Here is a 72,089-nt window from a genome sequence, read left to right as displayed (position 1 = left end):
TGTCCACTCCATACAATCGGTAAGACTCAAATTTGTAACATGGTCAAGACCAAACAGGTGTTGTCTAAAGACACCAGAGACAAAATTGTACAACTCCACACGGCTGGAAAGGGCTACGGAGAAACTGCCTAGCGGCTTGTTGAAAAAAGGTCCACTGTTGGAGCAATCATTAAAAAATGAAAGAAGCCACGTCAGGAAGACATGACGATCAACCTCAATCGGAGTGGAGCCCCATGCACGAAATCACCTCGTGGGGTCTAAGAAAGGTGATGAATCAGCCCAGGACTGCACGATAGGACTTGGTCAATGACCTGAAAAGAGCTGGGACCACCGTTTCCAAGGTGACTGTTGGTAATACACTCAGACATCATGGTCTGAAATCATGCATGGCACGGAAGGTTCCCCTGCTTTAACCAGCACATGTCAAGGGCCGTCTTAAATTTGCCAATGACCATTTGGATTATACAGAGGAGTTATGGGAGAAAGTTTTGTCGTCAGATGAGACCAAAATGTCACAATTGGTCACAATTCCACTAACTGTGTTTGGAGGAAGACAAATGATGAGTTCCATCCCAAGAACACCATCCTTATCATGAAGCATGGGTGTGGTAGCATGATGCTTTGGGGTTTTATTTTTCTGCACAAAGGACAGGACGACTGCACTGTATTAAGGAGAGGACGACCGCAGCCATGTTTTGTGAGATTTTGGTGCACATCCATATCAGGTTTACCAATTAGATTCATTAAGCAGTACAAAAAAGGAAGCAAATACACCAGTTCAAGTTTGACAACTCGCGGGGAGAGAGGAGAGGAAGTGTCTCGTACAGTTCGCCACTGCACTCTATGATTATCCTTTCATCAGCACCTCTATTTATTTAGTTTCATGACGCCCATATTTTACATGGATGTTAAAAAAAGGAGACGGCAAACAAAAGATAGTTGGAAAAAAAGTGTACTTGTTTGTTCATGTGTGTGTGCATGTGTGTGGTAGAGTGCTGGGTACATGTGTGGTCCTATTTCTTTAAGAGGCAGCAGGTGCTCCTGGTTCTAAAAGTTCTGATGATTAGATGTTTTTGTTCTTGCTATCTCCTGCTAGGCGGCGGCCACGTTATCTAGAGCAGAGTAAAGTGTTTCTTTATTGGAAGCAGATGTATGATAATTATATTCACAATTATTCCTACATTTCCCCCCTATTTATCCTACATTGCTACTACATTTTCTAGAGCAGAGCAAAGCATTCTTCATTGCAAGCAGGAACAGTAACTGAATTGGAGCAGAGCAAAGCATTTCTTCATTGCAGGCAGAAGCAAAACATTCTTCGTGGCAGGCAGGAACAGGAACTGAATTGGAGCAGAGCAAAGCATTTCTTCATTGCAGGCAGAAACAAAGCATTTCTTCATTGCAGGCAGGAACAGTAAGTGAATTGGAGCAAAGCAAAGCATTTCTTCATTGCAGGCAGAAACAGTGACAGAATTGGAGTAGGGCAAAGCATTTCTTCAATGCAGGCAGAAACAGTTACTGAACTGGAGCAGGGAAAAACATATCTTCATTGCAGGCAGAAGCAGTTACTTAATTATATTTAAAATTATTTCTACATTATCCTACTGTTTATCCTACATTTGGTCAAATCCTCACATCATCTAATAGATTATCCTTTCAGCTCTATTCTACAGAATCATATTTATGAAAACAAATATGGTTACACTCGGTGGAAAATATAGCACTAATTATTTGTAATCTTCTGGATTAGAGAACAGGTCTGGAAGAGAAGTCATAATGTCATTACTGTGGTCAACAATATCACTGTCATTACCCTGTTGTGCCAATAGTGGATATATTTCTGCCAATTTTGAATTTGTCGGGGCAATAGCAGTGGTTATAAGATGGTTAAGTGATGCTTTTATGCAGGAAATACAGCATTATCCACACAATGCAAGAATAGCTGCAAACAGCTATAGAAACTAGGACAGAGAACACCAAATTTTTACATTTGCCAAACTTTTTTCCCACCACTCAGACCACGCTGATGTGTTCACATCAAAGTGCTCCTTCATCTTGTGGTTCAGGGTGCGGAGGCCTTGAATGGCCCTTGTGAGTGACCCATCAGGTGCTGTGTTATTTAGTTTACACTGGTCACTGAACATTGAGCAGACACCACCCTTCTTGGGCAGGAGCATGTCAACCGCAATGCGGTTCTGGAACGCCATGAGTGAAGTTGCAGCTTGCTGCTGGCTCTCTTATGGCACTAAAGTCTGCTTGATACCAGTGCACATGTTCCTGGTGCGTTTATCAGTGTGTCATGCAGCTTTTGACCAACACATCACCACCACATATCGCTGGATGGGAGCAGTGGGGCAGTTTGCCGATGGATATCAGGACACTATGTTTTGTTGAGACTTCCCACCTTAACAGCTGTGCCTGTAAAGCTAACTGAGATAAATATATATATATATATATATATATATATATATATATATATATATATATGTGTGTGTGTACAACCATATTATCAAATGTAATGTAGTATTGGAATACTCTCAAATATAGTTCCAAGATTACAACAAACAATATTAACCATATTTATCCACACACATAATTGTATAACTACCTTATTATGTACTTCATTAAAACAAGTAGTCTCAGTTTAAAGGAATAACATTAACTACAATTCTGGGAGCACAGGACACTGCCACCCACACTTAGGTTAGAGCAGTTGAACAACATTTGCTTTAAAAATACAGGCCAGGGACAAAGGGTTGCGAATGCAGGCAGACGAAACAACTCTGTCAGGGTAAAAACAAATAACCTTTTGCGATGTTTTCATCACTTTCTATGTAATCTCATGTTGACTTCTGTATTGATTAAACTATGCAACGGTTTCTTTCGGCTTGTCCCGTTAGGGGTCGGCACAGCGTTATATCTCAGATGAACGCTCATATTTGTTTGGCACAGTTTTTACGCCGGATGCCCTTCCTGACGCAACCCCTCTCGGGGAGTGGAAGTCGCAGTGGCATACGAACTCATGACCCCTGGTTTACTAAACCAATGCTCTAACCACTGAGCTATGGGGCCTACGACTGACTAAACTATGTGATTCTTAATAAAAGGCTCAAGTAGAGTATTATTGTAGTAGTATCAGGCCAACTCACTGTGACTTCCTCTCTCCTTGCCTTTGGTGTCCGTGTCTATTGTCTCAAAACTTCCTACTTTTTGTGGCGAGGGTCATTCCTCAACTCACGGTGTGATTCTCCCGTGAGACTAACACAGGAGAAATTAGCCAATGCAACATTAGTGGAAAATATCAGTTTATCATTTACTGCCTGAGTTGTTGGATAACCCCTATTCCATTTCTGACAAGTGGTGTTAGGAGTTGTTTTCGTCATTACCTCCAGGGTACACTGTTTTGGGATTTCTGCTGGAATGAAATGTAGTAGTGGCCTAGGGTCCATGCACGTGATGTCACTATAGTTTACCCTGTTAGCTGCAGTCTACATTAATAACAACCAGTTGTTTCCTATTTGTAAAAATCTAAAACTTCCTCACGGTCTTTGGTTAAAACACTTCAACTCCCTCCGTAGTATGCGAACTCTTTTGTATGGCATTCAGGTTTAAGGTTGCATTAAATGGCTCCAGGATCGGCTTCGTCATTTCCCACATGACGGAAAGAATGGAGTCATAACTCAGAGACATGTCATTCCTGGACATCATTCATCTGTGCACTCACCCAAGTGTTCCAGTATGCGGCGCCGGAACGCAGGGCGGCGGCTTCACTCATGACACTTCGCCAGGGTCATCGTCGCGTCTCGGAATACGCGATCGAGTTCCACACCTTTTTCCAGGGACTCTCTCCGCAGATCCGTGGTCTCATCATCACCGTGGCTCTCCCTCCTTTGCTGGACGCTCTCATCGCATTGGCCCTCAAGGTCGACCAGCGACTGGTAATGCAGGGGCAAATGGACGCGATGACCGAGGGGGAGATGGAGGTGCCCAGTCCGGCTGCTGCCCGGCCACCCACGCTGCCCTCCACGACTGAACCCATGCAGGTGGAGGGTCTCCACAGCCCAGCGGAGGAGCATCTGTGCCACCGACGGGAGGGGCGCTGTTTCTACTGCGGGCATCTGGGACACTGCCCGGTTCAACCAAAGCACCCCGATCTCAGGATCTCCACTCTGGTGAGTGTGCGGTATACAGCGGCAGAGTCAGGGAGGTTGCTTCTTCACCTCACCTTGGGAATGGACTCCCGCTCATGTACTGTGACTGCGTTCATTGACTCCGGGTCGGATGCAAACCTGATAAATCCCCGCTTGGTCGAGGCGTTGGGGGCAGCAACCTTCCCCATGCAGCGGCTTCATAACACCTACGCCGCGAACGTCAAGTTTCTCTGTCGGGTAACACACCACACTCAGACGTTACGTATGGGCTTTCCGGACGCTCACTCGGAGCGCATTAGCTTTCATGTCTTCGATGCACGAACTTGCATTATAGCAGGGTTTTCAAATATTTATTTTCTTCACTGTATATGTCAACAGCACTGCTAACCTGCAGGGCGTCGGTGGAAATTCAGCTACTGTGGGTCGAAGACAAAGAAGAGGAGGAAACCGGATCCAGCGTCAGAAGAAAAAGAGGAATGCACAGAGCCTACAACTGAGTGTAGGGACTTTGAATGTTGGGACTATGACAGGAAAAGATCAGGAGTTGGTTGACATGATGATTAGGAGAAAGGTTGATATTCTGTGCATCCAAGAGAGCAGGTGGAAAGGTAGTAAGGCTAGAAGTTTGGGAGCAGGGTTTAAATTATTCTACCACGGAGTAGATGGGAAGAGAAATGGAGTAGGGGTTATTTTAAAGGAAGAGCTGGCTAAGAATGTCTTGGAGGTGAAAAGAGTATCAGATCGAGTGATGAGACTAAAATTTGAAATGGAGGGTGTTATGTATGATGTGGTTAGCGGCTATGCACCACAGGTAGGATGTGACCTAGAGTTGAAAGAGAAATTCTGGAAGGAACTAGATGAAGTAGTTCTGAGCATCCCAGACAGCGAGAGAGTTGTGATTGGTGCAGATTGTAATGGACATATTGGTAAAGGAAACAGGGGCGATGAAGAAGTGATGGGTAAGTACGGCATCCAGGAAAGGAACTTTGAAGGGCAGATGGTGGTGGACTTTGCAAAAAGGATGGAGATGGCTGTAGTGAACACTTATTTCCAGAAGAGGGAGGAACATATAGTGACCTACAAGAGCGGAGGTAGAACCACGCAGGTAGATTATATTTTGTGCAGACGATGTAATCTGAAGGAGGTTACTGACTGTAAAGTAGTGGTAGGGGAGAGTGTAGCTCGACAGCATAGGATGGTAGTATGTAGGATGATTCTGGTGGTGGGTAGGAAGATTAAGAAGACAAAGGTAGAGCAGAGAACCATGTGGTGGAAGCTGAAAAAGGAAGAATGTTGTGCAGCCTTCCGGAAAGAGGTGAGACAGGCTCTCGATGGACAACCGAAGCTCCCGGAAGACTGGACGACGACAGCCAAGGTGATCAGAGAGACAGGCAGGAGAGTACTTGGTGTGTCATCTGGTAGGAAAGGGGAGAAGGAGACTTGGTGGTGGAACCCCAAAATACAGGGAGTCATACAAGGAAAGAGATTAGCGAAGAAGAAGTGGGATACTGAGAGGACTGAGGAGAGGCGAAAGGAGTACATCGAGATGCTACGTAGGGCAAAGGTAGAGGTGGCAAATGCTAAACAAGAGGCATATGAAGACATGTACACCAGGTTGGACACGAAAGAAGGAGAAAAGGATCTCTACAGGTTGGCCAGACAGAGGGATAGAGATGGGAAGGATGTGCAGCAGGTCAGGGTGATTAAGGATAGAGATGGAAATGTGTTGACTGGTGCCGGTAGTGTACTAAATAGATGGAAAGAATACTTTGAGAAGTTGATGAATGAAGAAAATGAGAGAGAAGGAAGAGTTGAAGAGGCAAGAGTGAAGGACCAGGAAGTGGAAATGATTACTAAGGGGGAAGTCAGAAAGGCACTACAATGGATGAAAACTGGAAAGGCAGTTGGTCCTGATGACATACCGGTAGAGGTATGGAAGCAATTTGGAGAGATGGCTGTGGAGTTTTTGACCAACTTATTCAACAGAATACTAGCGGGCGAAAAGATGCCTGAAGAATGGAGGAAAAGTGTTCTAGTTCCCATTTTTAAGAACAAAGGGGATGTTCAGAGCTGTGGGAACTAAAGAGGAATAAAGTTGATGAGCCACACAATGAAGTTATGGGAAAGAGTAGTGGAGGCTAGACTCAGGACAGAAGTAAGTATCTGCGAGCAACAGTATGGTTTCATGCCTAGAAAGAGTACCACAGATGCATTATTTGCCTTGAGGATGCTCGTGGAAAAGTACAGAGAAGGTCAGAAGGAGCTACATTGCGTCTTTGTGGATCTAGAGAAAGCCTATGACAGAGTACCAAGAGAGGAACTGTGGTACTGCATGCGTAAGTCTGGTGTGGCAGAGAAGTATGTTAAAATAGTACAGGACATGTATGATGGCAGCAGAACAATGGTGAGGTGTGCCTTAGGTGTGACAGAGGAATATAAGGTGGAGGTGGGACTGCATCAGGGATCAGCTCTGAGCCCCTTCCTGTTTGCAGTGGTAATGGATATGCTGACAGATGAGGTTAGACTGGAATCCCCTTGGACCATGATGTTCGCAGATGATATTGTCATATGCAGTGAAAGCAGGGAGCATGCAGAGGAACAATTGGAAAGATGGAGACATGGACTGGAAAGGAGAGGAATGAAGATTAGCCGAAGTAAAACAGAATATATGTGCGTGAATGAGAAAAGTGGAGGGGGAAGAGTGAGGCTCCAGGGAGAAGAGATAGCGAGGGTCGACGACTTCAAATACTTGGGGTCAACAATACAGAGCAATGGAGAGTGTGGTCAGGAAGTGAAGAAACGGGTCCAAGCAGGTTGGAACAGCTGGCGAAAGGTGTCTGGTGTGTTATGTGACAGAAGAGTGTCTGCTAGGATGAAGGGCAAAGTTTACAAAACAGTGGTGAGGCCGGCCATGATGTACGGATTAGAGACGGTGGCACTGAAGAAACAACAGGAAGCTGAACTGGAGGTGGCAGAAATGAAGATGTTGAGGTTCTCGCTCGGAGTGACCAGGTTGGATAGGATTGGAAATGAGCTCATTAGAGGGACAGCCAAAGCTGGATGTTTTGGAGACAAGATTCGAGAGAGCAGACTTCGATGGTTTGGACATGTCCAGAGGCGAGAGAGTGAGTATATTGGTAGAAGGATGCTGAGGATGGAGCTCCCAGGCAAAAGAGCGAGAGGAAGACCAAAGAGAGGTTTATGGATGTGGTGAGGGAAGACATGAGGCAGTTGGGGTTAGAGAGGAAGATGCAGGAGATAGGCTAAGATGGCAAAAGATGACACGCTGTGCCGACCCCTAACGGGACAAGCCGAAAGGAAAAGAAGACTGTATATGTCAACAAAACTCTCACAAAATTTCATATGCAATATCATCGACCACAAAAGACCCCATGGTAGTCTAAACTTGAATACATTGATGAAAGGTAAAACAAACCATGCATTGTGTTTCAAAAGGGACAGCACAGATGCCGTAGGCCTGATAGTCCATAGTGATACAGACTGGGCATCCGAGGCCCCAGACCGACGTAGCACCACAGGTTACTGTCACGTCCCATCGGATCGGGGGTAGGACCCAAATGCAGGAACTCGGAAGATGTATGGTAGTTCAAGGAGACACGTTTATTATATGCAGAGGTAGGGGATCGAGCAGGCAGTCCGGTGCAGCAGCAGTAGTTGGGATGTCGGGTGAAGAGAGCAGGTGAGCGGACAGGCAGGAGTCGGTACACAGGAGAACAATCAAAGCAGGCAGAAGTAACAAAGGAGTCAGGCTTACAAGGTTGGTCGGACAACGGACGAAGGTTGGTTCACACAGGTTCAATCAGGGATACCGGAGCACACGAACGGGACATGAAGATCAACGAACTGGCGCCGGCCAGTTGTCATCGCGGTCATATAAATCCACAGCATAATCAGGCTGCATGAGGCGCAGGTGTGCACCTTCCAATCAGCGCACCTGCGCGGACACCCGCACAGCTCGTGCTGGAGCGGCAGGATCATGACAGTACCCCCCCCCCCAAAAGGCACGGCTCCCAGACGTGCCGAAATGAAAAAACAGACAATAATTAACACAGGCAGGGGTGGGCGGAAGGGGTGTCCATCCAGGCCACCAAACACAAGGCGTCCGGGTGGACAGGTTAGGAGGACGACCCGGACGCCAAGCACCAGGTTCCCCAAGGGGCGATTCGGGCGGACGACCTCTGTGAGGAACCAAACGGCGAAGCAGGAACCAGAACGAGGCAGGCCATTGCCCTCGACGAGAACCTCCCCACGCGTGGTTTGCGAGACGACCAGGTACTGGTCGCCAGGCCGGGCTTGGTCAGGAGGCAGCCATGGATTGGTCACCAACAAGGCCAGGTCCTGAAGCGGCTGGGCGCCCTCAGGAGCGAAGAGGATGATGGAGCGCAGGACCAGAGCCATGACCGCCACCATCCCGAAGTCTCTCCAGCTCCAGGGTGGCTCCACAGAACTCCCCAGCTCCTCCTGGACAGGAACGTGAGAAGGCGGCGACACCATCGCCCCCTCCTGGACAGGAACGTGAGAAGGCGGCGACACCATTGCCCCCTCCTGGACAGGAACGTGAGAAGGTGGCGACACCATCGCCCCCTCCTGGACAGCAACGTGAGAAGGCGGCGACACCATCGCCCCCTCCTGGACAGCAACGTGAGAAGGCGGCGACACCATCACCCCCTCCTGGACAGCAACGTGAGAAGGCGGCGACACCATCGACCCCTCCTGGACAGCAACGTGAGAAGGCGGCGACACCATCGCCCCCTCCTGGACAGCAATGTGAGGCAGCATCGGGTCGGTCCCCACTGCCACATGAGCTTGCAGTGCATCCGTTGAACCAGCAACGTGGGCGTGGCGCGGTGGCGAATCCGTTTCCAGGGCAACGTGAACGAGAGTCGGCAGAGAGTCAGTCGAAACTGACACGTGGGCGTGTTTCGGGAGCGGGTCAGTTCCAACTGCCGCGTGAACTCTGCTCGGAACAGCCAAAACCTCGACATGGGAATGGCGAGTAGGCGGGTCAGTTTCCACAGCTACGTGCACTTGGCGAGGTGGCGAGTCCGTACCCACTGCGACGTGCACTTGGCGAGGTGGCGAGTCCGTACCCACTGCGACGTGCACTTGGCGAGGTGGCAAGTCCGTACCCACTGCGGCGTGCGCTTGGCGAGGTGGCGGGTTAGTTTCCACGGCAACGTGAACGAGAGTAGGCAGAGAGTCAGTCGAAACTGACACGTGGGCGTATCTCGGGAGCAGGTCAGTTCCAACTGCCACGTGAACCTGCATCAGCAGCGAGTCCGTCGCCGTTGCGACGTCAGCGTAGCTTGGCTGGTTCGCCAATCCTTGCCAGACCTGGGCCGTGAGAGCCGCCAATTCCGCGCTCTGCCGCTCTATCTGCGCCCGCATTTCGCGGCAGAACGCATCGTGATTTGGCGGCTCCTCCTCCCTCTGGGCTGGAAGCTTCGCCACCAGCTGCGGGTCTGCCGGTTTCGCCGTTGCCGGCGAGGAGTGGGAGGACGATGTATTAGTTGCCGCGCAGCGGGAGGGCCCAGGGAGCGCCCGGACAGGGGGTCTCCTCTGGCCGCCACGCGGAGGTCCCGGGTAGATGGTCAAGCAGGTTCCCTCATGCGGATTGGTGTACTTAAACCTACCGGGCGAAGACGCTCGGGTGCTGGAAATGCGGGGAGGTGAAACAAACTGACTGGGATGAAAGATCGGACGAGCAGATTCATAATCAGAATAATCGGAGTCGTACTCCGGCAGCCGGTCATACAAATCACGGACCTCCTCATATTCCGAAAAGTCAGAGTCCAGAAGAATATGAGGAGTCGGACGGGTCGTGTGACGTATTCATACCTCGCTGGCGGAGCGTAAGATATGGAAGCGGGGGACGTCAGGGAGCCTACCCGGATCGGACAGGCTTGGTCCTCCGGCAGACGGGCTACCTTGCATCGGTCCCGGCGACACCGGGTCTTTCCTGCTGGGTCCTGTGATGGCCAGTTCATTCTGTCACGTCCCATCGGATCGGGGGTAGGACCCAAATGCAGGAATTCGGAAGATGCAAGGTCGTTCAAGGAGACACGTTTATTATATGCTGAGGTAGGGGATCGAGCAGGCAGTCCGGTGCAGCAGCGGTAGTTGAGACGTCGGGTGAAGAGAGCAGGTGAGCGGACAGGCAGGAGTCGGTACACAGGAGAACAATCAAAGCAGGCAGAAGTAACGAAGGAGTCAGGCTTACAAGGTTGGTCGGAGAACGGACGAAGGTCGGTACACACAGGTTCAATCAGGGATACCGGAGCACACGAACGGGACATGAAGATCAACGAACTGGCGCCGGCCGTTGTCATCGCGGTCATATAAATCCACAGCATAATCAGGCTGCATGAGGCGCAGGTGTGCACCTTCCAATCAGCGCACCTGCGCGGACACCCGCACAGCTCGTGCTGGAGCGGCAGGATCGTGACAGTTACTGTGTCAGTCTGAGTCAGAGAAGCTCTTTGATTTTGTGGAAGAGTAGAAAACAACCGACTGTCGCACTATCTATCTGCAAGGGAGAATACATGGCTTTAGCGTCGGCTATACAGGAGTGCATGTATTGATAACAGACGGTCAAAGGAATTAATATAAATCTGCTAAAACCATGGTATTTGATGACAACCAAGGAGCTATTGCACAAGCCAGATACCAAGTTAACCAAAAAAGGTGAAAAATATTGACATAAAATATTATTTCATGCATGAAACTCTGAATAAGGGGAAGATTTGTCTAAAACGGGGAGGCAACCCATGGCTCCGGAGCTGCATACAACTTTCATCTTTATGTTGTCGCTCTGGGTGGCTTGGGAAAATAAATAAGTGTCTGCCTGAAGTGTATGTTATTTGTCTCAAAAATGTGAATATCCTCTTCTTACTTTGTCAAAGTTTTTAACTTCTTTCTTCAAACCATGTGCAATTTCCCTTGTGCAAGATAAGAGTGTGTCAACATCCCACATTGGGTTAAACTTTTATAGAGTGCCTTTACCCTTTCGCGGTTCCTGTTATAGACCAGTGCAATGACAATTGTGCATAGAGAGCAGTTTAAAGTGATGAATCATGCGATAGTCTACAAAATATATGACTAATGTTAATACTGATTGGAGCAGCAGGATGTGAGTGTGTGTCTCAACAATGGCACAAGGCAGAAAATGGTTGATTCGTTGATCAAGAATTTGATGACTTAACTGCCAGCCAGAGGGAAAAAAAAACTTCGAATGCCTGCTAGTTTTCACTTGCATTGATCTGTATCGTTTTCCCAACGGAAGGAGCTTGAAGAGCTCGTGGCCAGGATGTGGAGTGTCCAAAAGGATTCTGCCCGCTCTGGACCTTGTTCGCGTTGCGTGCAAGTTTTCAGTAGTGGGTAGAGTGGTGCCAACAATCCATTCAATAGTTTTGATTGTCCGTTGCAGTCAGAATTTGTCCTTGTCCTTTTTTGTGGTGGCCCAAACCAGACTGTGATGGAGGTACACAGTACTGATTGGATGACTGCTATGTAGAACTGTCTCAGCATCTCGGCACAGGCTGTGCTTCCTCAGAAGCCACAAGAATTATATCGTTCGGTGGTCTTATTTGGGGATAGAGTGGATGTTCATCTCCCACTTCAGGTTCTCTGAGATTGTAATCCCCAAGAACTAGAAGGTCTCGATGGTTGACACAAGACAGTTGGACAGGGTCAAGGGCAGCTGTGGTGAAATTGCCTCCTGAAGTCCACAATCCTCTCTACAACCTTTAGAGTGTTCAACGCCAGGTTGTGTTGACCACACCAGAGCTCCAGTCTTGCCACTTCCTGTCGATATGCAGACTTGTCGGCATCTTTGATGAGGCCGATGACCGTGGTGTCATCTGCGAACTTCGGGAGTTTGACAATCTGATGCCACAAGGTGCAGTCGTTTGTGAAGAGCGAGAAGACCAGAGGGGGGATGACACAACCTTGGAGTGCCCCGGTGCCGATAGTGGGCTTGGAAGAGGTGGTGTCCCCGAGCCTCACCAGCTGTGTCCTGCCCATCAGGAAGTTGTAGATCCACTGGGAGATGGCAGGCTGGAGAGGTATGAGGAGAGGAGTTCAGGGATGATGGTGTTAAATGTCCACGAACAGGATCGTCACTTAGGTACCCTCGCTATCGAGATGTTCAAGGATGAACTGCGGACCCATGTTGACGGCATCATCCGCAGACCTGTTACCTCAATAGGCAAACTGCAGCGAGTCCAGCTCAGGACTTGTGACACTCTTGAGGTGGTCCATCACAAGACGTTCAAAGGACTTCATGACCACAGACAGGCAACAGGCCTGTAGTCATTAAAGCCTGCGACTGCTGCTTTTTTGGAAACCGATATAATGGTAGAACATTTGAAGCAGGTTGGTACTTCACACATTTCTGGACACCTGTTGAAGATCTTTGTGAAGTCAGGAGCAAGTTGGTCTGCGCAGACTTTGAGGCAGGATGGGGACACAAGGTCTGGGCATGTCGCTTTGTTGATCTTTTGTTGTTTGAAGATGTGATTAATGTCCCTTTCATGGATGTCAAACACTGGAGTGGAAGGTGGTGATTCTTGGTGGGTGCATGGTGTGGAAGTGTCTCTTTCAAATCTGCAGTAAAAGCTATTCAGGTCGTCAGTTGGCCCGCTCTTGTTTTCGACTAGGGGGGAACGTTGCTTGTGATTCGTGAGCAATTGTAATCCCTGCCAAACTGATTTGGAGTCATTAGTGCCGAGATGTTTCTCCAGTTTAACTGCATAGTCCCTCTTTGTAATGTTAATTTCTTTAGTCATATGGTTTCTCGTGTGGTTTTAGAGGCCCCTGTCCCCTGTCCCCCCAGCCGGAGTTGCCCAAGTCTGGCTGAAAATCACGGCTTATCGAACATGTAAAATGTTTTTAATGGTACACACACCTCCTCACAGAAACTGACATACGCAGTAACAATATCTGTGAAGTCATCTAGGCTGCGCAATCAATTTTCAAAGACGCGCCAGTCTGTGCAGTCAAAGCAGCTTTGAAGTTATAATTTTGTCTCGTTGGTCCACTTTTTAACTGATTTTACTTCAGGCTTCACAGACCTAAGTGCTTGTCTGTATGTAGGTATTAAGTAAGTTCATATTTTACAGTGAAGAAAATAAGTATTTGAACACCCTGCTATATTGCAAGTTCTCCCACTTAAAAATCATTGAGGGGTTTGAAATTTTCATTGTAGGTGCATGTCCACTGTGAGAGAAACAATATAAAAAGAATAATCCAGAAATCACAACATATAATTTTTTTAAGGATTTATTTGTGTGATACAGCTGCAAATAAGTATTTAAACACATATTTGCTAGAATTATGACCCTCAAAGACCTCTTAGTCCGCTTTTAAAAGTCCACCTCCACTCCATGTATTATCCTGAATCAGATGCACCCGTGTGACCTCGTTAACTGCATAAAGACACCTGTCCACCCCATACAATCAGTAAGACTCAAACTTGTAAAATGGCCAAGACCAAAGCGCTGTCCAAAGACACCAGAGACAAAATTGTACAACTCCACATGGTTGGAAAGGGCTACGGAGAAATTGCCAAGCAGCGTGGTGAAAAAAGGTCCGCTCTTGGAGCAATCATTAGAAAATTGAAGAAGCTAAACATGACAGTCAATCTCTATCAGAGTGGAGCCCCCTGCAAGATATCACCTTATGTGGTCTCAATGATCCTTAGAAAGGTGAGGAATCAGCCCAGGACTACATGACAGGATGTGGTCAATGAGCTGAAAAGAGCTGGGACCACCATTTCCAAGGCGACTGTTGGTAATATACTAAGACGTCAGGGTTTGAAACCATGCATGGCCCGGAAGGTTCTCCTGCTTAAATCAGCACATGTCAAGGCCTGTGTTAAATTTTGCCAATGACGTTTTGGATCATCAGCACATGGAACAGGACAACCACACTGTATTAAGGAGAAGATTACAACAGCCATGTAATGTGAGATTTGGGGGAACAACCTCTTTCCCTCAGTCAGAGCATTGAAGATGGGTCGTGGCTGGGTCTTTCAGCATGACAGTCAATCTCTATCAGAGTGGAGCCCCATGCAAGATATCACCTTATGGGGTCTCAATGATCCTTAGAAAGGTGAGGAATCAGCCTCAGCCGGTGTGGCTCATTTTCGGCGCCGTGGTAGCTTATAATGGAGCCGAGCCGTGCTGTTTTAGGGGTTGTTCATAGGTGCCGCAGTACGCGATGAACAACACCGTCGAGCCAGGGCGCTTTACTGCGCGCACACTGCTGAGTGAGGCATTGTCGGCTAGGTTCTTCAGAAACCCAGGACACGCTGGAGAGAGTGTCTCCTGGCTGGCCCAGGAAAATCTTGGGATCACTCGGGAAGAGCTGGATGAAGTGGCTCAGGAGAAGGATGTCTGAGCATCCTCGTCAAAGCTCCTCTCCCCACGACACGGCCTCGGATAAGCGGAAAAAAATAGATTGATTGTTGGACGTATAGAGGGATGGATGGGTGGATATAAGAAGAATCACCTTTAGTGTCAAGAATATGCATCCATCCACACAAAACATGTTCTCTCCATTTTCCCATCACAGTGAACACACACACTTGGACACTCCACCCGTGAATCTGGGGGATCTTTGTGGATAGTCAAGTTACACTCTTGAACCTAGGTTCATCGTTGGGGGAGGATGATGATCTTAACCATTGGAACACGACTGGCAAAGATTTCCTATATGCTATGTTGGGATTTCAGCGATGAGATTGAACAATACACATTTGAAAATCTCAAGTTATTTTTCAGCAAAGGTTTTTGTAATTAATAACATGAAACTGGCATCTTGCAACTTATTGATTATATTTGTTTTAATTTTTGCACTACAGAGTATTGTCAGTATTTAAAGAGTCTCCTACAGAGTACCAAGACCACAAGCCAGTAAAAAAAAGTGTGTTCTCTCTCGCACAAACTACGAATTCAAATAATTATGTCACAACTCTCATCTAGTGCAACACTAAAATATTTATAACTTGAGGTCTGGGTGCAACTGTTCATCAGTTGCCATGGTCATGCCCGATATTCTCTGTTCAACAATGTGGCAGGACAGCTGAAGCTCTGATACCCTGTTTAAAATTGTTGTTCTCAGGACACAAGACTTCAGCAATGTCACCAAAGAATTTTTTAAATAATTTCCCCTTCATTGTATAACATTTTGGCGGCACGGTGATTTAGCTGGTAAAGCTTTGGCCTCACAGTTCTGAGGTCCCGGGTTCAATACCGGACCCGCCTTTGTGGAGTTTGCATGTTTTCCCCGTGCCTGCGTGGGTTTTCTCTGGGCACTCCGGTTTCCTCCCACATCCCAAAAACATGCAATATTAATTGGACACTCTAAATTGCCCCTGGGTGTGATTGTGAGTGCAGCTGTTTCTCTATGTGCCTTCCGATTGACTGGCAACCAGTTCAGGGTGTACCCGGCTTCCTGCCCGTTGACAGCTGGGATAGACTCCAGCACTCCCGCAACCCTTGTGAGGATAAGCAACTAAGAAGATGATGGATGGATGGATGGATGGATGGATGGATGATGGATGGATGGATGGATGGATGGATGGATAATATTTTGGTCCTTGCAATGTTCCAAGACAGTTGACACGATGCAAGTGTTGGTCTCTGGATTATTCATTACTTGTTTTTAAAATTGCCTCTGCTTTTCAGTGTGATTTTTCAGTGATTAACTTGTGGGGCAGCATGGTGGGTCAGATGTAAAGTGTTGGCCTCACAGTTCTGATGTCCCAGGTTCATTCCCGGACCCCCCTATGTGGAGATTGCATGTTCTCGCCGTGCCTCTGTGGGTTTTATCTGGGCACTCTGGTTTCCTCCCACATCCCAAAAACAAGCAACACTAATTGGACACTCTAAATTGACCCTTGGTGTGAGTGTGGCTGTTTGTCTCTATGCTCTGTGATTGGATGGCAACCAGTTCAAGGTGTACCCTGCCTCCTGCCCGTTGACAGCTGGGATAGTCTCCAGCACTCCCGTGACCCTCGTGAGGATAAGCAGCTAAAAAATGGATGGATGGATGGATGAATGGATTAACTTGTGACTACGAACTTTAGTTCTTGTCATGAGCCAGGCTAGACCACGGCCAAGAGGGGCGTGGCCACTGCCCTGGCCAGTGACACCTGTCACCGCTCACAGCTGTTTCACATTGGGACTGTAATTAGATGATGTATTTAAATTGGAGTTTTGGTCACTGTCATTCACCAGTTCGTTTATTTTTTTGTGCTCCGAGTTTGTGAGTGTACTTTGAGTTAGTGAGTTACACTGTATTGCCGCGTGCAGAAACTGCTGCAATAAAACCTACTGGAAATAACGTCATGGTCACCGAGTCCTGCATTTGGGTCCTCCCCCGCACCGACGGTACATGACAGTTCTCTTGGAAATTCCAGGTCAATGTTCACGTGGAGTGAGCTGAAGTGAAGACTTGCAGCTCTGATATATGATAGAGTCTAGTCTGTGTCATGATCCTGCTGCTTCAGCACGAGCTGTGCGGGTGTCCGCGCAGGTGCGCTGATTGGAAGGTGCACACCTGCGCCTCATGGAGCCTGATTATGCTGTGGATTTATATGACCGTGATGACAACTGGCAGGGGCCAGTTCGACTGATCTTCATGTCCCGTTCGTGTGCTCCGGTATTCCTGATTGAACCTGTGTGTATCGACCTTCGTCCGTTCTCCGACCAACCTTGTAAGCCTGACTCCTTTGATACTTCTGCCTGCGTTGATTGTTCCCCTGTGTACCAACTCCTGCCTGTCCACTCATCTGCTCTCTTCGCCCGACGTCCCAACTACCGCTGCTGCACCGGACTGCCTGCTCGATCCCCTACCTCTGCATATAATAAACGTGTCTCTTCTTGAACTACCTTGCGTCTTCCGAGTTCCTGCATTTAGGTCCTACTCTCGTTCCGATGGGACGTGACAGTCTGACACAAAAGGCTTGCCTTGTGCTCCACAAAAAAATATGAGCTCTCTTGGTCAATTAAAAAAAGTCCTTTTCATTCACATATTTTCATTTAACTCTACATTTTCCCCACTATTTTGAGAGTGAAATTGACAAATTATTTTCTCCCAAAATGACAATCAGGGTGGGAAACTTCAAGTTATTTTCAATGCGTGTGCGAGTTTTGCCAAAATACCGTGTTAACCTTTCTGCTACAGTCACCTGACCGTGGTTGGGAGATACATGGGGCAGAGGGCCGAGGTCATCCTCCTCTGGTTTAACTACCTTCTCTTGTTGCGCAACTGAGCTGGGTGACAGGAACAATAAAGCCACGCAGCACTGATTTGCTGCTCGAATGACTTTATTGGCTCCTCTGCACACATTGTGTCCTTACCTTTTTCACTCACACCTGCCCCGTGCTTTTTTTCCTTCTCATCTTCGCGCTGCACATACCTGCATAATCCCTTCTCACTCACACATCGACACACACGCCCACACATAACTGTAATAAACTCAAGCAAAGCGCTGACGCAAATACCGTAATAAATGCAAGCGAAGCACGCTCGCAAACGCACATTAAAAAAACAGAACTTCGACATGCTTTGGTTTCTTCATGAGAGCCGCATGAAAACAAGCAAAGAGCCACGAGTAACTCGAGAGCTGTGGGTTCACCACCCCTGACTTACTTCTTAGACCTTAATGTCTTTCTTAAGATTTAATTTCTTATAGTATTCCTTCATGGTAAAAGGGATATTTTAACCCAGTTTGTGCTATGACATTTCTTGCAAAAATCTGAAAAAAAAAAATTGTCAACAGTACAGCATTTATACTTTGAATAGAGACAAAAATTGCAATGGTACAAGTGTCTAGTTAAACAAAAAGAATAAAACTAAATTTTTATTGCAGTACAGAAAGTGACAAAATAAACACATGATGCCTTCCGCTATAGAGCACAGAAATGTCATGAACAAGGCCTGGCCACTGCCAAGAGGGACCTGGGCGGTCCCACCTCTGACACCTGTCACAGCTGTTTCACATCCATCCAGCCATCCATTTTCTTCATCACTTATCCTCACGAGGGTCGCAGGAGTCCTGGAGCCACTCCCAGTTGTCATCGGGCCGGATGCCGGGTATACCCCGAACTCGTTGCCAACCAATCGCAGACCACATGGAGACAGACAACAGTCACACTCACAATCACACCTAGGGGAAATTTAGACTCTCCAATTAATGCATGTTTTGGGGATGTGGGAGGAAACCAGAGTGGCCAGAGAAAACCCACGCAGGCATGGGAGAAAATGCAAACTCCACACAGGTGGGGCCGTGATTTGAACCCCGGTCCTCAGAACTTTAAGCCCAACACTCTACAGCTGTGTCACCGTGCCCGTTCTTCCAAACAATATTATTCAATGTGTAACTCCCAAGATATTTTACAAAATGGCATTTGACATTTTGAGCCTCATGACTTTTGGAATGGAGGAAAAAAAAGGGGGGAAAAATCATCCAGATTAATTTAGGACGAAATCACCAGACGTCTATCGCTATCACATCTATAAAGGGTCCTTGTTAACAAGAATTAAATTCGAAGTCACAGTTTAATTTTCACTAAGAAAATGCCCTAAGGTACTTCAACAATGACCACTAAATTAGAAACGGTTTTACTTTTTTGTGTGACTTCACACTGATGAAGAGTTTATGAACTAACTTTCTGTTTTCTCTGAGTCTCATGTGCATGGCGCAGATAATGTGATGTCTTTCATTTTCTTTGTCGGACTATAATTCCAAAAACATCAGGAGTTACTTCATTTAATATCCTCTCTTCTTCTTAAATGCCATCTCTCTTTCCCTATACTTCCCCCATAACATTCCTTACTAATGAATGGCGTATTCATGGCTAAGTCAGTCCTTTTAAAATCATTTACTTCATACTATACCTAGACTCCGCCTCATTGCTGCTCCCTTTTCCCCCTCAAGTTTCCATCATTTCTTTATTTGTGTTTTCAGTAAGCTTTAGTGTGCATAGCTCTCAACTACAATGTGGTGGTTGCTCTTTTCTATATTGAGCATTCTGTTGTTTGTCTTGGGTCTTGTCATATTGCTGACCATTGGGCAACGCTACAAGGTTTTTAGTGAGACATGCCTTAGACCACCAGGACCCTTGGTGAATGACGACAAAAAGAGGGATGACAGGCTCAAAAGAGGTAAGAGACATATTTTCTAACATTTGCTGATGTACAGTAAATAAAAGGTACTGTTTATTGTCTACTCTTTCAATGTACATTGGATCTGTTGAATAGTGTATATGATTCATAATGTTATTAAAGGGAGGCCCTTAACAAATAAGTCAGAGTTCAAATAATTGTTCCTTTCATCTACTGCATGATAGCAGCATCAGGAAATAAATGCATCTAAGAAAATTAAGATGATAATTTATTTAATTGAAATTTTGCACCTGTATAAATAAGACTGGACCTGATTAAGTTTTTATTTTTTAATGTCAATAATAATTATTTTCGAAGTTCTGAATAAAACAGCTTCCTGCTTGATCATATATACGACAGCGATTGACGTAAAAAATAAAGTTGCAATTGTCTGACAAAGACAGAATTGAACCACAAAAATAAAATATCTAGATAGATGCTTTAGTTTTCTGGTATTTATTTGGATTAATGCAGGGGCACGAGAAAGGTGTCAGATGGGAGTTTCGGGACATCTCCCATCCAGCCAGTCCATTCCAGACAGATCTGCCCAAGCATCAGCACCAAGCGTTTTTTTTTTTTTTCCTAAATCAGATCATTTCTATTCAACACAATTTAATAGGATAAATCCACTAAAATTTCCAACACACACCAATATTTAATAATCCATTTATTCATTCATCTTCCATTCTGCTTATACTCACCAGGGTCCCAGCTATGTTTGGGCAAGTGGCTGTATACACGTTGAACTGGTTGCCAGCCAATCATGGGGCACATATACACAAACAACTATGAGCACATATTTACACCTGCGGGCAACTTAGAGTCTTCAATTAACCTGCCCTGCATGTTTTGGGGATGTGAGAGGAAACCAGAGGCCCCGGAGAAACCACACACAGGAATGGGGTGAAAATGCAAATGCCACACAGGTGGGACCAGGAGATGAACACAGGTCCTCAGAACTGTGAGGCAGACGCACTAGCCACTTGTTCTCCGTGCCGCCAGCCATCTTTTAACAAAACAAAATTACAGACTACTATTTAACAAATACAAAACGACTTATTGGGTACCCTCATGTCAACAAAGCCGTGCACGAGCACATCAGTTGTGCGTGCTGTCCTCCCTGCTCGCCGGAGTACTGGTACAGATTATAAACTGCAAGATGCAGCATGTGTTTATGATTTATGACTTCATCGGACCCCTGCTTTTGTGCCATTCGTGATGTAACCAGCAATTGTTATAGAGCAGTAGACAAAGTCCTAAGAGGGTCGTCTTCATTCCCACTAAACTCACACCAGACGTTAACTGCAGGATTGTGATTCTTTTTCTTTTCCTTTAGACTTGTCCCGTTATGGGTCGCCATATCGTGTCGTCTTTTTCCATGAAAGGCTATCCCTTGCATCTTCTGCTCGAACACCAACACCCCTCTTGTCTTCCCTCACAATATCCATCAACCTTCTCTTTGGTCTTCCCCTCGCTCTTTTGCCTAGCAGCGCTACCAATATACTCACTCTTCCTGTCCAGACTCTTGAAGTCTGCTCTCTCTAACTTTGTCTCTGTCAGAGACATGGCCAGTGCTATTGTCATGGGCGCAGCTGCCTCCGGCAGCAGCTCCACAGCTGCACTGTATTGACACTCATTAGGCCAGGCATATAAGCCTTGTGTTTGTGATTTTCAGTTGCCAGTTCGTTGTGCATGAGACTGCAGTAGTCTGAGTATGCGAGCCTCTTGTGTTTTTTGCTTCGTTGTCATTTTTTGCCTAGTAGTAATCCAACCTTGTTTTCATATTTTTGTACGTTGCCTGTTACCACATGTTTTTGTGCCTCTGCCTTTTTTGGACTGCTTATCTGTGTATGACCTCTGCCTGGAATAAAACCACCCTCAACATCATGTCCCTGCCTCAGACTCCTGTATTTGGGTCATACCCCATGTCGTATGACTGACATGACATTATTAGGGAGAAAAGGAGCATCTTTGTATTGCAGGTTTTGTTTCAGCATATAGTCAAACATTTTAAGAGCATTGTTTCTCAATGTATAATTGCAAGGCATTCCAGGATTTCGTAATCTGTGGTACATAATTTCAAAAGATTCAGACAATCTGGAGAATTGTATGCCCGTCAGCAGCAAGTCCGAAAATCAACATTAAATGCAGATGACATTCGATCTGTCAGGCTTTTTTGCATTAAAAACTGGCATCATTGTTTAAATAATATTGTATGGGACCTCAGAAACACTTCAGAAAACCAATATTAGTTAACAGTTTGAGACTACGTCTACAAATGCAAGTAAAAATTCAACCATGCAAACCGAAAGCCATTATACTGTGTCAGCGACATCCAGAAAAACTACCGACTTCTCTGTGCCTGAGCTCATTTGAGATGGACTGATGCAAAAAGTGTGAAAATGTGCTGTGTTCATTTCAAATCCCATCCTTCTCCATTCCAAATGGACATCAACATTTGTGAAGACACTATTAATATAATGATATGTTTTGGAGGAACGTGCTGCCATCCAAGCAAGGTCTTTTTCAGGGCTGTCCCTTCTTATTTCAGACAGACAATGTGCATCACATTCTGCATGGATTACAACAGTGTGGCTCCTTAGTAAAAGTGCGAGTAGTCAACTGGTATGTCCGCAGTCCTGACCTGTTTTCCACTGAAAATGTGTGCCAAATTATGAAGTGCATAATATGACAATGGTGATCCCACACTGTTTGTTAAATCAAAAAGTGTCAAAGAGCTTCATACACAACCAGTGGCAAGGATTGACGACATCCCCTAATCTAAATCCCGCAATCAAGAACTAGCGCTAAACCCCATAAAGTTGTACATCAAGCAAGAATGGTAAATAATTACAGTGCCTTATGAAAGTATCCGGCCCCCTTGAACTTTCAACCATTCACTACATTTCAGGCTTCAAACATAAAGACATAAAATGTTCATTTTTTGGTCAAGAATCAACACCAAGTGGGACACAATCGTGAAGTGGAACGAAATTCATTTGATAATCAAAACTTTTTTAACAAATAAAAACTGGAAATGTGGGGCGTGCAATATTATTCGGCCCCCTTGCATCAATACTTTATTGCGCCACCTTTTGCTGCAATTACAGCCGCAAGTAGCTTGGGGTGTGTCTATCAGTTTTGCACATCACGAGACTGAAATTCTTGCCCATTCTTCTATGCAAATTGAGGTTGGATGGAGAGCATTTGTGAACAGCAGTTTTCAGCTCTGCCCACAGATTCTCGAATGGATTCAAGTCTGGACTTTGACTTGGCCATTCTAATACGTGGAAATGTTTATTTGTTAACCATTCCATTGTAGATTTGGCTTTATGTTTTGGATCATTGTCCTTTTGGAAGATAAATATCCGTCGCAGTCTCAGGTCTTTTTCAGACTCCAACAGCTTTTCTTTCAGTATGGTCCTGTGTTTGGCTCCATTCATCTTCCCATCAATTTTAACCATCTTCCCAGTCCTTGCTGAAGAAAAGCAGGCCAAAACCATGAGGCTGCCACCACCATGTTTGACAGTGGGGATAGTGGGTTCAGGGGGATGAGCTGTGTTGCTTTTACGCAAAACATATCATTTTGCATTGTGGCCAAAACGTTCGATGTTGGTTTCATCTGACCAGAGCACCTTCTTCCACAGGTTTGCTGTGTCTCCCAGGTTGCTTGTGGCAAACTTTAAGAGAGAGTTTTTCTGGATATCTTTGAGAAACGGCTTTCTTCCTGCCACTCTTCCATAAAGGCCAGATTTGTGCAGTGTACGACTGGTTGTTGTCCTATGGACAGACTCTTGCACCTGAGCTGTAGAGCTCTGCGGTTCATCCAGATTGATCATGGGCCTCTTGGCTGGATCTCTAATCAGTCGTCTCTTTGTTCGAGGTGAAAGTTTAGAGGGACGACCGGGTCTTGGTAGCTTTGCGGTGGTCTGATACTCCTTCCATTTCAATATGATTGCTTGCACAGTGCTCATTGAGATGTTTAAAGCTTGGGAAATCTTTTTATATCTATCTATCTATCTATCTCTCTCTCTCTCTCTCTCTCTCTTCTCTCTCTCTCTCTCTCTCTCTCTCTCTCTCTCTCTCACTCTCTCTCTCTCTCTCTCCCTCTCTCTCTCTGGGCACTGCAGTTTCCTCCCACATCCCAAAAACATGCAACATGAATTGGACACTCTAAATTCCCCCTAGGTGTGATTGTGCGTACGGCTGTTTGTCTCGATGTGCCCTGCGATTGCGTGGCAACCAGTTCAGGGTGTACCCAGCCTCCTCCCCATTGACAGCTGGGATAGCCTCCAACACTCCCCGTGACCCTTCTGAGGAAAAGCAGCTAAGAGGATGGATGGATGGATGGATGGATGGATGGATGGATGGATGGATGGATGGATGGATGGATGGATGGATGGATGGATGGATATAGGCAGCACGGTGGTGCAGCTGGATAGCGTTGGCCTCACAGTTCTGAGGACCCAGGTTCAATCCCAGCGCTCCCTGTGCGGCATACTACTGTACTCTAAATTGCCCCTAGGTGTGATTGTGAGTGCTAGTGTTTGTCTCTATGTGCCCTGCGATTGGATGGCAACCAGCTCAAGGTGTGTGTGAAATTCACAGAGTGTATGTGCAACAATGTTTACATTACTCTTTACACAATAAATTAAGGTTGGGAAGTCTGATTGTAGTCCTGGATAAATACACTCCAAAAATGTATTCCTGCAGCCATCTTCACAGCATTTATCATACTGTAACCTGTGAAACATGCAGGATTCCGGATGGATCGGGTTCCACATGCTCTGGATGCTGTCGTTATTGGCAGCGGTATGGGCGGTTTGACAGCTGCAGCTTTGTTGTCTAAGGCTGGAAAGAAAGTTCTTGTTTTGGAGCAACACGATCAGGCTGGTGGCTGCACTCACACTTTCCAAAACAAGGGATTTGAGTTTGATGTGGGTAAGTTAATTCCTCAAATATCTTTTCCTCAAAGTTTCAATATCCATGGGCTTGTAATAGATTCAGAAACACACTATGTAAGTACACCAGGTTTGGGGGCGGTGAGTGGAAAATGAGAAAACGACCTCTTAAGATCTCAACCAATTTGGGACATGGTACCTACAAAGTAAAAGCGAGAATGATAAACAGGATGTTATAGGCAATTCAGTGAGTCCTGAGTACTAACATTCACTACAGAGCACTTGATGGAATTCCTTCTGTGTTTGATCTCAAGCGGACCGAAGAGAATAATGGTAAATCATTTTTTGGGATTAAAATATTATATTTGGAAAATATTCACATATTGATTTGAAGTTATGGGAAAGAGTAGTGGAGGCTAGACTCAGGACAGAAGTAAGTATCTGCGAGCAACAGTATGGTTTCATGCCTAGAAAGAGTACCACAGATGCATTATTTGCCTTGAGGATGCTCGTGGAAAAGTACAGAGAAGGTCAGAAGGAGCTACATTGTGTCTTTGTGGATCTAGAGAAAGCCTATGACAGAGTACCAAGAGAGGAACTGTGGTACTGCATGCGTAAGTCTGGTGTGGCAGAGAAGTATGTTAAAATAGTACAGGACATGTATGATGGCAGCAGAACAATGGTGAGGTGTGCCTTAGGTGTGACAGAGGAATTTAAGGTGGAGGTGGGACTGCATCAGGGATCAGCTCTGAGCCCCTTCCTGTTTGCAGTGGTAATGGATAGGCTGACAGATGAGGTTAGACTGGAATCCCCTTGGACCATGATGTTCGCAGATGATATTGTCATATGCAGTGAAAGCAGGGAGCACGCAGAGGAACAATTGGAAAGATGGAGACATGCACTGGAAAGGAGAGGAATGAAGATTAGCCGAAGTAAAACAGAATATATGTGCGTGAATGAGAAAAGTAGAGGGGGAAGAATGAGGCTACAGGGAGAAGAGATAGCGAGGGTGGACGACTTCAAATACTTGGGGTCAACAATACAGAGCAATGGAGAGTGTGGTCAGGAAGTGAAGAAACGGGTCCAAGCAGGTTGGAACAGCTGGCGAAAGGTGTCTGGTGTGTTATGTGACAGAAGAGTGTCTGCTAGGATGAAGGGCAAAGTTTACAAAACAGTGGTGAGGCCGGCCATGATGTACGGATTAGAGACGGTGGCACTGAAGAAACAACAGGAAGCTGAACTGGAGGTGGCAGAAATGAAGATGTTGAGGTTCTCGCTCGGAGTGACCAGGTTGGATAGGATTAGAAATGAGCTCATTAGAGGGACAGCCAAAGCTGGATGTTTTGGAGACAAGATTCGAGAGAGCAGACTTCGATGGTTTGGACATGTTCAGAGGCGAGAGAGTGAGTATATTGGTAGAAGGATGCTGAGGATGGAGCTCCCAGGCAAAAGGGCGAGAGGAAGACCAAAGAGAAGGTTTATGGATGTGGTGAGGGAAGACATGAGGGCAGTTGGGGTTCGAGAGGAAGATGCAGGAGATAGGCTAAGATGGCAAAAGATGACACGCTGTGGCGACCCCTAACGGGACAAGCCGAAAGGAAAAGAAGAAGAAGATTCACATATTGATTACCCTGTAGCAAATCGAATTTAAAATCATGAGCACTCTGAAATTGTTTAACTGGATGCAATTTACACGCACAGAGGATCTATAAACGATATGTACCTTTTAGACAGCGACTTTTTACATTATTTACTTAAATTTTCACATCCATATGTAAATCTCATCAAACCCATCAACTATATACTGAGGTTTTGTGAGGCCCATGGCTTTGTTGCCAATACCAATGTTTTTTTTTTTTCTTGCTGAGTAAAATGATTGGTGGCCTTTAAGTAATTTTAAATGCTTGACAATAACAGATTCAACATTAGATGTGCAGTGTTGTGACACTGTCATACTGGCTTCTGAATCTAATTAATAATTGTTTCAAACAGGCATTCATTATCTTGGACAGCTTCATGAGAACAGCCTGCTTCGGGTTGCCCTGGATCAGATCACAGAGGGCCAGCTGCAGTTTACAATGCTTGAGCAACACTTTGATACATTAGTTTTGGGCCAGCCTGGAAAACACAGGTATTTTATTTATCTATTTATTTCTTGATTGCTTGATTAATTTGGTTGTTTATTTAATTTTGGTATATAGCATATATATTTCATCTTTCACAGATTTCATAGATTTATTTCACCTTTACTTTTTAGGGAATATTATATACATGCAGGGAAGAATGAAATGGCAGCTCACCTAAAGAAGCAGTTTCCTGGCGAGGAGGGCGCAATTGATGAGTTCTTCAGATTAATGAAGGTAGAGTAGGAGGGGATAACTGTGGACGGATTTGAATATGTTCAGTCAACAGGCAAAGATATTGAAATGATTGACATTACATAAATATTAAATACAAACCCCAATTCTAATAAAAATGGGACCTTATGTAAATCATAGATTAAAAAAACAGATTAGAATGACTTGCAAATTCTTTACAACCTATAGTCAACTGAATACATTACAAATACAAGATATTTAATGTTCAAACTGATAAATGTTATTTTGCAATTATTTTCACATTTTCAATTTGATGCCTTCAGCACATTCCCAAGAAGCCAAAACAGGGTATTGATCACCATTGATTTACATCACATTTCCTTTTAATAATCTGCAATAACTGTCTGGGAACTGAGGACACTAATTGTTGAAGCTCTGGAGGTAGAATTCTTTCCCATTCTGAACTGATGAACAGCTTCAGTCGCGAGACAGTCCGGTGTCTCCGTTGTCGTATTTGTGTATCATAATGTGGTACGCATTTTCAAAGGGAGACAGGGCTGGACTGCTGGCAGGACAGTTAAATATTTTAATACTTTACAATTTTTTTTTTTTTTTTAAAGTCGGACTGTTGTAAAACTTGCAGAATGTGGCTTGGCATAGTTTTACTAAAATAACTCTGGATGTCCCTGAAAAGATGTTGCTAAGAAGGCAGGATATGTTGCTCAAAACCTGAATTTACATTTCTGTATTGATGGTGTACAGTAATCCCTCCCTACTTCACACTTCACCGATTGTGGATTCACTCATGTTTTTTTGTATGTGCCCTCCCCTCCCCACCCCCCAAAAAAGCCAGATCAAAATACAGTATGGTATTAATGTATGGTAGACGAATTGATACAAGGTAAGTGATTGCTCCCTGGCGCAACATCGACGAATGACAGCATGTGTGGATTTATCTCGTGAGATGATTGGCTGACCATCATCGAAGCCTCACCCAGCAACTTCTGTTCCACCCTCTCCCTTGTCCTTCCTATCTGCCATTTTTTACGCTGTTGACTGCATGCACAATAACCTCTTTAGTTCACAATGCCGCCAAAGCACTATGCTGATGTTAAAGCTCCCTCCAAAGCACACAAGCGGAAGAGGAAGATGATGACAATCGGTGAAAAAGTAAAACTTTTGGATATGATCAAAGACAACAGAAGTTACACTTTTGTGGTGCCATTATGGCGTGAATGAATCAGCGATGCACTACACATAGAAGGGTGTGGTAAACATCCCTAAAACCACTTCAATAATTTTTAATAAGGAAGCGAAATGTGTGGTGACTCCAGAAAAGAGGATTGTTCGAAATGGAAGCTGCATTCGCTTTGTGAAAGACGGATTGCAGAAAAATGGCCCGGTGACGATGATGAAGAGACTGAAGAAAGTGTTGACAAACCTCAAGCTGCAAGGAGGCATTCACCCTAGGCCGAGCCTTTTCGGAAAGTAAAGGTTGGTTTGAAAATTTTCAAAAGTGTTACGCCTTCAGAAGCATGCGACAAAATGGTACAAGCTGTCGAGTTTAACATATGTATTGACGGGGTTATGTCCTCATAAAGGGGAATTCTGAAGCAGAAGGAAAAACAACACCATGTTTTTCACAAATATAAAAACCTCAGTTACACCGTCAGCACTGTTGGATTAATTGGAGATAGTTGTCTCATATTTTCTGTCTTGTTTTGGTTTTAATGGGTAATGCTATATGTGCTTAAAAAATGCAATGCAACGAATAAAGGCACATTGGTGGGCTAGGGGAACGTCACAACAGTGAGACGGAGGGGTTGTCACAAGAACAACATCGGAAACATTCTTGTCATGATCCAGCGGTGCGGGGGCGGACCCAAATGCAGGACTCGGAGACGAAGGCATGGTGTTAATTGTGGTTTTATTCCAAAGTAAGGTCAAACACGGTGGAGCAATCCGACAAGGCACAGGCACAAAAACGGTAGGGCACAGTAGCAAAGTAACCCTGGATGCGGTGAAGCATACTCAACGAACTGGCAAATGCCAGTGACAAAAACTCCAACTTAAATGCCTGTCTAATTACAGTCCAAATGTGAAGCAGCGGCGGCACCGTGGATCAGATGGTAAAGCGTTGGCCTCACAGTTCTGAGGTCCTGGGTTCAATCCCTGACCCCACTGTGTGGAGTTTGCATGTTCTACCCGTGCCAGTGTGGGTTTCATCCGGGCACCTCGGTTTCCTCCCACATTCCAAAAGCATGCAACATTAATTGGACACTCTAAATTGCCCCGAGGTGTGATTGTGAGTGCGGCTGTTTGTCTCTATGCGCCCTGCGATCGGCTGGCAACCAGTTCAGGGTGTACCCCGCCTCCTCCCCGTTCACAGCTGGGATAGGCTCCAGCACTCCCCGCGACCCTCATGAGGATACGTGGTGAAGAAAATGGATGGCTGGATAGATGTGAAACGGCTGTGACAGGTGTCAGAGGTGGGACCGCCCGGAGCAATGGTCTGGCCAGGCCCCTCTTGGCAGTGGCCAGGCCTTGTTCATGACATTTCTGCGCTCTATAGCAGAAGGCATCACGTGTTTATTTTGTCACTCTCTGTACTGCAATAAAAATGTTTTGTTCTTTTTGTTTAACTAGACACTTGTACCGTTGTAATTTTTGTCTCAAGTATTCAAAGTGTAAATGCTGTACTATTGACAAATTTGAAACATTCTGGTACCCCCACACACAAAAAAGAAAATTACATCTTCAGGTGTTGAATGGTAACTATACAATAATATAATACAGTAAATGTTTTATATTCATATTACATATTTTCAACATTATTTATTTGTAAGGTTTTATTTTAGATTTGACATAATACCTCTTTTTGTCTCAAATATGCAAAGTACAATACTGTACAATAGCACAATAGTTCTGGTACTCACACAAACATACATCCCCCACTACTTCACAGTTTTTCACTTTTCGCGGTTGGTTCTCGTCCCAATAAACCGTGGAAAACGAGGGATTACTGTTTTCACAGAATATGAACACATCCTCACACCATGACAAATGCTGTATTTTGAACTTTTGTGCCGATAAAAATCTTGATGGTCCTCCTCAGAACCCAACACACTTCTTCACTTAGTGTTATTCCATCTTAGATGAGCTCAGGTCCAAAGAAACTTGCGGCATTTCTGGGTGATATTGAGATGTATTTCACTTTATTTGATCGCTTTTAAACTTTCATTTGTAGTTTGTACAACAGCAAATGGTGTGAATCGACAATGGTTTTCTGAAGTGTTCTTGAGTCCACGTGATGATATCCTAAACACAATGTTGCTGATTTTAATACAATTCTACCTAAGGGATTGACGGCCAGGATCATTCAATGTTGGTTTTCAGCCTTGCTGCTTGGGTGCAGATATTTTTCCAGACACTCTGCATGTTTTGAAATGCAGCCCTATGGGGGGATAAGCCAGTGCAATCTGTAGGTCGGTCCCAACACCGGATAAATGCAGAGAGTTGTGTCAGGAAGGGCATCCTGCGTAAAATTGTGCCAAACAAATATGAGCATACATCTAGAGAATACCATACTGCAGTCACTCACATTTGACGTGCGAGAGCAGGTGAGCGGGCAGGCAGTAGTCGGTACACAGGAGAACGATCAAGGCAGGCAGAAGAATCAAAGGAGTCAGGCTTACAAGGTTGGTCGGAGAACGGGCCAAGGTCGGTACACACAGGTTGTCGATCAGGGATACGAGAGTGCTGGACCGGGACATGAAGCTCAACGAACTGGCGCCGGCCAGTCGTCATCGGGGTCATATAAATACACAGCATAATCGGGCTGCATGAGGCGCAGCTGTGCACCTCCCAATCAGAGCAACCGCGCGGACACCCGCACAGCCCAGGCTGGAGCGGCAGGATCATGACAGAGACAGGCTCTCGATGGCCAGGAGGCGCTCCTGTAAAATTGGACAACTACAGCCAAAGTGATCAGAGAGACAGGTGGGAGAGTACTTGGTGTGTCTTCCGGTAGGCAAAGGGAAAAGGAGACTTGGTGGTGGAACCCCAAAAATAGAGGAAGTCATACGAGGAGAGAGATTAGCAAAGAAGTGGGACACTGAGAAGATTGAGGAGAGGTTAAAGGAATACATTGAGATGGGAAGTAGGGCAAAGATAGACATGGCGAAGGCTAAACAAGAGGCATATGATGACATATACACCAGGTTGGACACAAAAGAAGGAGAAAAGGATCTCTCAAGGTTTGCCAGACAGAAGGATAGAGACAGACGGATGTGCAGCAGGGAAGGGTGATTTAAGGGTAGGGATGGAAATGTGTTGACTGGTGCCAGCAGTGTTCTAAATAGATGGAAAGAATAGAAGTTGATAAATGAAGAAACAGAGAGAAGAAAGAGTAGATTAGGCAAGTGTGAAGGACCAGGAAGTGGCAATGATTAGTCAGGGGGAAGTAGGCACTACAAAGGATGAAAATTGGAAAGGGAGTTGGTCCTGATGACGAACTTGTGGAAGCCTGGAAGCAATCTGGTGGTTGGCTGTGTAGTTTTTGACTAACTTATTCAACTGAATACTAGCAGGCGAAAAGATGCCTGAAGAATGGAGAAAAAGAGTGCTAGTTTCCATTTTTAAGAACTAAGAGCTGTGGAAGCGATGGAAAAATAAAGCGGATGAGCCACAGCATGAAGTTATGGGAAAAAGTAATGGAGGCTAGACTCGGGACAGAAATAAGTATCTGCAAGCACAGATGCGTACCACAGATGCATTATTTCCCTTGAGGATGCTAGTGGAAAAGTACAGAGATGGTCAGAAGGAGCTACTTTGTGTCTTTGTAGACTTAGAGAAAACCTATGACAGGGTACCAAGAGAGGAACTGTGGTACTGGCGTGGCGGAGAAATATGTTAGAATAGTACAGGACATGTATGACTGCAGCAGAACAATGGTGAGGTGTGCCGTAGGTGTGACAGAAAATTTTGATGGATTTTGAGAGGGAAGACATGAGGGCAGTTGGTGTTAGAGAGGAAGATGCACGAGATGGGCTTGAATGGAAAAAGATGTGGCGACCCCTAACTGGACAAGCCGAAATGAAAAGAAGTTTTGAGCATGAAAAACTATTGAAATTTTTTATAGTCATACATTGGTCTTTTCCTAAAAATTGTAACTCACCCTCCTTAAAGAAAATGTAATAAAACTAATCCAGGAAAAATTGTAGACTCTTTTTGTCAAAGCTACTGGTGCATATTGTTTAAGTCGTTGATTGATTGATGTTTTCTTCAAAACGAAATCAAGAAATAGCTCAATATAAATATGGCCAATATCTTCTCTTGCAGATAGCCTCAAAACGGACACCATATATTGCCTGCTTGAAGATCATTCCTTTTTGGCTGGTCAAGTTCCTGGTTTGGACTGGTCTATTAGATCGCATATCCACAGTTTTCCGGCTAGCAACCACAAACCATTCTGAAATAATGTCCCACCTAACAGAAAACAAGGACCTTCAGGCATTATCTGCCTATCTTTTCTATGGTACTGGGTATTCACAATGTTTTAAATACAGTAGTCTATTAGATCAAGCAAACACATGAATTTAATGTATTCACTTTTTTCTTTGTTCTTTTCTTGAAGGTGTGCCCCCTAAACAGTCTAGCTTTCTCATCAATGCACTCCTGATTCACCATTACAAACGTGGTGCATACTATCCACGAGGAGGTGCAAGTGAGTTTGCCTTTCACATCATCCCTGTCATTCAGCAGACAGGGGGTGCTGTCTTGGTCAGGGCACCAGTGCAACGTATTCTGCTAAACAAGCAGGGCAAAGCTTGTGGTGAGGAAACAACGAGACTTTTCCTGGAATGTATGTTTTTTGCGTCCTTCTAAGAAAGAGTGTTGGTTTTTTTTGTTTTTGCCTCTTATACCTCTGATGAGTTCCATATTAATAATACCGTATTTTCGTGACCATAAGACGCATCGTATCAAAATGTACAGTCTCAGTTGCGAGTGCAATTTCAGCATTTAACACATATATAAGGTGTACCCTATTATTGGGCGCAGACATGGTGGCGCTCACGAGACAGTGAGGCACAATTCTATAGGGAGTTCTCGGGTTAAGATGATCTCGACCTAAAATGTTTAAACTTTATGACACCCGAGTTTGTCTGCAATTATGGCCCCAGCACCATAGTGTTTCTGCTTAGGGCATGCATATTGCTTATCTGTGTTTGTACCCTGGGAGTTTATTTGCCCTTTTCTCCCACCTTTTTACACATTATGCCCCAAAAGAAGAAAGCTGTTTTTTTGTTTTGTATTTTTTTTTTTTAGCAATACTGGTCCAGCCGAAAGAAAAGCAATGACCATGGAAATGAAGCTTAATATTATTATTTTTTTTTTAATCGGAGAAAGGATTAACACTGTTAGGTCCAAAGCACGGACTTCTCGCTCAATGTGGACCCAGAGGCTCCGGCACCAGGATAAAATGATGAGACAGAGGCAGAGTTGTTTTTTACCAAACTGCAGTTTAGGGAGGGTTCGGGGAGAGAAGAACATATTCTTCACGCCCGCACGTAAGACTCTCTCCGAGCCCTCCCAAAACCACACATTTTATTGAGCTTCACACATTGGGTGGGGGAGAGCAGGTTTCACAAGACAAGTAAAGTTGTTTTGCAGAGACAGTTAATCTTCTCAAGGCCGGGTGTCCTCTGATTAGACACAGTTCTTCCTGTTACAAAAACCCACAAGAATGCAGCTATCACAAATTTGCAGTCACTTTGAGCTCTTAAGCTTACAAGAAAACAGCTATCATAAATTTGCAGTCACTTTGAGCTCTTAAATTTCCCATAGACAAACAGTACACACACGCATCTTTGCACAGTAACAGAGTTATTAAAAGAGATTTATGACACATGAGGTGATACATTTCACAGGCCTCTGTGAAATGTGTAAGCTTATCTTACAACACAGACGGACATGATGGACATAAAGACTTGGGCGAGCGTGGTAATTATTATTAAGGACAAAGCTCGTATTTTAGCCCACGTGAAGGGTTTCATCGCTGTGAGGTATAGTGATCACAAAGCAACTTTTTTTGTGAAGAAAAAAAAACAATGTTCTACGATCATTGTAGCGATGGAAAGTAGAATACTTACCTTATGGATCGAGGATCAGAATCAACATAGGCTCAATATCAGTCTAATGTTCATTCAGGGAAAAGGCATAGCAAATTTTCCTAACTTTGAAAGAGCAGAAAGGCAAGGATGCTCAGGAGGAATTTACCGCAAGCAAGGGCTACCTGCACTTGCTTCCTTAGCAATAACCAAACGTAGCCTCTCTTCATTCTTCACCATCCCAGCCTCCCTTCCCTAATAGTAAGTGAAGCATCTTGTATTTTTTATTTTAATGTATTTTACTTTTTTATACGAAGTACCCAAACCAACCCATTTTCCGAGGAGAGTCAGGGAATATTGAAGCCAATCCCAGCGGTCATCGTAATATTTGACTTTAAATGTGAAATCCGATTTAACTCGAAATTCAAGTTAAGTCACTACTGTGGGAATGGATCTCAGTTGTAGACTGAGGACTCACTGTACCTTTGTTATTGTCAGAAAAAGAACAAGCTTACAGTGAAGAAAATGAGTATTTAAACACCCTGCTATATAAGTTCTCATCGGGGGGTCTGAAATTTTCATCATAGGTGCATGTCCACTGTGAGAGAGATATTCTAAAAAGAAAAGTCCAGAAATCACAATGTATCATCCTCACAGCGGTACGGAAAATGGATACATGATAATAGTAACAATAAGAAGAGGAAGAGGAATAGGACAGCATGGTGAAGACTGGTTAACACATCTGCCCCATGGTTCTGAGGACCTGGATTGGAATCTGGCCTCGGCTGTGGGGAGTTTGCATGTTCTTCCCGTGCCTTTGTGGGTTTTCTCCCGGTACTCCAGTTTCCTCACACATCCCCAAAAGAAGGATGGTAGGTTAACTGAAGACTCTAAATCACTCGTAGGTGTGAATTTTAGTGTGAATTGTTGTATATTTGTGGCCTGCAAATGGCTGGCGGCCAGTTCAGGTTGTACCAGCCCTCTCTCACCGAAAGATAGCTGGGATAGGCTCAAGCATGCCTATGACCCCTGGTGAGGATAAGCGTTTCACATGATGAATGGATAGTTGGAATTAAAAGAAATAGTGATGATACTGTTTTTTGGGGGAAGACCAGAAAGTTGGCCATTCCAATTGTCAATCCGACTGGAAATAAAAGCATGCATTAAAGTATTTCACACTGTATTAGATTAGTGTGAATAGCACCCGTGTCAATGCACAATGACAATGTCAACAGGGGTGAGACCATCGCCATTTGTGGAATTGGTGATGTAACAACCTTGAAGGAAATCACGAGGCTTAACCTGGTGAGTGGACCAGTGGACGACAACTCACTAATATGTATTTGTTGGTGGGAAAAAAAATGAGAAACCTCTTTGCCATCCAGAATTTGATGACTCTCTCTCTCTCTCTCTCTCTCTCTCTCCTCTCTCTCTCTCTCTCTCTGTCTACATATATATATATCCATCCATCCATTTTCTGAGCCGCTTGCCCTCACGAGGGTCAAAGGAGTGCTGGAGACTATCTTAGCTGTCATTTGGCAGGAGGCATGGTATGCTCTGAACAGGTTGCCAGGGTTGCAGGGTACATGGAGACAGACAACACTCACTCACAATCACAACGAGGTCTCCCATTAATGCGTGTTTTGCGGATGTGGGAGGAAACCGGAGTGACCAGAGAAAACACACGGAGGCATGGGGAGAACATGCACACTCCACAAGGGGTGCCCGAATTTGAACCCTGGTCCTCAGAACTGTGAGGCCAACGCTTTACAGCTGCGCCACCATGCTACATAGTTCCTTTGCAGTTTGCCTATTATGTATGCTCTTTGTTCATGTTTGAGTTTTATGGGAATTCATTATTTGTAACAGGAGTGACTGTGTTGAAAGGCCAAGAGGAGATGAAAATCCTGGCTCCTGCTGTCATTTCCAATGCTGGAATCTTCAACACTTTCCAGAAGTTTCTGCCACAGCACATACAACAAAAATCAGGTGATTCATACACCCACACACAGTATTCGACGGATCTGTGTCGTTGAATTTATGTTTTTGTTACTTTGCTGTTGGTGCTCTGTGAGCAGAGATCCAGTCATTGCTGAGTATGGTGCGCCATGGCATGGGTTCTTTCTTGGTCTTTGTCGGTCTGGATGGTACCAAAGAAGAACTGGGAATAGTTTCCACAAATTTCTGGATGTATAAAGACAATGACTTGGATACACTGTAAGTTAATTGCTTTTCGATTGGTTTCACCTAAATGCAGCCCTATGAGGGCACCACAAGTGCAATCTGTGGGTCAGTCCCAAGCCAGATAAATGCAGAGGGTTGCGTCAGAAAGGGCATCCAGCTTAAAACAAATGTGTTTATCTAAAGAATTCCATACCGGATCGGTTGTGGCCACTTGCAGGGCATCGGTTGAAATTTCGCTGCTGTGGGTTAAAGACAAAGAAAATGAGGAAAGTGGATTAATTGGCAGAAGAGGAATGCACAGGGCCTACCATTGAGTTTAGAAACATAGAATGTTGGGACTATGATAGGAAAAGCTCAGTTTCCTCCCAGATCCCCAACACATGCATTTAATTGAAGACTGGAAAATTGGCCGTACGTGTAAATTTGCAACTGTTGTCCCTGCAATTGGCTGGCAACCAGTTCAGGGTGTACCCTGCTTCCTGCCCGATGACAGCTGGGATATACTTCAGCACTCCCACGACACCAATGAGGATGAGGGGCTCAGAAAATGGATGGCTCGGTCATAATGGGCGGGATGTCGGCAAATGGTTAGCACATCTGCCTCACAAATCTGACGAACGTGTTCAATTTTCAGCCTCGCCCACATGGTCTTTGCATGTTCTCTTACTGCCTGCTTGGTGTTCTCCGGGTACTCGGGCTTCCTCACAGCGGTACGGAAAATGGATACATGATAATCGTAGAACTGGGAAAGAAGAACTGGGAATAGTTTCCACAAATGTCTGGATGTATAAAGACAATGACTTGGATACACTGTAAGTTAATTGTTTTTCTACTGGTTTCATCTAAATGCAGTCCTATGAGGGCACCACACAGTGCAATCTGTGGGCCGGTCACAAGCCTAGATAAATGCAGAGGGTTGCATCAGGAAGGGTATCCAGTTTAAAACTCTGCCAAACAAATGTGTTTATCTAAAGAACTCCATACCGGATTGGTTGTGGCCTGGGTTAACAACACCCGCGCTGCATCGGTTGAAATTTCGCTGCTGTGGGTCGAAGACGAATTTGGTTGACAAAATGATTAGGAGAAAGGTTGATATATTGTGCATCCAAGAGAGCAGGTTGAAATGTAGTAAGGCTAAAAGTTTAAGGGCATGTTTTAAATTATTTTACCATGTAGTAAATGGGAAGAGAAATGGAGCACAGGTTATTTTAAAGGAAGACCTGGCTAAGAATGCCTTGGAAGTGAATAGAGTATCAGATCGAGTGATGAGACTGAAACTTGGAATTGAGGGTGTTTTGTATAATTTGTATAATGTGATTAGAGGCTATTCCTCACAGGTAGGTTGTGACTTAGTGTTGAAAGAGAAATTCTGAAAGGAATTAGATTAACTACTTCTGAGCATCCCAGACACAGAGAGAGTTGTGAATGGTGCAGATTGCAACATGTTGGTGAAGGAAACAGGTGATGAAGAAGTGAAGTGAAGTACAGCATCCAGGAAAGGAACTTGGAGGGACAGATGGTGGTGGAATTTACAAAAGGGAAGTTAATGGCAATAGTGAACACTTTTCTCCAGAAGAGGAAGGAACATAAAGTGACCATGTGCAGCAGTAGAAGCACGCAGGTGGATTATATTTTGTGCAGACATTGTAATCTGAAGGAGGTTACTGAAAGTAAAGTAGTTGTAAGGCAGAGTGGAGCTCAACAGCAAAGGATGGTGGCGTGTAGGATGACTCCGGTGGTGGGTAGGAAGATTAATAAGTCAAAGGTAGAGGAGAGAACCATGTGGTGGAACCCGAGAAAGGAAGAATGTTGTGCGACCTTTTAGAAAGAGGTGAGACAGGGTCTCGATGGACAAGAGGAGCTCCTGGAAGACTGGACTACTACAGGTAGAGTCATCAGAGAGACATCCAGGGAGCAAGCCAGTGCACTTGGTGTGTCTTCTGGTAGGGAAGGGGAGAAGGAAACTTGGTGGTGGAACCCCATAATACAGGAAGTCATACAAGTAAAGAGATTAGCAAAGAAGACATGGGACACTGAGAGGACTGAGGAGAGGTGAAAGGAATACATTGAGATGTGACGTAGGGCAAAAGTAGAGGTGGTGGTAGCTAAACAAGAGGCATATGACGACATGTACACCAGGTTGGACATGAAAGAAGGAGAAAAGGTCTCCAGGTTGGCCAGACAGAGGGATAGAGATGGGAAGATTGTGCAGCAGGTAAGGGTGATTAAGGACAGAGATGCAAATGTGTTGACTGGTGCCAGTACTGTGCTACGTAGTTGGAAACAATACGTTGAGAAGTTAATAAACAAAGAAAATGAGAGAGAAGGAAGTGTGATGGACCAGGAAGTGGCAATGATTAGTCAGGGGGAAGTAGGCACTACAAAGGATGAAAAATGGAAAGGGAGTTGTTCCTGATGACGAACCTGTGTCATGCTCCTGGCATCCTGCCCAGGCTGGGCGTGGCCAGCCAATTAGTCGGCACACAGCTGCACCTTGTTTCGGCTGATTACACCCGGTACCATTTCGCACTGCATGCGTCCGCTTTCCCCACGGACCGCTCCCGGATCACCTTCATCATTTCCCACATGACAGGAAGGGCGGAGGTGTGGGCCACAGCAGAATGGAGTCGCAACTTGGAGAGCCGCTGTTCATGGACGACTTTTGTCTGCGCGCTCACCCAAATATTCCAGTACGCGGCTCCGGAACGCAAGGCGGCGGCCTCACTCATGACAATTTTCCGTGTCAGACTACGCTATCAAATTCCGTATCCGGGCCGCCGAGAGCCGGTGGAACGAGGAGGCTCTCCATGACGCCTTCTACCAGGGACTTTCCCCACAGATCCGTGGTCACCTCATTGCCGTGGATCTTCCTCCTTCGCTGGACGCCCTCATCGCACTGGCCCTCAAGGTGGATCAGCGCTTAGCCATGCAGAGGCAGATGGACGGCATGACCGAGGAGGAAACGGAGAGGCTCAGCCCGGTCGCTTCCCGGCCACCAACGCTGCTTACTATGTCGGAACCCATGCAAGTGGAGGGGCTCGGCAGCTCAGCGGAGGAGCGCTTATGCTGGCAACAAGAAGGTCGTTGTTTCTACTGTGGACGTCTTGGACACTTAGTTGCACCGTTCGACTGAAGCGCTCCGACCTTGGGATCTCTACGCCGGTGAGTGTGTGGTATACTGTCGCTGAGTCAGGGCGGTCGTTTTTGCACCTCACTGTAGGAACGGACTCTCATTCATGCCTAGTGACCGCGTTCATTGACTCCGGTTCAGACGCTAACCTAATAAATCCCAGTGTGGTCGAAGCATGCGGCGACCTTCCCCACACAGCGTCTTGCTTACGCCGCCAACGGCAAGTTCCTCTGCCGGGTTACACACCGCACAAAAACCTTACGTATGGACTTCCCGGACACGCACACGGAGCGCATTAGTTTCCATGTTTTTAACTCTAGCAGCAGTGATATAATTCTGGGGAGCCCGTGGCTCAAGAGACACAACCCCCACATTGACTGGGTCACGGGTCGGATAATGGCATGGGGTGAGGACTCTCACAAGCAGTGTCTCTCTGCTCGGGAGGACGGAGGGATTCAATTTGCTGAACTGAGTACCGCTTCCGAATTAGCCACGGTGCCCTCTTGCTACCATGATTTAAAGGAGTTTTTTTCTGAGTCTACCACCGCATCGGCTTTATGACTGTGCTATCAAACTCCTCTCCGGCACCTCATCTCCCAGTGGGAGACTGTTCTCTTTGACAGGACCGGAGCACCAGGCAACTAGGGATTACGTCGAGGAGTCGCTGGCAACCGGACTCATTCGTCCGTCGTCCTCACCAGCCGGTGCAGGGGGTTTTATTTTTTCGTTAAGAAGAAGGATTCCACTTACGACTCTGCATCGACTACCGAGGATTGAATGACATCACGGTCAAGAACGGCTACCCCTTGCCCTTAATCGCTACGGCATTTGAACTCCTCCAAGGAACCCGGATCTTCACCAAGCTGGACCTGCGCAGCACGTATCATCCGGGAGGGCGACAAATGGAAGACGCGTTTCAACACTCCCACGGGGCATTACGAGTATCTTGTGATGCCCTTCGGATTGACCAATGCCCCGGCCATCTTCCAAAACTTTATTTATGACGTGCTTCAGGAGTTCCTGAACAAAAACGTATTTGTATACCTTGACGACATTCTTATCTTTTCAGCAGACCTGACCTCCCATATCCGACAGGTCAGAGAGGTGCTCCAGCGTCTCTTGCAGCACCAGCTGTTCGTGAATTGGGAGAAGTGCGAGTTCCACCGAGCATCCGTGTCCTTTCTGGGCTTCATCCTGGCAGAAGGGGAGATACGGATGGATCCTGGGAAGATCGACGCGGTGCTTCGGTGGCCCACCCCCGCCAGCAGGAAGAACGTGCAGAGGTTCATTGGCAAATTTCTACAGAAAGTTCATTCGGAACTTCAGTGCTGTGCACGCCCCTCTGCACCCCCCTCACCTCTCCGCACAACGTTTTCAAATGGTCCAGGACCTGCCAGGAGGCCTTCAATAAACTTAAGGCAAGTTTCACTACTGCACCCATCCTTGTTGAACACCCTCCAGGCCAGGTGGGGTCTCTTCTTCACCCGCTTCCGCTTCACTCTGTCCTTCGCCCAGGTTCCAAGAATGGCAAGCCAGACGCCCTCTCACAGATCCACGAGGGGGAGTGCACGGAGTCAGTAGCGGCTACTATACTGCCAGAGGCGTGCTTTGTGTCCGACTTCACCTGGGTGGTCGACTCGGGGGTGAAGGAGGCCCTGGGAGAGACGCCGCCACCCGCAGATTGTCCGTCTGATCGCCTGTTCATCATTCCATCACTTCGGGGAGATGTCGTCAATTAGGCCCATTCGAACAAGATGGTCTGCCACCTGGGTATGGCAAAAAGTCATTCTGTGGGCGAACAGAGATTCTGGTGGCCCAACCTCAGCAAAGACATGAAGGAATTCGTCAATGCCTGCCCGGTGTGTGCGGCCAATAAGACGTCCCGTTTACGACCGGTGGGTGAGTTGCAGCCTCAGTCCATCCCTTTCCACCCATGGTCACACATCACATTGGACGTCGTCACCGGCCTACCACCCTCTCAGGGAAACACAGTTGTGCTGTCTGTAGTGGACTGATTCTCCAAGATGGTTCACTTTGTGCCACTCCCGAAGATCCCGTCGGCCAAGCAGACAGCCCAGCTGGTGTTGGACGGGTTCCCCCGGGATATTGTCTCGGACAGAGGCCCGCAATTCAGCACCCGCTTCTGGAAGGTATTCTGCACCCTCATCAGCGCTTCGGCCAGTCTAACTTCGGGCCATCATCCGGAGTCTAACGGCCAAACAGAGAAGGTAAATCAGGAATTAGAGACCGGACTTCGATGGCTAGCATCTCGGGACCAGGGCACGTGGAGCCAGCACCTCAAATGGGTTGAGTACGCCCACAACTCCCTATCCTCTGCCTCAACAGGTATGGCTCTACTCCACGTTGTGCACGGCTATCATCCCTCTCTGTTTCCCTCACTGCCCACAGACTGATGTGGATGGAATCCCGCAAAGTTGCTCCCAGGTTCGTTGGTCCGTTCCCGATCACCATAATCATTAACCCGGTCGCTGTATCACTTAGACTACCAAGGTCGATGAGGGTGCACCCTACGTTCCACATCAGCAGACTACTCCCAGATCGTCCTTTGCTGCTGGCTCCTCCGGCCAAACCCTCGCCCCCGGCCGGTGTTCACAGTGCGCCAGTTGCATTCTTCCCGCCGCAGAGGAAGGGGGTTCCAGTACCTGGTGGATTGAGAGGGATACGGACCAAAGGAGCGCTCTTGGATCCCCTCACGCTTCATTGTGGACCCCTCCCTCATCAAGGACTTCCACGTGGCCCATCCAGACGCTCCTGGGCCGTCCGGAGCCGGCCATTGGGGGGGGGTACTGTCATGCTCCTGGCATCCTGCCCAGGCTGGGCGTGGCCAGCCAATTACTCGGCACACACCTGCACCCTGTTTCGGTTGATTCCACCCGATACTTATAGGACACGGGGGACAACTAGTCCTCCGCCAGATCATGCCTCGTTCCCGCACTCCCGTATACCTGACCTACCGTGTACCGACCCTCGCCTGTTCCCTGACCATCCCAGTAAGCCTGCCTTTTCTGATACTGCTGCTTTTCCTGACTGACTCGCTGATCATTGACCACGGACCGCTTGCCTCTGGAGTCGTGCATTTGGGTCCGCCCTCAAGCCTCGTTCGTGACACAATGATTCAGAACGGGCAAAAGAAAATTGATATATCCATCCATTTTCCGGGACCTCAGAATTGTGAGGCTAACACTTTCCAGCTGAACAACCATGCCACTTATATATATACACAAACACACACACACTTGCATACATACATTTTCTGAGCTGCTTATCTTCACAAGGGTTACACACACAAACCCCCAAAATCCACAAGTAATTGATGCAGTATTAAAACACCAATGCACTTAGCTCTATTTAAATCTTAAGTGCCACAAAGCATGCTGGGCATAGGCTGGGTGGTGCTCCCTGCAAGCTTTTTGGTAATAAGGCCTTTAAACTCCTTGTTTTCTGTCAATTATTTCTTCAGTCTTTTTTTTTGTTTGTTTGTTTTATTATTTGCTAGTTATGCTATTCTGTTTGCTACCTTTAACGTAGTTTTCTAAAACCATGTATTTCTACCTGCTGTGTCCATTTTTCATCTTTCAGTCTCAATTTGTGTACACAATTTTGAATTTTATTAATACACATGTATGTCATTGTGTTTGATTTTTTTGGAAAGAATGGACCGATATGCTTTGCTGAGCAGAGAGCAGGTATTGGGTAACATTCCTATGATGTTCATCACCTTTCCATCTGCCAAAGACCCCACTGCCAACATTCGACAACCAGGTAACTGATGGTTCATCTTGTGTAGAACTATAGGGATGTAAAACCTACATCAATAAGAGCATCCTTATTGGTGGTGGTGAATTATGTTCAACAAGACAATATAATTTTGGGAAAATTGGATGTGAATGCTGAAATGCTGAATTAAATAATGTGAAACCATGCATAATTATAAGAAATCCTTGTTGAATAATACAAAGGGTGTTGGGACCGGGGTTCAAATCCTGCCCATGCTCTGCTCTCGCCGTGCCTGCATGGTTTTTCTCTGGGTATTCCAGTTTTCTCCCACATCCCAAAAACATGCAGGGAAGAAGAATTGAAGTGTCTAAATTCAGTTATTTATTTGCTTTAGACAACGGCACAAAACCTTAATTGAACTGTATTCATCTGGAGACAATGCTAAATACAACTGTTTGTCATCTACATAACTATGATGGTCAAAATTAGTTTCAAAAAAGTTTTGAAGAATTTGACCCAAGACTACCATATACAGGCTGAATAAAAGAGAACCGACCCTTGAGGGACCCCATAGGTCATTGCCATTTGTTGAGATTGAGGACTTCCAATGGTGACAAAGTAGCTCCTTTTCGCCAGGTAGGACCAAACCATTTATGGACCATTCTATTTAGTTCTAACCACATTTCCAACCCGTTCAGCAGTATATTATGAGCTACCGTATCAAAAGCCACCGTGAGATCCAACAAGAACAAAATTGACACCTTTCCTGAGTCAGTATTGAACCTTATATCACATTGAGCACTTTGATAAGAGCAGATTCTGTACTGTGATGAGCTCGGAAACCTGATTGGAATTTGTCAAATAGTGTATTTAAATTCAGGAAATTGCCATCGTAGGTGCATGTCCACTGTGAGAGAGATAATCTAAAAAGAAAATCCAGAAAACACAATGTATGATTTTTTTAATGATTTATTTGTGTGATACAGGTACAAATCAGTATTTGAACACGTGAGAAAACCAATGTTAATATTTGGTACAGTAGCCTTTGTTTGCAATTACAGAGATCAAACATTTCATGTAGTTGTTCACCAGGTTTGCACACACTGCAGGAGGGATTTTGGGCCACTCCTCCACCCAGATCTTCTCTAGATCAGACAGGTTTCTGGGCTGTCACTGAGAAACGTGGAGTTTCAGCTCCTTCCACAGATTTTCGATTGGGTTTAGGTCTTGAGACTGGCTAGGCCGCGCCAGAAGCTTGATATCCTTCTTATGGAGCAACTCCTTGGTTTTCCTGGCTGTGTGGTTCAGGACATTCTCATGTTGAAAGACCAAGCCACGACCCATCTTCACTGTACTTTGTCATTCTGGTTTCACTTTATTATTTTATTGCGTCATGTCACTGGGGGCTGCTGACTGCCTTTCATTTCACACGATCGTCCAAAACTGCCTCAGCGATCGATTGGGTGTTCGCGATCAACATATTGGGCACCACTGCTCTATAAGGACACTGTCGATCTGATTTTTTTGCTTCTTTTCCTTTTGGCTTGTCCTGTTAGGGGTCGCACAGTGTGTCATCTTTTTCCATGTAAGCCTATCTCCTGCATCTTGCTCTCTAACACCAACTCTCTTCATGTCTTCCCTCACAACATCCATCAACCTTCCTGGCAGCTCCATCCTCATTACCCTTCTAAAAAAAATACACACTCTCTTTCCTCTGGATGTGTCCAAACCATTGAAGTCGACTTACTTTTTCTACAAAACATCTAATTTATTAGGTTAATTTTTTTTTATTAATTTATTATAATAATCTAAATCCTGTCATGTAGTCTTGAGCTGATTCCTCACCTTTCTAAGGATCATTGAGCCCCCACGAGGTAATATCTTGCATGGGGCTCCACTCCGATTGAGATTGACCATCATGTTAAGCTTCTTCCATTTTGATGATTGCTTCACCAGTGGACCTTTTTTCACCAAGCTGCTTGGCAATTTCTCCGTACCCCTTTCCAGTCGTGTGGAGTTGTACAATTTTGTCTCTGGTGTCTTTGACAGCTCTTTGGTCTTCGCCATGTTACAAGTTTGAGTCTTACTGATTGTATGGGGTGGACAGGTGTCGCTATGCAGCTAACGATCTCACACAGATGCATCTGATTCATGATAATACATGGAGTGGAGGTGGACTTTTAAAGGCGGACTAACTAGTCTTTGAGGGTCAGAATTCCAGCTGATAGACAGGTGTTGAAATACTTACTTGCAGCTGTATCACAGTAATAAATAGTTAAAAAAAAACATACATTGTGATTTCTGAATTTTTCTTTTTAGATTATCTCTTTCACAGTGGACATGCACCTATGATGAAAATCTCAGACCCCTCCATGATTTCTAAGTGAGAGAAATAGCAATATAGCAGGGTGTTGAAATACTTATTTTCTTAATTTTAAGAGCTTTCCAAACCTCCCCACCCTAGTCTGTCTGGTGGCTGTCCAGGCCACCCAAAGCGAGCCGTCTGGCCGAACAGGTTAGAAGGTCTACCAGGATGCCAAGCACCAGGGTCCCCACGGAGCGACTCAGGTGGACGTCCTCGAGGAGGAATCCAAAGGCATAACAGGTACCAGACGGGAGCAGGTGACGGCTCTGGACGAAGACCTCCCAGGTCGTGGTTGCGAGACAGTGCCTGCTGCAGGTCGATCAACATTGGGACATGGACGTGAGGCAGCCATGAATAGGTCGCCATTGAGACGTGGTCATCAGGCGGCCGAGGAACGGTCGCCAGTGAGGTGTCGTCATCGGGCTGTCTGGTATCGGTCACCGCTGAGGCGTGGTCGTGAGGAGGCCATGGATTGGTCGTTGCTGAGGCATTGTCATTAGGAGGCCAGGATCGGTCGCCATCGATATGTGGTCATCAGGCTACCAAGGATCGGTCGCCATCGATACATGGTCATCAGGCTGCCAAGGATCGGTCGCCATCGATACATGGTCATCAGGCTGCCAAGGATCGGTCGCCACCGAAACAGGGAAGTAATGCGACCAGGGACGCGTCGCCATCAGTACAGGAACGTGTGGCGACCATGGACGAGTCGCTGCCGAAAAAGGAACGTTTCATTTAATAATAAAAAGTCTAGATCCTAGGTTGTAATGATGTCATTAATCAACATTGATTTAATACCCAGTGACTGCCTTAAGGATGCTCATGGAAAAGTACCGATTTCAATGGTTTGGACACATCCAGAGGAAAGAGAGCGTGTATATTGGGAGAAGGGTAATGAGGATGGAGCTGCCAGGAAGGTTGATGGATGTTGTGAGGGAGGACATGAGGACAGCGGGTGTTAGAGTGGAGGATGCACAGGATAGGCTTGGATGGAAAAAGGTGACATGCTGTGGCGACCCCAAACGGGACAAGCAGAAAGAAAAGGAAGAAGTCACAGAGGGGAGATTCTGAGGTGTGGATGGCTTGACTGGGGGTGGGGATTTGCTGATGCATGGGCGAGAGGTGGTTGTGGCTCAGTCGCCGCCAAGGCGTGGCGGGAGGCAGCCATTGATTGGTCGCCACAGAGGCGTTGGCGAGAGGCAACTGTGGCTCGATTGCCACCCAGGCTTGAGCGAGATGCGGCTGTGGCTCGGTCAGTTCTAGTCCAGGTCCTCCTCAAAATAAGATAAATCTGAGTCTCGCTTTTGCGAGCAATATCTATATTTTGCAATATGGTGAACATGAATGGGTCAGGCATGGGGATAATCATAACATATGGCTGGTGCAGATGACAAGGTAGGAGGGGACAAAAAGACAGAGCCCACTTGGATAGGGGACGCTTGGTCAACAGGCCGAGTGCCCTGGGAGGCAGACCGGTGGCGTGACCGGCAGCATGACCAGCGATGCCGCGTTTTACCTGCTGGGTCCTTCTCTGGCCAGTTCGTTCTGTCACGGACATGTGACATGGAACTGGACCCAAGTGCAGGACTCCAAGGCAAGGACATGATGTTGAGGGTGGTTTTATTCCAGGCAGAGGTCATACACAGATAAGCAGTCCCAAAAAGGCAGAGGTACAAAAACACGTGGCAACAGGGAAGGTCCAAAAACATGAAAACGAGGTCGGATTACTACTAGGCAAAAACAAGACTTGACTTAGCTGTGGTGGCTCAGGAATGCTGGCAGTGACAACGAGGCTAATATATAACAAGAGACTTGTATACTCGTTCACACTACAGCAGTCTCTAGCACAACGAACTGGCAAATGAGAGTGACAAACTCAAGGCTTATATGCCTGGCCTAATTACTGTCGAAACAGTGCAGGTGTGGAGCTGCTGCCGGAGGCAGCCCCGTCTAGGGCAGTGGCTTGGTCATGCCCCTACCAGGGTCCCAATTCTTTTTCTTGGATGATTTAATTTCATACCATTCATGGTGGTGGAGGATGAGCATTCTTGGCCAGGGTCTTGTAACAGTGGCTCAAATCTATTTTTAAGTCTGATGTCAATATTTTGTACTGACACATTCTTTTGTCTTGCGCTTCACTGTAATGACCATACATGGCCGCTAACTTGGTGTTGAGGCAGCCCGCAACACAGACCAGCAATTTTCCTCCGGTAATCTCCTGGTGCTGATATATCTTCCTTTTTAAATGTCCCATATATTTGGGGTTTGCTCCCAGTAAATTCCCTGGAGATCTGCTAGAGGGTCTGTTATTCTTTCCACATGCCACGTCTGTCCTCATTGTTGAGCTAGGTGGCTGTCTGTTAGCACACTTCTGGTCACCATTTTGAGACGTCGGTCGAGTGGTTTCTTTCCCCAATGTCCATTTACATCCACATAGACTTCAAGACAGAATATTTTGGATTCCAGAATTGACACCATCCACAGTAGTCCATGATAGTTCTCAGTAGAAAAGGGAGATGTCTCGATGGCTGGTCTTGTTGCTAACACCAGGCTTATGCTAATTAGCAGGTCATGCTCCTGTAATGATGAAACAACTGATAATCTACAAAAAAGAAAAAGAGTCCCACAAATTTAAAAGTATTCAGGATTCGCTGCTTCTAAAAACATTTTTAGAAGAAAAACAAGCTTATCAGCAAGAAAAAAAATGTGAACAGAGGCAAAGTAACCAGAGCAAGAACGAGAGCAAGGAAAAAAGCGTCTGCACTGTATGAGAAACAGGAGCAATAGTAATAGATATAGGCTCTCTGCTTTCCCCTTTCTGCATAAGAGTCCACTTTCCACCTCTCCTTCATCTTTGAGCTACAGTTGCTGAATTTCCACCGGTGTCGATGGGAGACGATGTTAAACTTAGCCACAACTAAAGTGTTGTATGGCATTTTGGAGTCTTCAGCCCGATGCTTTTCCTCACGCAATCCTCTGCATTTATCCTGGCTTGGGACCAGCCTACAGTTCGGACCCTATAAGGCTTGCATATTAGCAACACAGTATATTACAAATGTGAAGAATAGATCCTTGGAAAATAAAAGATATAATTAACCCAGCAACTACTGTATTTATCTATTTTCCTGGCATTGTCAGTAGTCGCAGGTATATTTACAGGTTTATCTCAAGAAATTAGAATGGTGTTAAGTGTTGTCAGCATTAAAGGTATTTTGCCTTGTTTGACTCATGGTGTCCAAAATGTTGGCATTAATGTGATGTCATGTTTGTTATATTTCTATGAATGTAGTTGAGCACTATGTGACACTTGACATGAATACTTTTCTCTACAAAACACTTGCCATCTGGGACAAAACAAAGAACAAAGTAGCTCTAAACAGCAGAGTTAAATGATGGTGGAGATTTTCACAATTAGAAGGGGTTCTGGAATGAGCCATGCTGCAATCGCATGTTAGCTTTATTTTCAGCAGTTTGTAATATCTTCAGGTTTTGTTCTGCAAAACTCGGCCCACACATTTTGAGTCATGTTAGGGCATCAAGTGAATATCTAAATGTACACTTCCTTGGTCCGAATTAAATGTGAATGGAGCACTGTAGTGCATCTGCACTCAATAATAAATCGTAATGCAGAGTAGCTTAGCACAGCTCCTTCATTGTCCAAGGTTGAAATAAATCAACCCAGAGGCCCCGTAGCTCAGTGGTTAGAGCACTGGTTTGGTAAACCAGGGTTTGTGGGTTCGTATCTCACTGGGGCCTCCACTCCCTGAGAAGGGTTGCGTCAGGAAGGGCATCCGGCGTAAAAATTGTGCCAAACATATATGTGCGTTCATCTGAGATGACATGCTGTGGTGACCCCGAAAAGGGACAAGCCTAAAGAAACTCTTTATGTACTGTAACTCGACTGGGTGGCACGGTGGTTCAGCTGGTAAAGCGTTGGCCTCACAGTTCTGAGGATCCGGGTTCGATCCCAGACTCACCTGTGTAGTCTTTGCATGTTCTCCCCATATCTGTATCCGTTTTCTCCAGGCACTCCGGTTTCCTCCCACATCCCAAAAACATGCAACATTAGTTGGACACTCTGAATTTCCACTAGGTGTGATTGTGAGTGCGGCTCTTTGTCTCTATCTGCCCTGCGATTGGCTGGCAACCAGTTCAGGGTGTACCCTGTCTCCTGCTCATTGGACAGCTGGGATAGGCTGCAGCAGTCCCCCCAACCCACGTGAGGATAAGCGGCAAAGAAAATTGTCAGGTTCACCAATGAGACATTCATTAAACAGGACAAAAAAGGAACCAAAGACACCAGTTCAAGTCTCGCGAGGAGAGGAACTGTCTCGTACAATTCACCTCTGCACTCTCTGATTATCTTCTCCTCAGCACTTCTATTTATTTAGTTTTAAGACCCCCCTTATTTACATGGATGTTACAAAAAGGAGACGACAAGCAAAACAGTTTGAAACAAGGTGTACATGTTTGTTCATGTGCGTGTGCTTGTGTGGAAGATTGCTGAATACATGTGTGGTCATCATTTCTTCAACAGGCAACAGTTCTAACAGTTCTGATGATGAGATGTTTTTGTTCTTGCTATCTCCTGCCAGGAGGCTGCCACGTTATCTAGAGCAGAGCAAAGCATTTCTTTATTGGAAGCAGATGTATGATAATTATGATCACAATTATTCCTACAAAAATGGATAGATGGATGTAACTCGACGACTGAATCAAGCAACACTGGTAAAAATAAAAAATAAAAAATCGGGCTTTTATTTTGGAAAATTTGGGAAGTTGTGGTAATGGGAATAGTTCATGGGATTTCTTGAATGAGTTGAAATGTTGAAGTTGGAATGCTTTGAATCTGAAGACAAGAAATGAGGAAAGAATAATGTTGAATATGTTCTTATATGTAAAATTTTAAAAGTGAATTTTTTTTAAATCTGGGTAAGAAATGTGGAATTTTTTAGCTTGAATGGTTCATATCTGTTGCCAAATAATTGAAGCAGGGGGCAATAATGTAGAATATCTTGTATGGGAATTTTGTTGGTGAAACTTTTGTTGAAAGATGTGCAATTTTTTATGTATAGGACTATTTAGAATGTGGAAAGTAATTAGAATGTTGGGGATTGGAAAATAACTATTGAAGCAGGAAGGAATAATGTAAAATACATAGGACCAGAATTTTGTTGTTGAAAGAGGCAGATAAATTTGGTCAAATGTATGACATTTTTGTGTTTGGAATTTTTGTGGAGACTATTTTGTTGTAGCGGTGATTAGAATCTGTCAAGAGAGGAAAAAAAGGGAATAGGAAACAACATGGACTGTGTCTTAATACAGGAATTTTATTGGTGAAAATGTGATTAAAAAAAATTTGTTGGAACGTAAAGCTTTAGTGTGGCAATTTTTGGAATGTTGAAAATTATTGCTAAAGTGCAATGAGATGAACATTTTAAATTTGGAATGGCAACAATGTGAATTTGTGTTGTTAAATGCATCATTGCCAATGATTGGTGACTTTTTTTGTCCAAAACACAAAATTGTGGAAAACTTGAATATTTTTTTAATGAGATGAGAAATCTGACACAAAGTATAAATTCTTAGGATGTGGCTGTTGGAATTATATGAATTAGATGTAAAATATGGCTGATAAAGAATGTCAATCTCTGGGGTGAAATATAAAAGTACAATAAACAATCAGTGTATTTTCAACAGTTACACACTAATAGTCCAATTCTAACTGTTCTACGAACATCTCCAAAACAGAAAATGCCATCCATAGTGCATGTTTATGATTTCCACTCATCTCACAAGTACTAGTGTACTATCCAAAGCAAGAAAAATAGATGTATAGCCTTTTTAGTCTGTGTTTCTACCAATGTTCATAAAAATCCAGAAAAGAAGTACAGTGAAGGAAGAATTTTTTCTTTTTCATTTTAGTTTGTGAACAGGTGGGACGGTGGACAACTGGAGAGTGTTGACTTCACAGTTCTGAAGACAGGGGTTCACATCCAGGCCCTGCTTGTGTGGAGTTTGCATTTGAGTTTCTTCGGGCACTACGGTTTCCTCCCACATCCTGAAAACATGTGTTAATTGGAGACTCTAAATTGCCCCGATGTGTAATTGTGAGTGCGACTGTTGTCTGTCTCTTTGTGGCCTGGGATTGACTGGCAACCATTCCAGGGTATACCCTGCATCTTGGCCGATGATAGCTGGGATAGGCACCCTTTATGAGAATAAGCAGCTCAGGCAATGGATGGATGGACAGTTTGTGAACAGTACATGGAAAAAAAATTGTTCGTTAATTTGTTTTCTGGTCCTCCTTTTGTGCACTTAGTTTAAGAAAAATCTAAACATGACAATGCATTGGAAAAATGTTTTTTTACTGTTCTATTTTCTATTTGGAAAAAATGAGATTTTTATCATACAGTATTTTCTGTCTATAAAAGGAAATATCACAAAAACCCTTAATAGTTCAAGAAAAAATAATTAACAGTGAGCATTTCCCTTATTTTTTTAAAAGTGTAGGTTCGCTGATACTGCCATGTATTTATTTGGTATCAGATCGATACGATAATGTGCAGTATGGCAGATGACTAATAAAAACTTGTTTTATTATTTTTACAGTTCTATGGCATGAATAACCGTGCATACCTCCGTAAATAAGTTTTGCTTTTTTTTTTAAATCTTCAAAAACTTGTGCAGATGAAAACAATACAATCATTCATTTTATCTCCATTCAGGAAAGTCCTGCATGACATTGTTAACGATGGCTCGCTATGAGTGGTTTGAAGAATGGGAGGGGACGAAGATTGGTAAGAGGGGACAGGATTACCTGGATCTGAAAAACGGTATGTCTCAGGAGCTGCTGGACTGGGCCCTAACCATCTTCCCCCAATTAAAAGACAAGGTGTGTATAGTATTGTATGTTTCTTGATCGTATTTCAGTTGTTTTGCTTTAATATGTATATTTGTGAGAAGTTATTTGTTAGATAGAGGTAATGCAATCAGGGATCAGCTCTGAGCCCCGTCCTGTTTGCTGCAGTAATGCATAGGGTGACAAGATTAGGTTAAACTGGAATCCTCTTGGACCATGATGTTCGCATATGACGTTGTGATCTACAGTGAAAGCAGGGAGCAGGTAGACGGAAAGTTAGAAGGGTAGAGCAGTGTTTTTCAACCAGTGGGCCACCGCACAGAACTGCCGTGGCATAGCGTCCTTGTGTGGCATGGGAAACCATCCAATCTCAACTAATTTGCAAAAATGAATCCACAGATAATGTGCAGCCGCCGACTGTCTGTGCTGTCCAATGATAGGCACAGTAATCATGTAATAGGCTTCTATATCAGTAGGTGGCAACAAGAGGCCCCATAACTCAGTGGTAAGAGCATTGGTTTGGTAAACCAGGGGTCGTGAGTTCATATCTCACTGGGGCCTCTACTACTCCTCTACTCCCCAAGAGGGGTTGTGTCAGGAAGGGCATCAGGGATAAAAACTGTGACAAACAAATATGAGCGTTTACATGAGATGTAAAGGCTCTGTCACACCATGACGTTCTGGTCAACATCCTCTGGACATTTTAATCGTTCTATTTTTCAGCGTTCTCAAATGCGAATGACACATCTGGTGTCTGATTAACGTGTGTCTAACGCATGACTTAACATGTGTCTAACGCACGAAAAACGTGTTAAAGCGACCAAATAAGATACCCCTAAAAACCATTAGCGTGTGCAAACGTGTCATTGGGGCGCGACGAGAGATTTGTCGAGCGTGTTGAGCGTGTGACCAATGGGTAAATAACGACAGAAAAGCGTTTTGCTGGTGTGTAATTTTTACAGTGGAACCGGCACTAAAACGTTGGAAAGTTCATATTCACTTCAGTTGTTGTCGTGAGTTAGAACGGTGAGCATCATGCCGCCGAGAAGAAAAAAAGTTAGGGCGCGGACTTCAGCAACTGGCGCTGCTAGTAAGAAAGCTAAGCCTCTTTCATCACGAGCAATGTGTTTGGAGGAAAAACAACAGCAGGAGGAAGAGCATGTCCGCGAAGTCACGCACCATGTGACACCCCCTGGGGACCCTAAACACCTTGCAAACCCCAGTGAGGACGGTCCAACAAAGAGACAAAAGAAGCAGAGAAAGGATTGCAGGATCCTGGACCGGGCTGTTGAGGATAGTCTAGTGGAGTTTTTCCGCAAAAACGAACTGCTGCTTTCTGGATCTTCCATAGTAGGTGCTCTCTACTGTAGCTTACTATTAGATGGACCTTGCTTACAAAGCATCGGTTTATATACCCATATGCATGGAAGTTCGGGAAACGCTCGAATGACGCTCAATGGACGCCAAACAACGTTCATTTCACTTTAGTTACACGCTGTGTGTGCTAGGGGATTGTTCAGTGGTCGTTGACAGGTCGCCAGTGAGTCGTTCACTGCAAAGCAAACGATTAAGTAACAACCAAGTAAAGCTCGAGTTACGACTAACGAAAGCCAAAAGCGTGCAACGCTCGGTGAACCTTAGTAAAACGTTCCACGGACGTTCTTGAACATTCTGCAGCGTTTAAAATTAAACGTTGACGAACGCTGGTCTCGGTGAGAACTTTTGTGCATGTTTAAAACTTTTTTTCCAGACCGGCGTTCTCCGCCGATTCCCAGCGATCAATGACGTTCACTAGCGTTCAAACAACGCTCTTCTGGAGCTATCCCGGCGACCATGGGCGACTACCAACGATTCCTCAAATGCTGACCAGAACGTCATGGTGTGACGAGGGCCATAACACTGTGGTGACCCCTGACGGTACAAGCTGAAAGAAACTGACTATCAGTAGGTGGCAACAGTTAGCTAATTACTTTGATTAGGGATGTGTCAGGTGAGCTTGTTTCCGGTCTCCAAGCTGGTAGCAGCTTAAATAGAAGACTCTGACAGCACGATCGTAATTCAATAAAACCTGCTTATTTTGGACCGAATGTTGTGAATACTTGACATGGGACACTGTTGGCGACGACTTCCGTCACGTCGAAGCAGCTGGGCCTAAGTTAGCCTAACCTAGCTGGGACCACTATCAACAAAAGCGTCTGTTTTCCAATATTTACTGAGGAGGAAAACATCAAACACTAGTATCTACACGTCCCACAAAACCTACGTATCATATACAACGAGGGTAGTGAGTACCAATAAGAAGTTGGGCGGGTCGAAACGGCAACATAAACTTGCTTATCGGCCTAGTATTCCTTAGCTTAGCTTGCTAACAACAAGATACGTTTGTGATCAATTCGTGGATGTTGAAGAAACATCGAACGTGAGTACCTTCATAACTTATACCACGAGGGCCGTGAGGCCTTAGGAAATTTAACAAGTCCTATCTTAGTACCCAAATTGGTGCCGTATCATTCGCATTGAAGCTGCTCGGCCAAAGTTAGCCTACCGCGCTGACGTTTTGCCCATCTAGAGTATACAACAAGGACCAAACATCAGTCGTCGACTCAACCTTGAACAATGAGTAAAGGCCATTGTGGTTTGAATCCCCTCCATCCATGTGTCCTTTAAATCGACATATCCTTTATATTTTTAACACAGGTACTATGTGATTTGTGTACCTTATGTGCTGACTGTGTTGATTGTGATTGCTTTCATTTGACCTGAACTTTAACATAGAGTAGGTAGTATGTAAATTCTGTATCCTTTGTGCTGGCTTTGTTTATTTGATTGCTTCTTCTTGATTATCTGCAGCCCGTTACCTGCTACCTGTCGGCCGGTCCCAAGCCCAGATAAATACAGAGGGTTACGTCTGGCATCTGGCGTAAAACTGTCACAAACACATATGAGTGTTCATCATGCAAATTCTACAACAGTCAGGTCGTGGCCCGGGCTTCCTACATCCGCACCCGGAAATGTTAATCTACAAGGCGTAGGTAGAAATTCAGATAATGTAGGTCGAAGACAAAAAAGAGGAGGAAAGCGGCTTAGCCGAAAGAAGAAGAAGAGGAATGCAAAAAAAACTACAGCTGTGTGTAGGGACGTTGAATGTTGGGACTATGACAGGAAAAGCTCAGGAGTTAGTTGACATGATGATTAGGGGAAAGGTTGATATAGTGATCATCCAAGAAAGCAAGTGGAAAGGGAGTCAGGCCAGAAGTTTAGGTGCAGGGTTTAAATTATTTTACCATGGAGTAGATTGGAAGAGAAATGGAGTCGGGGTTATTTTAAAAGAAGAGCTGACTAAGAATGTCTTGGAGGTGAAAAGAGTATCAGATTGGCTGAAATTTGAAATTGAGGGCATGGTGTATAATGTGATTAGCGGCTATGCCCCACAAGTAGGATGTGACCTCGAGTTGAAAGAGAAATTCTGGAAGGAACTAGACAAAGTAGTCCTGAGGATCCCAGAGAGAGAGAGAGAGTTGTGATTGGTGCAGATTTCAATGGACATGTTGGCGAAGGAAACGGGGGTGATGGGTAAGTATGGCATTCAGCAAAGGAACTTTGAGGGACAGATGGTGGTGGACTTTGCAAAAAGGATGGAATTGGCAGCGGTGAACACTTATTTCCAGAAGAGAGTTGAACATAGAGTGAATTACAAGAGCAGAGGTAGAAGCAAGCAGGTGGATAACATTTTATGCAGACAGTGTAATCTGAAGGAGATTACCGACTGTAAAGTTGTGGGGAGAGTGTAGCTCTGGCCTGGCCAACCCGCGGCTCGCGAGCCTCATGCGACTCTTTAACTAGTTTCATACGTCTCTTCAGGAGCTTTCACATGACATGCATCAAAAATTCTTGGCTGGCACTCCCCCTACAGCTAGATGACACACTGACCATGTAAGCCTGTTTGAGTGACGTCAAATGACCGACGAGAGAATCTTTGGTGTGACATCATTTGTGTTGTAAACAATTTTCGTCAAGTTACCTCTTGAAATGGCAGGGAAAAAAAGGACAGCCAAACAAAAATATGAAGAAGAACACAAGACGTTTTTGCCAGAGTGGGAGAGTTTATATTTTTTTGTTGAAAGTAATGGCAAACCGATCTGCCTTATATGCCACGCAGCATTTGCGCATTTTAATACTTCAAAGCTTCAAATCTTCAGCGTCACTTCAACTCACTCCACCCTAACAACGAACAGGAATTTCCAAAAGGGAGTGAACTTCGCAAGAACAAGTTGGTCGCTTTGAAAAGCTAGGCAGAAAAGCATGTGCAGTTTTTCCAAAAATTTACGAAACACTCAGAGACCGTAACGCTTGCATCATATCAGCTGGCTTGGAACATAGCACGGGCTAAAAAGCCATACAACGAAGGGGACGACAAACTAAAACGAAGCGTATCAAACGTTCAACTGTCCCGTCAGTGTTGAACGCAGAATATTGAATATTAATATAGCTGTTGAGTCACAGTTGCACTCTGATTTTCAAGCATATGAGTATTTTACTGTGGCATTGGATGAGAGTTGTGACATACAAGACAAGCCACAGTTGTCAATATTTGCACGGTCCGTGTCAAATGAATGTATGATCAAAGAAGAACTTCTTGATATTGTGCCATGAAAAGACAGAACCTGTGGCGTAGATGTGAAAGAAGCAATGATGGCTGTGTTTGCAAAACCAAATCTGCCCATACCGAAACAAATTGCAATAGCCCTGGATGGAGCGCCAGCCATGATCGGATCCGTGAATGGGCTTGTGGGGCTGTGGAAAGCTGATCAAACATTTCCCGACTTTTGGAATTTCCACTGCATCATCCATAGGGAGCAACTCGTGTCTAAATCATTGAATTTAGACAAAGTCATGAAGCCTCTGATGGAAACCGTCAACTCCATCCGCACACATGCCCTTAACCAAAGGCAATTCAGGAATCTCATCACTGAGCTGGACCAAGGGCTACAAGGTGACCTGCCGCTGCACTGCACTGTCAGGTGGCTATCAAAAAGCAAGGTACTCGCTCGCTTCTTTGAGCTTTTGGATGCTGTGAAACTGTTCATGGAAGAGAAGGACAAGGACTATCCCGAGCACTCAGACCTCGAGTGGATTATGGATCTGGCACTTTCAGTCGACATGGTGTGGCACTTGGACAGACTGAACCTGACCCTACAGGGTAAGTTAAAAATGCTGCCTGACCTGGTGCAAAGTGTGTTTGCGTTTGTCAACAAACTAAAGCTGTTCGAGGCGCATATTCAAAAGGGAGATTTAACACATTTTCATACTCTACTAAAAGCCACTGAGCAAGTCACCAGCTCCGCCCTGAAAAAGAAAAGAGACAGATATGCAACACTGGTTGCAAACCTGCATAAAAGCTTTGTTACCAGGTTCTGTGATCTACAACTGAAAAGACCACAGATTAAGTTCCTCGTCGACCCATTTAATATGGAGACAGACTGTTTGAAAGCCCCACTCATCACAGATGAGGCTGCGGCTGAGTTGGAGATGATGGACCTTTGTGTGGAGGATCAACTGAAAGCTGTTTTAAGGGAAGGGACCATTGAGTTCTGGAAAAGTGTGCCAATTGAAAAATACCCCAAAAATACCCCAACAACAAACAAGCTGTCAATAAGATAGATGTCCTTAAGATAATGTCCATGTTTGGGTCAACGTACATCTGCGAGTCTGTGATTTCTACCCTGAAACATGTGAAATCAAAGCATCGATCTGTTCTGACTGACACTCATTTGAAAAAATTGCTTAGAGTGGCAACAACAGAATACAAGCCAGATTTGAAGAGAATTGCTCAAGATAAGGAATGCCAGAAGTCTCACTAAGCAGCATCGTAAGAGAAAGAGGTTTTTGAAAATTATTCTATTATTTTTTGTGAACTTGCTTGAACTGAGAGTTTGTGTGTGTGTGTGTGTGTGTGTGTGTGTGTGTGTGTGTGTGTGTGTGTGTGTGGTGTGTGTGTGTGTGTGTGTGTGTGGTGTGTGTGTGTGTGTGTGTGTGTGTGTGAGACAGTGCACACAATGTTAACTGTTGAAAATTACTGATATTATCATGCTGGTGTGGTTATTTTCATTAGATCTGGCTGAGCAGAGGTCTGTGTATGCAAGCATACATGATAAAAAGATGATGTTCATGTGTAACCATGTGTATGATGCGGCTCTTTGCAGTAACACAGAAAAAAAGTGTCTCTTAATCTCTCTCTGACAAATTGGCCACCCTTGATGTAGCTCGACAGGATAGGATGGTGGTGTGAAGGATGACTCTGGTAGTGGGTAGGAAGACTAAGAAGACAAAGGTAGAGCAGAGAATCATGTAGTGGAAGTTGAGAAAGGAAGAATGTTGTGTGGCTTTCCGGAAAGAGGTGAGACAGGCTCTAGATGGACAGGAAGAGCTCCCAGAAGACTGGAATACTACTGCCAAGATATTCAGAAAGACAGGGGTTGTCTTCTGGTAGGAAAGGGGAGAAGGAGACTTGGTGGTGGAACCCTGAAATACAAGAAGTCATTCAAGGTAAGAGATTAGTGAAGAAGAAGTGGGACACGGAGAGGACTGAGAAGAGGTGGAAAGAATACATTGAGATATGTCGTAGGGCAAAGGTAGAGGTGGCGAAGGCTAAACAAGAGGCATATGATGAAATGTACTCCAGGTTGGATACGAAAGGAGAAAAGGAGCTCTACAGGTTGGCCAGACAGAGAGATAGAGATGGAAAGGATGTGCAGCAAGTAAAGGTGATTAAGGATAGCGATGGAAAAATGTTGACCGGTGCCAGTACATGGAAAGAGTACTTTGAGAAGTTAATGAATGAAGAAAATGGGAGAAAAGGTAGAGTATAAGAGGCAAATGTGAATGACAGGCAAGTGGCTTTGATTAGTTAGGGAGAAGTTAGAAAGGCACTGAACAAAATAAAAAATGGAAAGACAGTTGGTCCCAATGACATAGCAGTGGAGGTGTGGAAGCAATTTGGTGAGGTGGCTGTGGAGTTTTTGACCAACTTATTCAATAGAATACTAGCGGGATAGAAGATGCCAGAAGAATGGAGGAAAAGTGTGCTAGTCCCCATTTTTAAGAACAAAGGCAATGTTTAGAACTCTGGAAACGACGGAGAAATAAAGATGATGAGCCACACAATAAAGTTACGGAAAAGAGTAGTGGAGGCTGGACTCAGGACAGAAGTAAGTATCTGCGACCAACAGTATGGTTTCATGCCTAGAAAGAGTACCACAGATGCAGTATTTGCCTTGAGGATGCTGAAAAGTACAGAGAAGGTCAGAAGGAGCTACATAGTCTCTTTGTAGACCTAGAGAAAGCCGACGACAGAGTACCAAGAGAGGAACTATGGTACTGCATGCACAAGTCTTGTGTGGCGGAGAAATATGTTAGAATAGTACAGGACATGTATGAGGGTAGTAGAACAGCGTAGAATTTAAGGTAGAGGCGGGACTGCATCAGGGTTCCGAGCTGAGCCCCTTCCTGTTTGCGATAGTAATGGATAGGCTGACAGACGAGGTTAGACTGGATTCCCCTTGGACCATGATGTTCGCAGATGCTTTGGTGATCTGCAGTGAAAGCAGGGAACAGGCGGAGGAACAGTTAGAAAGACGGAGGTACGCACTGAAAAGGAGAGGAATGAAGATTAGCCATAGTAAAACAGAATATATGTGTGTGAATGAGAGGGGCGGAGGAGGAAATGTGAAGCGCCAGAGAGAAGAGATAGCGAGGGTGGATGACTTCAAATACTTGGGGTCAACAATACAGAGCAATGGAGAGTGTGGTAAGGAAGTGAAGAAACGGGTCCAAGCGGGGTGGAACAGTTGGCGGAAGGTGTCTAGTGTTCTATGTGACAGAAGAGTATCCGCCAGGATGAAGGGCAAAATTTATAAAACAGTGGTGAGGCAGGCCATGATGTACGGACTAGAGACAGTGGCCCTGAAGAAACAACAGGAAGCAGAACTTGAGGTAGCAGATATGAAGATGTTGAGGTTCTCGCTTGGTGTGAGCAGGTTGGATAGGATTAGAAATGAGCTCATTAGAGGGACAGCCAAAGTTGGATGTTTTGGAGACAAGGTGAGAGAGCAGACTTCGATGGTTTGGACAGGTTCAGAGGCGAGAGAGTGAGTATGTCGGTAGAAGAATGCTGAGGATGGAGCTGCCAGGCAAAAGAGCGAGAGGAAGACCAAAGAAAAGGTTGATGGATGTTGTGAGGGAGGACATGAGGACAGTGGGTGTGAGAGAGGAGGATTCACGAAAGAGGCTTAAATGAAAAAAGATGACACGCTGTGGCGACCCCTCACGGGACAAGTGTGTCAGGTGGTGGTGACAGTGGCATTGTTGCTTGTGAAGCTATCCGGTGATAGTGATGGAGAGGTTTTTGAAAAGGAAAGATAACTCAAAGTTAGACTCTGGACAAAATTCTGACTCGGATGAATGCCCAAGTATGAGTGGAGGTCAAAAGAAGCCAAAGACGGTTTGCTCACAGAAAATCTCTGGCGTGAGTCAATATAGCGAAAGCTATTTTTCATTTGGATTTACTCTAACTGGGGATCCAATGACACCAACTCCGTTATGCTTGATGTATGATGAAAAGCTATCCAACATTCCAATGGTTCCAAGTAAGCTTAAACAGCATCTCCAAACAAAAACACTCTTCACTTCAGAACAAGAATGCAAAGTATTGTTTGCCTTCACGCACACACACAGAAGAACAGGCAATGTTAATGAGAAGAAAAAAAGCATACAAAACTGAATAAAACAGATGAACAAGAAAGCCCTGAAAGCCTGCTATCACGTCGCTGAACTTGGAGCCAAATTAACAGTCACACACTGTGGCAGATACATGCTTAGCGGCCAATGTAAATGAGATGCTGAGACCTAAAGTGGCTAAAGAAATAGCCAAAGTCCCTCTTTCATTTAACACAAATTCCAGATGTATTGGTGACATGTCTGCAGACATCAAAAGTTTAGATTTGGAAAACGTTCCCATCAGTAGTAAGTTTACATCGCAACTTGAAGACCACTCATGAACAGGCCCAACCCCTGTCCAATGTGAGGTTTGTAGATAAATATGCAATAAAAGAAAACTTTTTTTCAAGCCATTGTAAGAAAAACCAACAGAAGGACATTTTTGGGGGTCCCGTCTGAATATTTTGAACAAAGTGGACTTAAATGGGAAAACTGTACGGGTGTCTACACTGATGGAGCAGCAGCCATGGTCGGACGCATCAAAGCCTTTGGAAGCAGATGACAAGAAAGAGACCGATGTGATTGGACGCACTGCTTCTTATACCTTGAGGCCCTCGTAGCCAAGATCTTACCAGCAGAGCCATTTCCTGTGTTGGATGTTGCTGTGCGTATGGTGAACTTTGTAAAATCACAACCCATGCAAAGTCACATATTTGCATCTTTATGTGAGGAAATGTGCACGGAACATCAAGCATTGTTGTTTCATACGGAGGTGTGGTGGTTGCCTCGTGGTCAGGTACTAGCCCGTGTTTATGAACTGCTGGAGGAAATAAAAATTCTGACAAGTGAGAGGTCCGATTACACAAAACTGTTTGAAAGTGATAAGTGGTGAATGAACGGAACACATGTATGTAAGTATGGAAACCTGCTTACAAGCACAGATAAAATCAATGGATTCCCCTCAATGCTGCAACTCAGGAAACAATGTGGAAGATGGAATCTTTAAATATTTACACTCGCCTAGCAATGGCAAAATGTCAACACGGCAGCATTATGTGAGATAATAGTGAAACATTTAAAAACACTTGAGAAGAATAAGACTTTTTTTTTTGTCCTGCCTGAGGGACCCATACCGTTCAGCATAGGTTGATGCAAAGCACATGACTTTACAGAAACAGGAGGAACAAACTGAACTGAGACCAGATTATAGCTTAAAGCAAAGCTTTGCAAACATACCTTTGGACAGTTTTTGGTTGGCTCCTGCCAAGGAGTGCCACATTCTGTCAAACAAAGCTATTTTGACAGTGCTCCAATTTACTATAACATATTTCTGTGAGGTGAGCTGACTACTGTAAAAAGTAAAACCAGAGAGAGACTGAAAGTTGTTGAGGAAGAGCTTTGTGTATGTCTTTCATTGATTCCTGCCAGAATATCAACTCTATGTTAATTCAAACAGGCCAAGGTGTCACAATGAGTAAGTAAAATATGATTATTTAATGTATTTTGTTTGTGTTTGATTTTTATCTATTATGCTGTGTTCATATAGGCGACAGATTCATTTTTACATTTTCTGACAGTGGTGTGCTGTGGGATTTTTTGAAGGAAAAAAGTGTGCCTTGACTCAAAAAAGGTAGAAAAACACAAGCTTAGAGGCATGCACTGTAAAGGAGAGGAATGACGGTTAGCTGAAGTACAACAGAATATATCTGCATGAATGAGAGAGGTAGGGAAAGAGGGAGGCTATAGGGAGTAGAGATACCTGCGGAGGATAGACAAGTTAAATTGTTGTGGTCAACAATCCAGAGCAATGGTTAGTGTAGTAAGAAAGTGAAGAAATTGGTTCAAACAGATTGGAAGAGCTGGTTGAAGATGTCAGGTGTGTTATGTTGCAGAATAGTCTCTGCGAGGATGAAGGGCAAAGTTTATAAAACAATGGTAAAGCAAACCATGATGTACAAATTAGAGACGGTGGCACTGAAGAGACAACAGGAAGCAGAGCCACAGGTGGTGGAAATTAAGGTGAGGTTTTTTTGGGAATGACCAGGTTGCATATGATTAGAAATGATCTCATTTAGATGGGAAGACAAAATTAGATGTTTTGTAGAAAAAGTTAGTCGATTTCAATGGTTTGGACACATCCACAGGAAAGAGAGTGTGTATTTTTTTTAGAAAGCTGAAAATGAGGATGGAGCTACCAGGAAGGTTGATGGATGTTGTGAGGGAAGACATGAAGAGAGTTGGTGTTAGAGAGCAAGATGCAGGAGATAGGCTTACATGGAAAAAGATGACACACTGTGCGACCCCTAACAGGACAAGCCAAAAGGAAAAGAAGCAAAAAAATCAGATCGACAGTGTCCTTATAGAGCAGTGGTGCCCAATATGTTGATCGCGAACACCCAATCGATCGCTGAGGCAGTTTTGGACGATCGTGTGAAATGAAAGGCAGTCAGCAGCCCCCAGTGACATGACGCAATAAAATAATAAAGTGAAACCAGAATGACAAAGTACAGTGAAGAAAATAAGTATTTGAACACCCTCCTATATTGCAAGTTCTCACACTTAGAAATCATGGAGGGGTCTGAAATTTTCATCGTAGGTGCATGTCCACTGTGGCAGAGATAATCCAAAAAGAAAAATCCAGAAATCACAATGTATGACTTTTTTTTATGATTTATTTGTGTGAATAATAGGTATTTGAACACCCATCTATGAGCAACAATTCTGTCCCTCAAAGACCTGCTAGTTCGCCTTTAAAAGTCCACCTCCACTCCTTGTATTATCCTGAATTAAATGCACCTGTGTGAGGTCCTTAGCGGCATAAAGACACCTGTCGACCCCACACAATCAGTAAGACTCACACTTGTAACATGGCCAACAACAAAGACCTGTCCAAAGACACAAGAGACAAAATTGTACAACTCCACATGGCTGGAAAGGGCGACGGAGAAATTGCCAAGCAGCTTGGTGAAAAAACGTCCACTGTTGGAGCAATCATTAGAAAATGGAAAAAGCTAAACATGACGCTCAATCTCAATCAGAGTTGAACCCCATGCACGATATCACCTCATGGGGTCTCAATGATCATTAGAAAGGTGAGGAATCAGCCCAGGACTATAGGACAGGACTTGGTCAATGACCTGAAAAGAGCTGGCACCACCGTTACCAGGGTGACTGTTGGTAAAACACTAAGACGTCATGGTTTGAAATCACGCATGGCACGGAAGGTTCCCCCTGCTTAAACCAGCACGTCAAGGCCCATCTTAAGTTTGCCAATGACTATTTGGATGACACAGAGGAGTCATGGGAGAAAGTTTTGTGGTCAGATGAGACCAAAATGGAACTTTTCCGTACTGTTATATGTTGTTTTTCTGCACATGGGAAAGGACAACTGCACTGTATTAAGGAGAGGATGACCATGTATTGTGAGATTTTAGGGAACAACCGCTTTCCTTAAATCAGAGCATTGAAGATGGGTTGTGGCTGGGTCTTTCAACATGACAATGCCCCAAAGCACACAGCCAGGAAAACCAAGAAATGGCTCCGTAAGATGCGTATCAAGGTTCTGGCATCGCATAGCCAGTCTCAAGACCTAAACCCAATAGAAAATCTTTGGAGGGAGCTGAAACTCCACGTTTCTCAGCGACAGCCCAGAAACCTGTTTAATCTAGAGAAGATCTGTGTGGAGGAGTGGGCCAAAATCCCTCTTGCAGTGTGTGCAAACCTAGTGAACAACTACAGAAAACGTTTGACCTCTGCAATTGCAAACAAAGGCTGTACCAAATATTAACATTGGTTTTCTCAGGTGTTCAAATACTTATTTGCACCTGTGTCACACAAATAAATCATTTAAAAAAAATCATACATTGTGATTTCTGGATTTTTCTATTTAGATTAGATCTCTTATCACTGTGGACATGCACCTACAATGAAAATTTCAGACCCCTCCATGATTTCTAAGTGGGAGAACTTGCAATATAGCAGACTGTTCAAATACTTATTTTCTTCACTGTATTAAGGACTCTAGCTATTTAGGGCTTTGTAAATTAAAAATTTGCATTCATCCTAAAATTACAGCTGTTTATTCTTCTCAGTGCCTCTGCAGAGCTCAAAGTATCATTGAGGACACCACACACCCCAGATTTCATCTGTTTGACCTTTTGCCAACAGACTAAGGAAGGGGTTTTTTTTTTTGACAGCCTAAATTCTCATCTTTCCTCTAGCCTCGCTATTAATGCAAAGGCACGCTGATTTCAATATCTTGAGCAATACTTTTTACGCACTCCATTTTACATTCTCAGTCGCAGATTTTATATTAATGTCACTCTGAATGCTCTGTCCCCAAAGGTATGTATGATGATGCAATGGGCCATGAGGATACTTAAATTGTAGTGATTAATTGAATTAGATCTGACAGGAATTTTGTTGTGGGGTGTTGAGATTTGTAGGTGAAGAGGAGCAGCTTGTAGGAGATGCAGAATTTCACAGGAAGCCAGTGCAGGTGTTTCAGGGTGTGACTAATGTGCTTCCTCGGTTTGGTTGTAACATTTTTAATATTCTAAAACTTTATCTGGATTCTGCGTGACCTGTTCTCAGCTATTCAAAGGAGCTGTTTAGTCATTCATTTTGAAGGTGACAAATGGTTAAAGCCTGGGCAGGGGATATTAGCACTAAATGCTTTTGAGTCTGTATTCAGTATGAGTCAGAACGTAGTCAATAATTTTAGGCTGTGCTTTCGTATTTTTATTCCATTTCGATGTTCCATCCTGTTTCTACTGCCATATCTACCAATTTTGACAAATATCTTAAATATTTTCAGCAACATTTTATTTGTGTGGGTATTTTTGTCACCAGGTAGTTATGATTGATGCTGCAACCCCTCTGACAAATGTCCACTATTTGGGTGCACCAAGAGGTGAGATGTATGGTGCTGAACACAATTTGGAGCGCTTCACCCCAGAAACGGTTGCAAGGACCAGACCACAAACACCAGTTAGTGGTCTATACTTAACAGGTGGTCAAATCAAACACCTACTTTGTTAGATATTTGTAATATACAGTATCTCACTGTGTGTTTGTTTGCAGGTCAGGATGTGTTCTGTAATGGCATGGCAGGAGCATTGCATGGTGGACTACTGTGTGCATCAGCTGTACTAAATCAGATCCTCTATATTGATCTTCTGGCTCTTAAGACTCGTCTTAAAAAACAACACGCAAATCATAAGCTCACCTGAAAATCTGATTTAGTGACAAACCCCAACCCAAACAATGAATATTCATGTACTAAAATACAATATATGTAATATGCCATTGTGTTTCACATCTGAATTAAAATAAAAACATCAAGATGTAATGGAACAAAATCCAAACATTTGCCCTTCCATAGTTGTCCGACATCCTCCACAGTTCCATTCCAGTCCACACCCTAAGATCCTCCTTCTCGTTCCACCTGACAATCCCACCTGACTGTTTCAGTACCATTGGGAGCAGAGCCTTCAGTCACTTTGCTCGCCAACTCTGTAACTCCGTGCCACCAGATCTCCGCAAATAAGTTTCCTTCACCATCTTTAAAACTGAAATAAAAACCTACATATTCAAGATCGCCTACCCACTGTAATTTGACTCCCATGTTCTTTTTTTTTTTTTTTTTTTTTTTTTTGGGGGGGGCGGTTATTATAGAATTTGTTTATTATTGTTGCTTTTTATGGACAGTGTCATTTGGGCTCTCAGAGAAAATGCTTTATTATCATTATGGACAGGTCCATTGGAGTCCAATTGGTTTGCACATCTACCTGACCTGTTCAGAGGACCCAGGTTCAAATCCAGCCATACCTATGTGGAGTTTGCATGTTTTCCCTGGATTGTGTGAGTTCTCTCTGGGTACTCTGGTTTCCTACAATATTCATCTCCAAAACATGAAAACTCTAAATTGCCTGTAGGTGTGAGTATGAATGCTTGCTTGGTTATGTGCCCTCCAAATGCCTGGTGACCATTTCTGGGTGTACTGTTTCACCCACAAGTCACCTGGGATCAGCTCCAGCAGGCCCGTGAACCTAATGAAGATAAGTGTAACAGAAAATATTTTTTTCTTTTGTGTGAAAAAGTAATGGGCCTCCTTGTTAAATTATAAATTAGCTGTGGCTAATCACATTTTTGGTTAATTTTCACAAACCACACCAAGCCTGATTACCTCCAGACCTGTCCAATTCAGAAATCACTTGGACATATTTTTCCAAATTTTTCTTGAATTTGTGATCCAATATTGGCTCTATGGCTCATAAAATGTGAAATAGGAATTAAAATCACCCACGCATTCCTGAGTTACAGATGATTTTCTGCCAAAAGGCCAAAATTAGGTCTTTGAAATTTCTTAATCTTATCTATGTCACTAGCGAAAAACTACACCTTCCCTTTCTGTTCCTGGGCCATTATGCTCTGACAAGTAAGTCTCCTACACAAAGGCAATCAATCAGAGGAAAAGGGGCAGTCTTCGCTAAATGTGGAAAAAGTAGATACAAAACTATGTCAAAGAGAAGTGGTTTTCAAGGGATCTTTTCTCCACACACTTTTGACAATACAAAGGTGTTTTTCAAAATGTAATTAACACAGTAAGTCTGTATGAGAGTCATTTTTCTTTTCCTTCTAGCTTGTCCTGTTAGGGGTTGCCACAGCATGCATGTCTTACTTTTCCATGTATACTGATCTCCTGCATTCTCTCTTAACACCCCTCTATCTACCTTCTCTTTCATCTTCCTTGAGCTCTCTTGCCGAGCAGCTCCATCCTCATTGTCCTTCTACCATTATACTCACACTCTTTCTTTTGGATGTGTCCAAACCATCAAAGTCTGCTCTCTCTGATTTTAACATTCAACCTTGGCCATCTCTTTGTTGAGTTAATTTCTGATTTTATCCAAGTTCCTCACTCCTAGAGAGAATCTCAACATCTTCATTTCCGCTACCTCCAGCTGTGCTTCCTGTTGTCTCTTCAGTGCCACTGTCTCTAATCCATACATCATAGCTTCCCTCACCATCGTCTTAACTTTGCCCTTTATCCGAGCAGAGACTCTTCTGTCACACAACATCTGACACCTTCCTCCACCCGTTCCAACCTGCTTGGACTAATTTCTTCATTTCATGGCCACACTCACCATTGCATTGTACTGTTGATGTGAAGTATTTAAAGTCTTTAACCTTAACTATGTCTTCTCCCTGTAGCCTCACTGTTCCCCCTCGACCCCTCTCATTCATGGACGTATATTCTGTTTTACTTAAGCGAACCTTCATTCCTTTCATTTACAATGCATGCCTCCACCTTTCTAATGTTTCCTTCACCTGCTCCATGCTTTCACTGTATATTACAATGTCATATACGAAAATCATGGTAGATGGGGACTCCAGTCTTAACTTAATCGTCAAAACAAGAATGGGTTTAGGCTTGATCCCTGATGCAGTCCTATCTCCACCTTATACTGCTCTGTCAAACCTACAGCACACCTCACCACTGTTCTGCTGGCCTCATACATGTCTTGTACTTTCTAACTTCTCTGCTACTCCAGACTTCCACACGCAGTCCCACAGTTCCTCTCTTGGTACTCTGTCATAGGCTTTTTCTAGATCAGGGGTGCTCAATGCGTCGACCAGTCTTAGTTGATTGGGAGTGCTGGAGCCTGTCCCAGCTGTCAACGGGCAGGAGGCGAGGTACACCCTGAACTGGTTGCCAGAAACCCACACAGGCAGAGAACATGCAAACTCCACACAGGCGGGTCGGGGATTGAACCCGGGACCTCAGAACTGTGAGGCCAATGCTTTCTAGCTGATCCTTCATGCCGGTTAACCTTCATAATTAATTATTATAATTATGAATGTGAAAAATATATAATTAAAGTGCAGATTAATGAGTTTGGAGTATTAGAGCTAGGTGTATAAGAGGCTTCTATCACTGATAATATAGTTCAGTATCACAGGCGTATATTACAGCTTCATCACAATTATTTTGTACCACAGTCAAATATTTAATACTTTTTTAGCAAATTAAAAACTGAAAAGTGGGGCGTGCAATATTATTTGTCCACTCCTCTCCAGTTCAGCATCTCACCTGCCATCTCCCAGTGGATCTACAACTTCATGATGGGGAGGACACGCTTCATTCACGCACACTATCTGCACCGGGGCACCCCAAGGTTGTGTCCTCTCCCCTCTCGCTCTACACAAATGACTGCCCCTTGAGGCACCCAACTGTCAAACTCCTGAAGTTCACAGCTGACACCACAGTCTTACAGCCTTATCAAAGACGGGACAAGTCTGCATATCGACAGAAAATGGCAAGACTGGAGCTTTGGTGTGGCCAACACAACCTGCCGTTAAACACTCTAAAAACTGTAGAGATGTTTGTAGACAGGAGGCTTTCACCACCACAGCTTCCCCTGACGCTGTCAAACTGTCTTGTCGTACCAGGGCGGCACCACCTGCCAGAGACAAATTCCTTGTGTGTTGTTACACAGTGTTTTGTTACAGACTTGGACAATAAAGATGATTATGATTCTGATGCTGATGTCGGGCATGGCGAAGACCTTGAGCCTGTAGAGCCTTGTGCACCGGATCAGAGTTGGGTGGGTCCATGTCTTTGACCGGATCGTTTTGGCATGACTAGAACTAGAGGCTGAACCCAAGATGCACACTCACTAGACCAGGTACAGGTTAGGGAGCATATTTATTGGATCCAAGGTCGATAAACAGGCCAGCAGTCCAAACAGGCAACAGTGTCAGAACAAAGCAAAGAGGCAAGGTCATCAAATAGGCAGGGTTTGGAACACAAAAGAGCAAAGGCATGAACATGGAACTGTGGGAACATGACATCAAGGTACAATGGTCTCACGAAGGACCAGATGACACACGTGACAATATATAGGGATTGTAATTAGTGTGAACAAGAAGCAGGTGGGGCATGTCTGCTCACTGGGTCAAGGAACGACACGTCCATGACAAATCAAAGTTGAAAACTAGATTCAAACAAGTGGTCTTGTTCGCATGGAGAGATGCAAATTGTGCGGGGCAGTGCAAATGGCGCAGACTTTCGGAAATTCTCCTCCTTCAATCGAACACTCCAAGATGAGACAGCCGAACTTGTCAGGGAAGTAATATTGTCCATTCCTCACGAAGGGGAAGCCCCACTCCATGTCGAACTTACAGTGCTGATAAAGCGTGTGTACTTTCAACGCTTCAAATGTGTCATGCGAGCAAAGCACGCGTGGTGAAGCGATCTTTCGCATCCGGTGGGTATGTAGGATTACAAGTGATGGTGGGAAACTTATAATAAATCTGCACATCAAAGACAACTAGCATTGATGAACAATTACAATTTGATTTCAATAATGGTAAACGATGCAAGCACTCAAAATTCACTTTTTCACCACTACATTTATTGAGTCACTGATATTTGTCAGGACACTTGTTAATTGATCGATTTGATCATTTAGGCTACCAATTGCCCTTATAATCACTTGTGACTCCACCACATGTCCTACGAATTAATGTAATTTGAAGATACTTTGGTTGCACAAGATTAAAATGTGTTAAAATGACATTTTCTGAAAAGGGGTAGATTTTTATTAGTAATTTATCAGTCTACATGGGTGCAGTTGGAGCATAATTGCGTCAGAGAGCTTTGTTCATACTACACATTACGTAATCCGCTTGGAAAGCCGGGAAATAATGAGTCACTCACATGATAAATTTACTTCCGGCCCAAACTTTCTTGGTCAATATCTTCTCTGTGAAAGTTCTCCAACAAAATGCCTCAATGCTGCGTTCCAATGTGGAGGAAACCTGTCCTGATTTGTCTTTCTTCAGATTTCTATTGAAAGAAAAGGAAAGAAACAGGTGGCTGGAGCTCATAAGGTAACTTACTCACATAGCATATGCCTGCTAAAGGCCTACACCATTGTACGAGTGTAGTTACTGTCACGTCCCATCGGAAACGAGAGTGGGACCCAAATGCAGGAACTCGGAAGACGCAAGGTAGTTCAAGAAGAGACACGTTTATTGTATGCAGAGGGAGGGGATCGAGCAGGCAGTCCGGTGCAGCAGCGGTAGTTCGGACGTCGGGCGAAGAGAGCAGATGAGCGGACAGGCAGGAGTCGGTACACAGGGAAACAATCAACGCAGGCAGAAGTATCAAGGAGTCAGGCTTACAAGGTTGGTCGGAGAACGGATGAAGGTCGGTACACACAGGTTCAATCAGGAATACGAGAGTGCTGGAACGGGACATAAAGCTCACGAACTGGCGGAGGACCAGTCGTCACCGGGTCCTATATATACAGGGGATGATCAGCCCGCATGAGGCGCAGCTGTGTGCCTCCCAATTAGCGCGCGGGCACCCGCACTACTCGTGCTTGAAGCGGCAGGATCATGACAGTTACTTATGTCCCCATATAGTTACTCATCCATGAACATGGCCTGGTACATGTACCAGGGCCAGCACTAAACATCATTGTATCCCCGGACAAAGTCGGAAGTTTAAAAAGTTGGCTCGGGTAAACGTTAGATGGTGTCCGTATTAAATTTAATGCAATGACAGGCTCTCTAATTTACAAGCATATCAATTAATGTCACTTTGTAATGTGTGCTGTCTGAATGACTGTATTTTAGTTAGCAGTAAATTTATGACATCCTTGACAGATGTTAAAGCCCAAGTGTCATCCCTGTAAACATTCTAAAATAGATATTGTAATGAAAAATACATAACATTATTCACTTCAATGTCGATATGAAAAAATAAATGTGAGCGGAGAGCGCGTCATCCGTGCACAAAGTTGCAGAAGTGTCATTCTACGATATCCAAGTGGTCGCCATATTGGCTGTATCCTCTGTAAGTGACGTCACCCAGACATTCGCCAAAGAAAACACGTGGTGTACCCTAACTATGGGAGACGAACATGGAAGCTCTTTTCGAAAAGGACAACACCACACAACCAAGTGAAATTACCGGTGCAATATTACACTATTGTTTCGAGCCCTCACGGCAATATTACACTGTTGTTTCGACCCATATTCAGATGATATGTGATCACGGCCAAACCGCATCCCCGGCCGATCCACTTCTGCGGGGCAGATGAGCCATCACGGGGCAGATGAGCCATCGCGGCTCATCGCAACCGGCCGGTGTGGCTTATGATGGAGCCGAGTTGTACTGCTTTAGCGGGGTGTTCATAGACACCGCAGTACAATGAACAACACAGTCAGCCGGGGCGCTTTACTGCACGCACGCAGCTGAGTGACGCATTCTCGAATGGGTTCTTCAGAGCCGCATACGTTTACAAAGCCCGACGTGCAGCCTTCGCAGAAGCTGTGACCGCCGAATGCGGTGCCTCAGCCGGTGTGGCTGATTTTCTGCGCCATGGTGGCATATAATGGAGCCGAGGCATGCTG

The 72,089-nt window shown here is 44.7% G+C and overlaps 1 protein-coding gene across 2 annotated transcripts; it reads left to right on the top strand.

Moving 5' to 3' along the window:
- Positions 1-19,156: 19,156 nt before the first annotated feature.
- On the top strand, positions 19,157-66,319 carry LOC133514540 (all-trans-retinol 13,14-reductase-like). Of its 2 annotated transcripts, none has more exons than XM_061846320.1 (12): positions 19,157-19,343; positions 24,102-24,284; positions 26,237-26,375; positions 26,502-26,604; positions 31,903-32,098; positions 32,198-32,395; positions 35,559-35,660; positions 35,750-35,888; positions 42,659-42,768; positions 51,817-51,983; positions 65,517-65,676; positions 65,748-66,319. In XM_061846320.1, exons 1-12 carry the CDS (start codon positions 19,178-19,180, stop codon positions 65,894-65,896), a joined length of 1,812 nt encoding a protein of 603 aa, XP_061702304.1. In that variant the 5' UTR covers positions 19,157-19,177; the 3' UTR covers positions 65,897-66,319. The 2 variants fall into 2 exon arrangements, with proteins under 2 accessions (XP_061702304.1, XP_061702303.1); XM_061846319.1 differs by having other exon boundaries at positions 35,541-35,660.
- Positions 66,320-72,089: the final 5,770 nt, after the last annotated feature.

Source organism: Syngnathoides biaculeatus, chromosome 16 (assembly GCF_019802595.1).
Source record: "Syngnathoides biaculeatus isolate LvHL_M chromosome 16, ASM1980259v1, whole genome shotgun sequence".
Taxonomy (NCBI): Eukaryota; Metazoa; Chordata; class Actinopteri; order Syngnathiformes; family Syngnathidae; genus Syngnathoides; species Syngnathoides biaculeatus.
Note: the sequence above shows the minus strand (reverse complement) of the source record. Positions and strands in the feature narration are given on the sequence as shown.

Excerpts from the sequence above, each read along its gene's own strand:
- LOC133514540 (XM_061846319.1), top strand. The coding sequence starts at position 19,178 with ATGTGGTGGTTGCTCTTTTCTATATTGAGCATTCTGTTGTTTGTCTTG. Across the intron at positions 35,661-35,749 it reads GCACATACAACAAAAATCAG|AGATCCAGTCATTGCTGAGT; the intron begins GTGATTCATACA and ends CTCTGTGAGCAG. Across the intron at positions 51,984-65,516 it reads TCCCCCAATTAAAAGACAAG|GTAGTTATGATTGATGCTGC; the intron begins GTGTGTATAGTA and ends TTTTGTCACCAG.